The 68,002-nt window shown below is 54.1% G+C and overlaps 1 protein-coding gene across 2 annotated transcripts; it reads right to left on the bottom strand.

The window, feature by feature from the left end:
* Positions 1 to 7,271: 7,271 nt before the first annotated feature.
* On the bottom strand, positions 7,272 to 22,886 carry WNT4 (Wnt family member 4). 2 transcript variants are annotated; one of them, XM_082069871.1, is made up of 5 exons: positions 22,650 to 22,886; positions 11,354 to 11,589; positions 9,012 to 9,143; positions 8,127 to 8,269; positions 7,272 to 7,904 (listed from the first exon to the last, which is right to left on the bottom strand). In XM_082069871.1, the coding sequence occupies exons 1-5, from the start codon at positions 22,724 to 22,726 to the stop codon at positions 7,437 to 7,439; spliced, it is 1,056 nt and encodes a 351-aa protein (XP_081925997.1). In that variant the 5' UTR covers positions 22,727 to 22,886; the 3' UTR covers positions 7,272 to 7,436. The 2 variants fall into 2 exon arrangements, with proteins under 2 accessions (XP_081925997.1, XP_081925998.1); XM_082069872.1 differs by lacking the exon at positions 22,650 to 22,886 and adding an exon at positions 12,548 to 12,666.
* Between the last annotated feature and the right edge of the window lie 45,116 nt (positions 22,887 to 68,002).

Genomic DNA, 68,002 nt, shown 5'->3' with positions numbered 1-68,002 from the left:
AGATGTTAAATAGGACTGGACCCAACACCGACCCCTGGGGACACCACTAGTGACTGGCCGCCAGCTGGATGCAGCCCCATTCACCAGCACTCTCTGGGCCCGGCCCTCCAGCCAGTTCTTAACCCAGCAGAGATGCAGGAATACTTTTGGTGTCCTACATCCTTTCCTGGCCATGGCAATTTTTCTGATGGTTGGTTGACATGTGGTGGGAGCAAATTGTGCATCTCTTGTTTCTGGACCAGCAAAGCAATGCTTGTACATGCGTGTAATTGAAATAATCTTGCAGGCCGAAGAATGAGAACTGGAAAAGCTGATGGATTCTCAGGTTATGGTGTGGGGAAGAAGTCACTGTTCTGCTGAGCTCCTGCCTGATGGAAAAGGACCTGGGGGTGTTGGTGACAGCGGCTGAACATGAGCAAGTGTGTGCCCAGGTGGCCAAGAGGCCACCAGCATTCTGGCTGGTAGCAGCACTGGTGTGGCCAGCAGGCCCAGGGCAGTGACCGTCCCTGTGCTGGGACCTGGGGAGGAAAAACCTCGAACCCTGGGGTCACTTTGGGCCCCTCACACCAAGAAAGGCCTTGAGGTGCTGGAGCGAGTGGAGAGAAGGGAACGGAGCTGGTGAGGGGCTGGAGCACAAGTGTGATGGAGCGGCTGAGGGACCTGGGGGGTTCAGCTGGAGAACAGGAGCTGAGGGGAGACCTTCTGATCTCTGAACTGCCTGAAAGGAGCTTGGAGCCAGGGGGGGTCGGGCTCTGCTCCCCAGGAACAAGCGCCAGGAGCAGAGGAAACGGCCTCAAGTTGCACCAGGGGAGGTTGAGGTTGGATTTAGGAACAATTTCTTCCCCAAAGGGCTGTGGGGCATTGGAACAGGCTGCCCAGGGCAGTGCTGGAGTCACCATCCCTGGAGGGTTGGACAGACGGACATGAGGTTCTCAGGACATGGGGCAGGGACAGGGGTGGGGAATGGTGGGACTCAATCTTGAGGGTCTTTTCCAACCACAATGATTCTGTGATTCTATGGTTTGGGTTCCCGGTCTGTACACCAGTAGTGACTTGTGAAGGGAAGTTCTCTGACTGGTGGTTGCCGGCTTTGCACCCCTGCTGGACAGCCTTCATTTGGAAAGGGCTGGAGGTGGTGGTGAGACCTTCTCATGGACTGAGTTGAGCCACCACTCAGCTCAGGGAGGCTGGGACATTTGCAGAGACAGGCTATTGCATTTACCAAACCCTTCCTGTTATGCCGTGCTATAACAGCTCTCAGTTGTGTGCACGTGGAGGGGCTCACACGGGTATTTCTGTGATGTCTTGCCTCTCTTTTGCATGGCTACAATCACAGGAGCAAAACTGCAATGGTGAAACAACCGTCCCAGACCAGAGCTGAAGGGACAATTGGCCTCAACAGCCGCTGAGGGTTTTTTTTTTACTGCTGAGCAACTGATTGTAATTAAGGCTTGCAATTTGTGCTTTCACTCGTGGCCGATGGAAGGAGAGGACCCCTGATGTATGATTGAGCTGCTCTGGACTAAGCGTCTGGTGTTGAGGTACTACCCAGGTGGGCTGGGGATCTGCAGTGGAATGGAGGGTCACCCAGCCTTGAACAGTGTGTACAATGAATATACTCACTTCTACATGTTCTCTGCATCGTGAAGTTAAAAGCGATTTAAATATTCTGCGTAATAGGGTCTCTGAAATTTCATCCTCATGGACATGCAAAGATGGAACTTAAATTTGTGTGGGGTGTTATTAAAAAATCTCCAGACAAATCCACCATGTTCTGTTGAGCTCAGGTGTCGTCCTTCCAGCAGCTGGATAGCAAGATTGTTAATGGTTGGACTTGATCTTCAAGGTCTTTTCCAACCAAAATGATTCTATGATTCTATGATTCAGTGATTCAGTGATTCTGTGATTCTATGATTCTGTGATTCTATTATTCTGTGATTCTATGAGCTTGAGGAAATATAAATGGTCAGATTTGGGATTTGCCAGGTCAGGAGGTGCTGAGGGGAGCTTGTGGCTCCTGAGGTCCAAGCACAGGCACAAGGATGGGGTTTGTGTGGCCCCGTCTCTGAGCCGCTGAGGAGGGGCTCTGGCTGCAGGAACATCCCATCCATACCTCCAGGAGATGAGGATGGTGTGGGTGCCGCTTGAGCTCCAGATGTTGACGTGGTCCAACCTAAACTCCGAGATGCTGGGCCTGGTCCTCAGCCCAGCTTCTGCCCCGTCCTCCCCCTCCCCCTGCGCGGGGTGTTACAGTCCCGTCTAAGGCAGGTTGCACAATTTATTTTCCTGTGCTTAGCGCAGGATTTTGGCAGCCAGGGTCGGGAGGCCTCTCTGAGGAGCGCTGGCTGGGAGCCCTCCCGCTGTCACGGGATCGCGCTGCTGTCGAAGACTCCGCTCCGCCGGGCGTCCTTCAGCGTGGCCTTGGCCACGGGGCTGCGTGAGACAGTGCCCAGGCGCCCAAAACACCTCCGGCATCTCCAGCATAGGTGGGAGCAGCGGTCACCCCAGCACAGGTGTTCTCCTGCAGACTGAGGTGGGACCTGTCATTTCCAGCTCCTGTGATGTGGCAGCCATAGGGACTCATGCTTTTCTGCCGTTGCCCATGCAGAGATGCTGGCCCATCCTTAGAGCATCTTTTCTCAGTGGTCTGTGGGAAACTACGGCGAGTCTGTGGATTCCCTGACAGAGGGTATGGGAACAGAGATCAGCCTTGAAGGTGTTTAGGTTTACCCGTGAGAAAGATGGGAGTAAAGGAGGATCCTGAGATATTAAGGTGTACCCGTGAGAGAGAAGGGAGTAGAGGAGTAAGACTGATGATAGCAAAATTAGCCAATGAGATGTTACTGCTGTAACTTGTACCAATAGTGAAGAGACACATGAATTGGTAAAACTGTATAAAAATGCACTTGTGGCAATAAATGGCATCTACTACTTTCATCCTGGAAGAACTTGGTCTATGTCGTTTGTCCGTCTCAACCGCAACAGTGGTCCCAGGCTCTTGTTTTCTGCTTTCTCCATCATCCAGATTCTCTGTAGCCAGCTGGTAAATTCATGTGGGTAAAGGGAGAGCGGGAGATACAGGAAAGTTACTGTGGTCACCGCTGCAGGAATGTGCAGTGGGATTTGCTATTATGGTCACTGACGGTGTAAGAGAAGGAAAGGATGTGAGTGTGAATTTGTGCTCTGCATGAGCACCATTAATGTCGTCCCCGTGATTTAATGGCTTTGCGAGGAGTGCAGCGGGTGAGGCTGAGCATGCCCAGGGAGGGGGGATGAGATAGTTGGGAGTGATGGAAGTGCTGGTGGCCAATAAAGGGCACCAGGGTGATGTAGCCAAAACAGCTGGAGAGAAACATCAGCTCTGTTGTGCTCAGACTGGAGGGTGGAGAGGTGGCAAACACCAAGCCCAGAGCATGGAGCAGCTGAGGTTGAAGGCACCGTGACACGAGGTGGGTTTTCCAGGAGAAAAGGTGAAGAAAAAAGAAGGAGCAGAAGATGGTAGTGAAGTTTGGAGTTTGGGGAATGGGAAAAAATCATGGAGTTACCGACCTGCTGGAGCAGGGTGGGGAGGACTTGGAGGGGATGTCCTGTTTTTGCCATGATGATCTCGAGTTGGCAGTGGGACATCCAGGAAGGTTTATGAGTGGGAGAGGCCGGGTGGAGGTGTTGGCCAGTGAGTCCTTGGGAGGGAGATGATCTCACTGGGGAGAGGGTGTCGAGGGGATCGCGGATGAGGCCCGAGTGGGGCTGGTGAGCGTGCGGAGGGATGTGGTGGTGGGGAGAGGCTCAGCGGGATGTTCGGTGCTGCAATGGGTGCAGGGGACAGGCTGAGCGGGTAGAGGAGGAGGACATGAATGTCTGGCTCCATCCGTGGTCACAGAGAAGCTGGCATCTCCCCGCACCTTGTTTAAGGATGGGGGTGAGGCACGTCTTGGTTTCATCACCATGCTGGGCAGTGGTGTGGGGGTTGGAGACATTGCTCACCTGGGGCTGGAGCTGGAGCCCGGAGGGGAAGGGATGGAGCTGGGAGGTTGTGGGGTCGGTTCCACCATGGGAAGAGAGGAGCCATTTGAAGGAAGGGGTTTGGGGAGGCTCAGGGCTCATTTTCTCCCATCCTACCATCCTATTTCTGCAACAATAGTTAAAAAAATAGCCCTCAACCCCTGCCACCCATGGAGGCCAAAGTGAGAGGAGCCATTGGTTTTACCACCAACCCTGTGGAAACATGAGCTTGGAGAGCACAAAACCAGAGAGCTACAACTAAAGAAAGGAGACACGGCAGAGCATTACTACAGCCTGTGCTGAAGCAAGTGGCTCCAGACCATGGGGAATGGCATGAAAAGAGAGCCCCTGGCTTGTGGAAGGACAAGGGACAAGTGACGTTCCCTGGCTGGGAGCAGCTTGGAGCGTGCTGGGCACCTGGCACCACATCCTGTCCACACCCAGCACCTGCGGCACAGGGATGGAGGCAGAGAAGCAGCAGGTCCCTGACTATGCATCCATGGGCAGGTCTTGCCCCCTACCACCCAAAGGCACCTCCAGACCCCTGGGGAGACGTTTCCAGCAGCAAATGGCAGCTGTGGCCCCCGGCTGCTTCATGGCGGAGAGCGTTGGTTTCAGCAGATGAGTATCAGTGCCCTCGCAACAGGAGGAAGTCACAGACTTACTGAAATCTCAGATAAGTGGCCTCTTAAGCCCATGGTGTGTCAAGTGGATCAGGCAGAAGAAGAGCGAGCAAGGTCTCCTTCCATCGATGGCACAGCAGATACGCAGCCTGTGGCCCAAACATCTCCCGAGGAGACACAGGAGCTGGGACAAGGACAGCCTTAGTGTCCCCTTTACACTGTCTAAGGGCACTCGGGCACCTCTCCCCCCTGGTAAGGACCAACCACCATTAGGTGTTTGCAGCATGTGCTGGTTTACACAGCCCAGCGGAGCCTGATTGCCAGGAGAAGAAAAGCCTGTGGCTCATTCAGCACAAGCTCATTATTTAATAGACAAAGTAAATATGAAAAAAACAAAGGCATTTTCCCTCCGTCCCCTCTGGTGCTGAAATTTGCAGTTGTGAGAAGAGCCAGAGCGCTGCGGAGCCGGGGTATCTCCGGGTGACATTTACAGGGCTCAGCTTTCATCACAGCTTGGAAAAATCCCTTGTGCAGAGATTATCTCCACACTGATCTGGATTGTCTTGTTCAGCTTTGGCCCTCATCCTAGATGGACAACGAGCAGAAAACTTGGCCAGTGGCCTGAGGTCTGTGGCCTCCTCTGCATGAGCTGGGAAGAGGAGGAACAGCCTCCAAGGTACTTGAGAACTTGCAGCCTTGTGGGGGCTAAAGAGATGGAGCTGGGGGGGCGGGGGGGAAGCTTAGATCCTCCTCTGAGGATTTAATCCTGCACCCTTGGCCAACTGAGCCATTGGGAGAGGCAACCCCTGCTCTGGTGAGGAGATCTCTGCTTGGTGTTGAAGTGGATCAACCCACAGTGGCTCCACCTCGGGGTGTCCCTGTGTGTCAGTCCCCCCAACCTGGCACGCTTTGCTGAAGGTTGTTTGGGGCTGGGCAGGCAGGAGGGAGGCATTGGGGAGGTACTGGGGGAATGTTTGGTACAAACCTCCCTCGCCCTGTGCTGCTTCGAGTCAGTTGTCAGCAGCCTCCCAGCCAGATGGTGTCTGGAGACCTTCCAGCGACCACAGCCTCTCCCCCAGCCCATCACTGCCACAGCCCAGACGGGATTTAATGTATGTCTGCGCATTCCCCCAACCTTTCCCCTCTCGAGATGAAGAGAGGAAGAAAAACAAGACTGCAGGTTTGCAAAGACCCCCAGCCTGGAGGGTGATGGTCTCAGCTCTGGGCTTTCCTGGACCACGCAGGGAGTGCCCAGGTCGCCCGGGAGGGCTCAGCGATGCCACCCCACGCCAGCTCCTCCCCACGCCGCGGGCAGATGTTCCTGTTGGCTCGAGGTGCCATTTTGAGGGTTTTTTCCGCTCCACTTTTGACTTTCGACTCGCAGACAAGTGGGTGAGGGAGAGAGGAACCGGTTCCCGTTCCACCTCCCCTCGCAGTGCCCCTCTGCTTATTAGTTCTCCAAATATTCCGTCCTGCAGCCCGGTGGCGAGGACGCTGCGCTAATCGGAGGAGGGCGGGCAGGACAGCGCCATGTCCAGGACATTGCTCCAGGACAGCGCTGGGAGCGGGACAGGGCAGCTGGTGGGGGGCACACACGGCAGCACCCCCTCCCCAGCCCAGCAGAGCACCAGCGTCACCATTGCCCCCAGCAGCATCTTTCTCCTGCCTCCAGCAATTGCTCCACTTGATAATTTGGTTGTTCTCAGGAGCTGATGGAATGGGGACTGTCCCCATAGCTCACACCAGGTGCGGAGAGCAGGCATGTGGAGGGAGAAGAGACTTGTCTGTGGGATGCTGGTGAGCGAGGTGGGGGCAATTATGGGACAGAGGGAAAGAAATCCCCTGGGATTTCCTCCCCTCCCATTAAGAGTCGTTGGGCTGCGGGTACCATGGCCTCCCTGGACCCTTCTCAGTCTCCAGGTGAAGAAGATGCTGGAGAAGCGAGGGGGCGAGGGGAAGGGGAACATGAAGGGAACGTTGTGTCCTCTGACAGCCCCGGGCAGCTGCTGAGGAACTTCTGGAGATCAGAATGGCCACTGGAGCTGCTCCAAAATCCATCTACTGCCAGGGAGGCCACTGAGCATCCCACAAGGGGATGCAAGAGTGTCCCATGTTCCTCTCATACACTGCTCAGCATTGCTGGGCTGTCCCTGCATTGAGCTGAACTCCTGGGGACATTGCCACCCTGTCACCATCTGCCCGTCCCCTGCATGGCTCCCGGCTGCACACCGCGGCTGCTCCGTCCCACCGAGGCTCAGCCAAGCCCAGCAGTGCTCTGGGGTGCTCAGCGCATGCCTTAAACAAATTAACCGCGACTGAAGATACCGAGTGCCTAACACTAGTCTCAGCTTAAACACCTCCTGTTTGCAAGATACTGAGTGCCTAACACTAGTCTCAGCTTAAACACCTCCTGTTTGCAAGATACCGCGTGCCTAACACTAGTCTCAGCTTAAACACCTCCCGTTTGCAATGCTCCGGACTCAGCAGGAGCTCATCCGACGAGAGCAGGTGTCACACAGGTCCCCAGCCAGTCACCGAGAGCAGATACAGGACAGCGAGGGGCTCTGGCTTCAGCAATAAAAAAAAAAAGCAAGCAAACAAAGCAAAACAACAAAAAAGCCAACAATTATGAATTTTTTTAAACTTTAAATATTTGGTTTTTTTCTTTAAAATCTGTTTTCCTCTGGGGCTCTGTCTCTGTAAAGGGCTGTGCTCTCCCTGCAGCATCTGGGTTCCTTCCCCAGTCCTGGCCGTGGGGCAGGGGAGAAGCAGGGTCACTGAGAGGGGTGGACGGGCGCTCCCCTCCCTGCATCACCGGCACGTGTGGATTTCCACCACCCGATGGCAGGGTTTGCACTTGACGGAGCAGCACCAGTGGAATTTGCAGCTGCACCTCTCCACAACCTCCACTTCGTCCGTATGAAAGCCCCGGCCGCAGCACATCAGCTCGCAGCCGTCGATGGCCTTGGAGGTCTTGTTGCACTGCCGGCCGCTGGTGCCCAGCACCCCGTTCTTGAGGTCGTGGTCACAGAAGTCAGGACTGGAGTCCAGGTAGACGAGGTCCTCGTCTGTGTGCGGCTTGAACTGGGAGTTTTTGGGCACCAGCACTTTGGTGGATCCGATCTCGCTCTGCTCAACCTCCGTGGCGCCGTCGAATTTCTCCTTCAGGACGTTGCCCACTTTGCGGAAGGGGGGCATGGCTTTCCAGCACGTCTTGAACTCGCAGGAGCCCGACACGCCGTGGCACTTGCACTCCACCCGCATGTTGTTCAGGATCGCCTGGAGGAACAGACACGAGGAACGAGATGGGACTGTCAGCTCGGGATGGACACAGCAAGGGGGGTGCAGCGTTGGGGTCTGAAAGGGTTGTGCAGAAAGCAATGCCGATGCACACGAGCTGATGGGATTAAATGAACCCAAAAAGCTCAAGCAATCGCTGCAGAACCCAGCTGGGATGCTGCAGAGCCACAATGGCTGCCTGGGTTTCCCCCTCACCATTACCTTCCTCCCCGCCTCGTTGTTGTGGAGGTTCATCAACGCTCTGTTGGAAGAAGCCCCTTTGCTCCTCTCGCGGACATCGACGAAGGACTGTGAGAAGGCCACGCCATAGGCGATGTTGTCGGAGCAGCCCGACCACTGGAAGCCTAAGGCAGAGAGCAGGGGTGAGGGGTGACAGCAGCGTGCCTCGCTCGCCCTCCCCAGCCCGTGCAGCTGAAATACAGCTGCCTTGCCACCCCGCTGTCTTGCTACCCACTACTGGGGGAACTGGGGAAGCTGGGGAGTGTGGCCCTGGGGGAACATGGACAAGATGCTTTCTCTGCATTTCTGAGGGACTCATAGAATCATAGAATGTCCTGAGTTGAAAGGGGCACACAAGGATCGTCGAGTCCAACCCCTGTCCCCCAACAGTTCACACCCTGTGTCTGAGGGCATTATCCAGTCTCTTCTTGAACACTGTCAGGTTGGGGCCATGACACCTCCCTGGGGAGCCTGTTCAGTGTCCAGCACCTCTGGGTGAAGAACCTTTTCCTCATGTCACAGTATCACAGTATGTTTGGGATTGGAAGGGACCTCAAAAGATCATCTAGTCCAATCCCCCTGCTGGAGCAGGAACGCCCAGGTGAGGTCGCTTTCCCCTACACTGCTCTCTAATATGTAATTTCCCAACCTATACTGGAACCTGGGGTTGTCCAGCTGAGCCCCCACCCGGCACATCTTCTGCCATTCCCTTGAGTCCTCTCACTGGCCACCAGAAGAGATCAGCCTCCCCTCCTTGTGAGGAAGCTATAGCAAGATCTATTTGTTAAAATGCTTTTCCTCCTTTCTGGATGGCTCCCGAGCAGACATTCCCACTCTTGGCCGTTTCACACCCCGGTGCGCGCTCACCCTGCGGGCTGCCCCCCTGCACCGTGCGGTCGCACCCACACTTGTCCAGCTCGCCGCTGCTGCAGGCCCGGGTCACTGCGAAGGCCACCCCTGCCGAAGAGATGGCATAGACGAACGCTGCCTCCCGCGTCCCTGCAACAGCAAAACCATGGTGGGAAACAGGGCAGCAAGCCTGAGGTGCGGGAGAGGCCTTTTGGAGGGCGAGCAGCCAGGTGGCCAAAGGCCCTTGATGGGCTGTTGCGTGTGTCTCTGCTTCCCATCCCTCCTCATGCTGTGGTTGCACATAAACCCTCTTGGAAAGCTGGTCTGGAAACTGGCTCTCGGTTAAACATTTTGGTTTGAAAAGACCCTCAAGATCATCGAGTCCAACTGTTAACCCAACACTGGCACTAACCCATGTCCCTGAGAACCTTGTCTATGCAACATGCTATGCAGACCTATCAAGTCAGGCCCTTTGCTTGGTCTCTTCCTCCCAAGGTGGGGTGGCCCACGCAGGACTTTCACCCTCCCCACTCCCACATGCTGTTTGCTCAGTGCCAAGCCCGGACCAGCCTCAGCAGGGACACATCGGTGCTGGGAGATTGTTCGCAGCACTGAGAGCCCCGTCTTGCAATAGCGAAGGAGCTGGGAACTGCACCACACGGTTAAAAACATGAATGCAATGGGCAAGCTATAACCAGGCGATGAGGGAGATGCAATGTGGGGAGAGCTCTCCAGAGCTTGCGTGGAGCCTTGCCTGGTGCTTGCAGGGCACCTCTGCCAGGAAATCCCTCCTGCATCCAAAATAGTTGGCTGCATTCCGCACCCAGGAGCACCCCCTGCAGCTGCAGATCTGTGCCACCCTCTGACACAGGGTCCTGCAGCTCCCAGCACCTCCCGCGTTACGCTGCAAAACCCCACGCTGCTCTCAAAGCGCCTCGCAAGGCCACACTGGTCCCCAGGGCACAGCCCCGTCCCAGCTCTCGTGTGTACCTATGTGGTACCACATGGTTGGGAAGAGCTTGTTTGGGAAGTCAGGGCACGTCCCGGGGCATAAACACACAGGGCGGGCTGGCCAGGGGTCAGCTCTTGCAACACCCAAATCCCCACTGTCCCCTGGGGCCAGCTGAGGACACGGCTCCTCTGTCTCCGAGCAAGGAGGGTTGGCACTTGGGGTAGTCCCGTGCTCGGGGTCGAGGGGGGATGGCTTGTGAGCAGACATCACCCCGGCTCGCCGGTCGGACAGAGGGCAGCTACTTTGGTGGTCGCAGCCCAGACTTTGGTGGCCCAGCTGCAATCTGGCCCCGGCGGCAGCGGCTGGGGAGGACCCAGCCTGCGCGGGGACTGAACCGCCTCCAAGTTAATCGAGGTTAATAGTAGGATCGTGTTGGTCGGTTTGTGCTGTGGCTGCCTAAAAAGAGAAGACTTTTAGTTTCTGGTATTTCTGGTATTTCCAGTCCCTGAACCTTCACAAGAAGAGATCTTCACCCCTGTGTTGAGGGGAGGAAAGTCAAACAAGAAGCTGGGGGGAGGCTTTAGTCTATGGGTCCTGGGATGGGAGGTGTTGTGGTGCATCAGGGACAGCAGTGGCACCCGAGGGGCGGCCAGGGCCGCTGTGCTGGTCTCCAGGGGTTGCAGAGGGGTTTCCTCTCCATCTCCTCACCCGATGCTCTGGGTCCTTGCTTGGCTTGATCACAGCCCCGTGCCTGCGGACGCCTGCGTGCAGCCGGGGTCAGGGGGGCTGGGGCTGCCCTGGCCATAAATCCCCCCTCAAAGGCTGCAGCGGGGTGGTGGCGGGGACGATGCTGCTGTCCTCGCAGGGTCCAGCTGCTGCGTGTTTTACTCGCATCTGGCGGCAGAGGGCTGTCCTCCCGAGGGCTCCGCTCCAGCGCGGTGTTACCAGCCCGGTCACCGCTGAGAGACGGAATCAACCCAGCATCCCGCTGCAGCCTCGGCTTCGTGGAGCAAAGCTCCTGGGCTTGGCAGGGCAGAGACTAGACCACAGGGTGACCATAGGACCCTGCTCGAACCTGGCATGTCCTTGTGAAAGCTCCAGGCTCTCTGGATGCCCTCGGCTGGTGCCTCCATGTGATGGGCACCCACTGGGTGTGAAAAAGGTTTGGGAGAGGAAGCATCCAGCAGCCGAGAAACCACCAGAGTGTGCGCCAGTGCAGTCAGAAGAGCCCCATGGAGATGCCCAGGGAAGACCCGTCAGCCCCAAGATCCAGCACGGGGTCATTCCCTGCTCTCCCCAACTGCTCGCCAAGGGCCAAGCAAGCAAATGCCACCTGTAGCCCACTGGGCTGCTGCCGTAGCCATTCCCCCGTGCAGCAGCACCCCCGGCACACATCCTCCCAGCTCACCTTGCGTTACCACCTTGCCGAAGACGGGCAGGGTGTCCAGCGTGGAGCAGTTCCAGCGGCGGTTGCGGAACTGGTACTGGCACTCCTCGATGGCCAGCTGGGCCCCGCGCCGCACCGAGTCCATCACCTCCAGGTTCCTCTTGCACATCTGCACCTGACGCTGGATCAAGCCCTTCAGCTTCTCGCAGGTCTCCTCCTCGGAGATGCTCCCCACTGAAGACAGCTTTGCCAGGTACCTGCCGCGACAGCCAGCACAACTGGTTAGGAGAGGAGAGCTGGGGAGCATCAGCCCGTGTTCAGCTGGGACACCCTGCACTGCAGGCAGTGAGGAGACCCCCCACGGCTGAGACCTGGCGTCCATCTCAGATCACCTTAAACGCGCTCCGCAGGATGCGACTTTGGCTGGCAGAGAGCAAGCCCTAAGAAAACAACCATCCCTCTGCAGCCCTGTCTCCCGGGGAGCTCAGCTGCTGGCTCCCCTTTGCCTCTGTTGCCTGCAAGGAAGATATTTTCAGCGTTGTCTGAATGTGCCCGGTCAGGTCTCCTGAGTACCGGCACATCCAAGTGCTACTAGGAGAAGCCAGAGGGCTCTGGAGTCAGCCAAAACAAGCAGCACAGGCGCTCAGCTGCCAGCTCCAGCTGCCACACAGCTCCTGCAGCCAGGCTGTGTGCTCATCACCGACAAACATCACTGACAAACATCACCGACAAACCACTTCCCTCCCGGAGTCCTCTCTGCTCTGCCAGTCCCAGGGATGGCCCCTGGGACCTGCCACGCTTCTTGTCAGTTGGGATTCAAACAGGGCTTCAAGGTGGGGGGCACAGAGCCAGGAGCAAAACTGCACATACTGAGCAGCTCCTCCAGCAGCCCGGCTTGTGAACGTGGCTGTGAGGTCTCTGCTGACCTGGAAAAGACTGGCCCTGCGTGGTGGTGACCACAAGCTCTGCTTCCATCACCCCGTCCTCAGCAGAAGGAGTTACAGAGCTGCTCTGGAGTGTCGGCATTATGGGGAAAGGGGAGCTGCCCCTTTTGGGACAAGCACCCCGCCAGCTCTTGGCATCTCCCCACTGAGCACGTGGGCACGATGGTCCATCCAGCACATCCCAGTGACCTGCATGTGCGGGTGTCACCCTTTTTCCCAGGTACATCCTCCTGCCCCAGGCTCTGGATCCCCAAGGGGTTTTGAGACAGACCCGCACAGCTCGGTCAGGCTGTTGGATAATCCCAGATCCTCTCTCTGTGCCCGTGCCAGCATGTGTCCAGCTGAGACTCACACCGTCCCGTAGCACCTGCTTTAAGTGACGCTGCCACCGGTGCAGCCCTGTCCTGCTGCGAGCAGCGAGATCCCTGCATGCACAGGGAAAACTGACGCTTGCACCCGCTGACCACGCCGAGTCTGAACGTCCTCAGGAATCGCCAGCGTCAGCTCACGTTGCTGCCTCGTCTGCACCAAGAGATGCGAGTACCAAGCAAAGGCTTTTTGGAAACCTCATTCCTTGACTCTGCATTTCCCAGCCCTACTGAGCTTGTGGGTTTTTTTGTTTGCTTGTTTTTTTTCCTCCTCCTCCCGAGTTGCGACATCCTGCTAAGGATTTCTCCTTTGAAGCCCTGCTTGCCTCCGAGAAGTGACTGTGCAAAAGTGGCTCCTGCTCCCTGCCCGTTCCCATGTGTCCCAGGAGCCAGATCTGCTGACTTCAGCCACAAAATCAAGTTGTCACAGCCTCTTCCTCCCATTAGCCCTGCCAGCCTGCCCCAGGAGGAGAGAACAGGATTTTCCCTTCTGTGCATCAGCAGAATTATTCACCAGCTCGGTTTCACGCTTACAACTGGGGGGGACCGTGGGAGATGATGAGAAAGTGTCCGTGGGGAGTCTGCATGGCGAGCCGTCAGAGGCATTCAGCTTTCCTTCTGCGTGGAGGTGACTTGGTGCGATGCCTCTCGGGCAGAGGGAAGAGGCAGGCGGCCGTGGTTTCAGAGCCAAGTTCTTTTCTAGCCTTTACACCAGCAAAGCATCTTTGCCCAAGGCTTTCTGCTCCTCCAAGGGAGCCCTGTTTGCAGAGGGGTGGCTGGCTTGGAAACCCCACTGTGGCCAAACCCGGGGCTGTCACCTCTCTGCTGGCCCCACACCATGCAGCGAGTGTCCTGGTCCCCATGCTGTGGTCCCGGACGTGGGGTGTGACCGTTGCGGTTCCTGCATCTCGCTGCACTCGGCTGACCCAGGATCAAGGCAGCAAACCAGCGCTGGGAGCTGTGAGGATGTTTGATGCTGAGCAACCCTGGAGTGACTATGACAGCTCTGTCCCCTCGCAGGTCCAGCCATCCTTTCAGTTTGGGCACAGAGCAGCTGGCACGCAGCAGAGTGGTGAGATTCCTCCCAAGACACTGTGGTTTGGTTGATCCGCTTTGAGCCTGGAAGCCAAGAAAACCAGATTCTGCCTCCAGTACTAACCTCTTGTGCTGATTTGGCTTTTCCCTCCTCCTGCAGCTTAAGCAGCATTTATCACACCAGGGAACCAGCTCCTGCCGAGCAGCACGGCCGGTCCTGCCGACAAGTCCGTGCCCGGTCTGACCGCAGGCACCTTGGCAGGAGAGCGCTGTGCCGCAGGTGTAACAGCTGCATTAGCATCAGCTCCACTCGGGATGGGGCATCACCTCCTTTTCTGATATATTTCCCAGCTCGGTGGGTTTCTCCAGGCGATGCGGAGCTATAAATTCAAAGCGCACATGAAGAACAGTGTGACAAGAGCCTTTCAAGCCTTTCCAAGTAGATGCGCCTGATAAGATGCCTCCCCAACAAGCACTTAATGCTGTTTGGGATGATAAAACAAAGGCCAAGGATGCTTCAAAGATAGGTTCAGCTCCCCAAGAACAGGTCTGGTAATTTGTTCTGCAAGGCAGGCAAATAAGATGAAGCTATCCAGAACGGTGCTCTGGCCTCTCTCCCCTGTGACAGGTCCTCTGGGTGCCACCATCCCTCCTCAGCCCAGGTGCATCTGCCCCTCCTTGGGGATGGAGGCAACTATGCCCAAAATGCCGTGGCCCCATCAGACTTCCAGCATCCTCCCAGTCTCCTGTGCCCTGTGAGAACTATCCCTGATTCCCAAAAGAGGCATTAATTTTTTTGGTGGGGGGAGGCTGCCGTCATGGTGACTGGTCCAGGAGAGATCCAGGGGTTGAGTCAAGGATGCAAGGAAGGAGCTTTGTCAAGTGTGGGGCAGCTCCAAGCCCCTCTCACACCACATTCAGGGACACCAGGCAGGAACCTCTCACCTCTTTTCCCATCTCTGGGGCAGCTGAAGGACGAGATAAGAGCTGGGAAACATGCTCTGCCCTCACTAGCACTGGAAGATGCTTCCACTCTGCAACTCAGAGTGTTTCTCAGGGCTGGGGAGCCCAAGCAAAGCACCAAACCCATCTACAACATCCCACGGTCACCACGGAAACCGGGCTCTAGCATCACGCCTGGTCCTTGATGAGGTCCTTGCTCCAAGCTTCATTTTCCTGGACCGAGGTGGTAGAAACTATGGACAAAGCCTGTCACCTCTGCCCACGCACACAGCAAGGTGGGTACAACAGCAGCAAACCCAACAGCTCCTGCCTTCTGCAAGGTCTCGGTACAGATCGTCTTGGTAGCACATCTTGATTGCTGTGCAGAGCTCTAGATTATGACTTAACTCTCACATGCAGCCTCTGAACAGCCCTGCTTGTGGAAAAAAAAAGCCCCGAGTAATAGCATATTTTCTTCATTTTCCAAGATTGGGCAAAAAATGTTTCAAGGGGTGAGCTGCTGTCCAAGCTGTTTGTTCAAGTTTTGTCTTCTTGCTTCATCATGAAATTTATGTTTCTTTTCTCCTGCCTTTAAATCCAGACGCGTCACTCAGAGAACAGGCTCCCTTTTAATAAAAGTCACTGACTTAACACAAAGCTGACAGAAAGCCCTTCCTTTTTTTCCATCCACAGCATATAGATCAAGATTGAAGCCCCGTAATTTAAGCAGCTGCAGTTGATCCACCCTGCAAGATGGCAAATGCGGAAACCTCAAATCCAGGGAGCTTTGAAAAGGAGAGGGAGGGGGAAAAGCCCTGCTTAAATAAAGAAATAAAAGATAATAATTTCATGAGGAAGAATAATTGATGGAATGACAAGAATACATTGGAAGGGCCACAGCGGTTGGCAGATAGAGCCAGAAGGAGAGGGGAGGGGATTCCCTGCTGTGGGAGGGTGTGGAAATTCGAGTCATTGACAAATCCTCAATAGAGGTGGGTCGGGGAAGATGCAGCAGATGTCTTGGAGAAAGCAGAAATCTCTGGTGTTTCTTTTATTTAAACAAATTATTTTCAAGTGTGAGAACTCTTCGTGTTGTCTGATTTTGGGAGACGGTAACAGTCGGACCCAGGCCGGTGGTATCACCGATACATCACTCAGAGATGCTGGGAAGTAGGATGAGCTCAGAAGCTTCACCCTGTTCGTAAACACCCAACCTGCCTGGGACATCTGCCTGGCCAAGGCCTCAAAGGGCTTGTTGAGGTCTTGGGCTGCAGAGATGCTCTGGCTCTGCTCCTCTCCAAGAGGCAACTTCTGCAAACACCCCCCTGCTCATGGACTTGCAGCACATCTCTGCCTCTTGTGGCTGGAGGTACAGTCAGCCAGTGACTCAGGGACATACTTAGGATTGAAACTGTCTTGTGCAGAGAGGGTTCCTCTGAGGAAGAAGAAAATGCTTGTTTAGGGTGGAAAAAACAAAAGTGTATGAAGATGGATGGATGCAGAGAGAGGAATGGACCAGAAGCTATGGAGAAGGGAATCAGCTTTTCCTTGTTGCTCTCCCCTTCCAAACAGATAGGAGGAATGGAGAGACACCTGAGGGCTGGCAGGTCAAAGGATGCTCTAGTTGGGCCAGAAAGCCCATGTGCTTTTGGTGTCTCGTGCTGGCCGCGGGACCACTTTCCCCGTGCCAAGGTCACAGGTACCACCCGCATCCTTGGCTGGTTCAGCAGCTCTGCCACCTTGGGCACGTTCCTGGCAGGAGCTGCTGCAGACCCGCAAGCTGCAAGGCTGCCTCTATGCAGCTGATGGCTCTGCAGCAGGACACATCCCTCCCAGAAACTCAGCATCACTCCCGGGATGAGATACCCTGCCTTTCCATCCCTTCCAAGTGTAAAGCACAGTTTACAAAGTCACCATCTTCCTCCCTGGAAGAAAAGCAGCTCAATCTTCCCTGTCACAGCTCTTGCACATTTCATCTCTTGGCTGAAACTGTGCTTTTCACACTCTAATCTCCACCTCCAATTAACAGCTGCCAAAACAGTCTCCCGGGAGGGGGCACAGCCACGCTCACTGTGACCTGTCTGCAGACCTGAGCGTGCAGCTCCGCCATCTGAGCCCAAACCTGAACCTACAGCTCAAATCCCGTCCCCCAGCACCCTGGACCCTGCACCTCACACCATGTGCACCCAGCAAACACCCATCTACCCACGCGCCAAACACTGGTGGTGGCCTGTCACCCTGTCACAAGTGTTTGGGGACAGTGAGGTGGCCCAGCTGCTGGTCCCAAGCAAGTGCTGCTGCTTGGCTTTCTGAGCATCCGTGGGTGATGTCTCCGCTTTGTAATGGGGAAGATCAGGATGGAAACTGGGAAGACCCTGAGAAAGACTCTGGAAATCCACTTCGGATGTGTAGGAAACATCCTCTACTGCATCTTCCTTTGTAAGTCAACAGAAGCTGCTCCTGGGCTCAAACACAAAAGCAACACCTCGCTGCAAGAGGAGGCAAGTGCAGGCCACGGGCTGCGCTCTGTGGGAATTCCCCTCCTGCAGCGCTCGGGGCTAGACCCGGTTGGAAAAATCCCGATGAATTTTTAGTTTTGATCAGAATTTGCAAATATGTGGCGAGAGGAGCCTTCTGCAGGATTAGTTTGATCTCGCCCAACTTGCAACAGACCCCAGGCTGCTCTCCGTCAGCCAAGATACTTAATTAATTCCCCCCCGCCCCAAGCACAATACTGGCTCTGGTTCTGCTGAGCCAGCCACATCCTGCCCAGCGCCTCCCAGGCGTGCGGAGCAGCTCCTGCAGAGCCCGAGGATGCTGGGGTCACCCACAGGGACGGGGCGCTGACACCCCGGACGGAGCCAACAAAGGTCACCTGCATGTTGTGTCCAGAGCAGAGTCGGCCATTCAGGCAGCCTTGGGTGACTGAGAGCTTTGGGGATCTGCAAGGCTTTCAAGCTTTAAGAAAAAAATCACCGAGTATTGTAAGAGCCAGCATCATTGCGCTTGTAAGGAAATACAGAAGAACCTCCTGGAAACGGTTAACCTCCAGGATTGCTCAGCAATTTCATCATTTGAAGAAAGCCCAAATAAATGGCTCTAATGCATTTCTCTCCATCTGCAAGAATGAATTGAGAGGACAGTAGAGTAACATAAACATGTTTTTTCTTCAACTCAAGAGTCTGGTTCTGACTCATGGAGTCATAGAAAACCATTGCAAAAAGTAAATCTGCTTCTTGCTTGTACTTGGAGCTGACCTGATTCCACACAACCCGAGTGCAGGGGGCTTTTCCTCACTCATGTCCTGGAATAAGGCTCTGCTGCTAAGGATCGGGGTGCAGTTTTATTTGAGACTTCATTAGGAAAAGACAGAAATGCCCATCCCCTGCACCCTGTCAAACAGCCTGAAATCCTCCTGCCGGACAGGACCAGAGCTCAGAGACAAGCTGGGCTGGTTGAAGCCCAGTGCCCAGATGGGCAGAGGTCTCTTGCCTCTGCAGGATTCAACCCTGAAAGCCGTTCTGTTTTCATCGCCGAGCTAAAGTGAGCTGTTTTTGTCAAAAGTGGCAAGACTTATAAATAAATACAAATTAGTAAATATTTCCTGGCTAGTTTCACTCTCCCTCCCGCACCCTTGGAGACGGGGTGTCACTGATTTCATGCACCGACCCCGCAGACCTGGTGGGATCCCAAAGGAGCGCTGGGCACCCCAGAAGTGAGAGCCGCTCATCCAACCTACGGCAGCCCTCAAAGCATGGAAATTCTGCATCGAACCCAATGTGTGCAACCCGCCGTCCCCGCTGCTGGAGAAGATGGGATCGGGGGAACGTTCTTGAACCCGTCCTCGCACCAGAAGCCAAGAGCGCAGGGAGGGGAGCGGCTCTGCCCCGCAGCCACCGGCACCTGCCGAGTCCCCGCGCGGCACGGCGCCCGACGGGAACGCGGGGCCGGCTCCGTGCCAGGTGGAAAATGGGAGGGTCGCCACGACAATGCAAAGAATCTCATATCAAATCCAACCAAGCCAGGCTCAAGGCGAAGTGAGCTCTCTCCACTACCAAAGCCGGGGAGACTCACCTTAGTCTGGTTTAAAACCAGAGGGATGCAAGTGTAGGAGCCAGGACAAAGCCTCTGCATTGCAGAACGACCCAAAGCGGCACAAAATGAGCGTTCGGGCTGCTCTTGCAACATCTCCACTGCAAAGCTGGCAGGGATGAGCATGGAGAATCGGGCTCTGCGTTTGCAAAGCACCTTGTGATGTTCAGGTGAAAGGGGGCCAGAGAAACCCAAACTCCTCTGTCCCTCCCTCCCTAGCCCTTAAAAGTGGCTACTATTGTAGAGCAGCTGCTCAGCCAGGCGTGTTCAGACACTTGCAAGGCCTTCAAGCTTTCCCAGAGTGCTCAAATTCAAATTTTCTAAAGGGTTTAAAAGCCCATCTGTGCTCCTGGCCCTTTAAACCAAGTCTCAAGCCCAGACGGAAGTTTTAAACCCCTGTAAATAGGGGGTAGATGGAGCGGCCGGTGGCACACCCTGCTCTGCAGCGGCATAACCACATCTCGGGCTATGCAGTGCACACATGGGGAGCCTCCTCCAAAGCTGGTTTTAGCTGCAAGAGAAGTGAGAGAGGCTGTAATGATTCCCAGACAGCTCGATAAACAGGGGTCTCGCCCATGAAGGACCCTGCCCCATTGTATCTGACGCTTTCCAGGCTCGGGAATGGACTCTCGCCACTCAAACCTCTCAAGCAGCTTCAGGTCGCAGCAGCCCCGGTGCCCCGTGTGGCTCGCGGGGCTGACAGCCCCAGCACGCTGCACATCTGCTCGTTCACCTCTTCAGGTGGATCCCCTCCCTCCAGAGCAGATAAATGCGTGAATAAATGAGTAACTAATGGCTGCTCGCCCCTCACCTCCCACTGGAAACAAAGCCTGTTGCTCCCACGCTGGCTTCAGGGAGGTGCTCGTTGGGCTCCACAAAACACCCCCGGCACCGGGATGGTTTTGGACCACGGAGAGAACGTGCTTCCGTATTTAACCACGTTACTGCATGTGCAGGTTTCAGAGCTGAATTGAGTCTGTGAAATGCGAGTTGCTTTGGAAAGTAACTCGGCTGTTTCCCCTGTATAAAGCACGTCCCTGGACTCCTCCAGAGATAAAGCAGAAGCCAGAAGGACCTTCCCGCGCACAACCAGCTCGATCTAACCAGCACTAACTACAACCCTTGATTTAAGTTTACAACTCTGAAGAGGCAGGAGGAAAAGCGTTAAAACTCTTGAGTTTCCAACGCAAGAGGAAGAGCAAGCCTGGGGCTTTCACGAGGAGGGGGAGCAGAGCATCTCTTCAGATTTGGAGAAGTTTTCTGGATAGACAGCAAGCCAAACAGTGACTCCCAGAACTCAGACACCGAGAAAATACCCCCGAGGTTCTCTCCCTGCCCAGAGAGAAAGTAGCTTGGTCTGTTTAATGAAAAGATTTGACAAAGGCCCTTCCAGCTCAATGGTCGCTGTAGTGAAGGGATCCCCCCAAGAGATACCGACACCGTCCCCCTTTTCTATGGGATGGGGTGGCTCAGAGGACACCACTTGCGTGGCCGAAACGAGCCCTTCCCCACAAAGCCAGGCTTACAGAAAACCTTCAGCTCAAGTGTTGCAAGCAGCGTGTCTCCAAAGCGCTGGGGGAATGCGAGTCCGGACAGGTCGAAAGAAGCTTTAGGGGAAAGAAAAAAAAAAAAAAAAAAAAGAAAGAAAAAAGTCACAACTGAGCTTAATCACTAATCCAGCAGGTTTCTGGAAAAGCAAACTTCACCGTGCGCTGCCGCCCAGCGCACGCACCTCTGCACCTCTGCGCCTCTGCACCTCTGCACCTCTGCGCCTCTGCGCCTCTGCACCTCTGCGCCTCTGCGCCTCTGCACCTCTGCGCCTCTGCGCCTCTGCACCTCCGTGCTGGATGCGGCGCGGGCGCTGGGCTGCGGCGCGGGACGGGGCAGAGCCCGCCCGAGCCCACACGCGCGGGGCTGCGCGAAGACGTCCGAGGCACACTCATTCCTCGAATATCTGATAACTCCTGGGATCCTTCTAACTCTGTTTATTGCCTCCGGCAGCCTTTGTTTCTGATGTGAGAAGATAAACAATGGGAATTGTCTTAATCCTACAGGCAAAGAATAAAAAGCACCGGGCGGGGGACGATGCTTTTATCACGATACATTTGCAACATCAAAAAAAGTTGACCCCCCTTCCTTTCAAAGGCACTGAAATGGATCTGCTTTTCCTCCCCTGTTGGCAGGAATGAGCCCTGTGCTCTCCGGCGGCCGAGCCTCCCGCGCCCACCCCTCGCTTCGCCCGCACGGACGGCTGCACACAGCCCTCCCCAGCCATTGCCCTGGAGCACCCCCGCCTCGGCTCCCAGATACCATCCCCGCTGCGTGCGGTGCCGGGGACCGGGGGGTCCCACCTCTGTGCATCCGCACGGGGCGGCTCATCAACCTCGCTCGAGAAATCCCCCTTTGCCAGACCCTTCCCTGTGCCCGTCCCGGGGCAGCTGAGGCTGCTTCTCTTTGGGGACCTGCCCTCATCCCGCTGGGCTTCCTCAGCAGGACTTTCTCCCTGCAGGAGAAACACTCCCACAGTTCCCAATATACCTTCACCCGAAGCGTGACAGCTTAAAAGACCACCTTGATTGCTGCTATGATCCACCCACCACTTGCCGGAGACGCGTGGCACGCAAGTCGCTCCATCTGGCAAGGGAGGAGGGGAGAAGGACGAAGTACTAACGCATCCCCGCAGCTACGGATGGGCGAGCACCTTTTCCCACCGCAGGACACCTGGAGAATGCAGCTGACCTGGTCCTTTCCCCCGGCATAGGGAGCATCCTCCAAAACCCCCCTACCTCCTGCAAGCCTCCATCCAGCAAGCCGAATCTAAAAGGGGGAGAGATAAGAGCTGTATCCGGAGGCAGAAAGGACTCCTTGTGCAGGGGATGTGCTTGTGGGACTGTGCCCACCTCGGCGCAGGTGTCAGCAGAGGCACAAGCCACTCGGGATCTTTCGTGCCGACAGACCCAGGGACTCCCCGCCCGGCTGCAGTGAACCTGCCCTGGCTGGTGGAGACCCGAGGAGGTGGAATGGAAGTGAATGGAAGTGGCCCGTGTTCCCAGCCTGAGAGCGGGTCCGCTGGGTGCGAGCAGCGGGAGCTAATTAGCTGACAGCAGTCAGCGACGCTGGGAGCGGGCAAGCGCCATCTCCCATCAGAGCAGATTAATTAGGAGAAACTGACCCCTTCATTCAAAGTTAGGTGGGAAGGTGCTGTCGTGCTCCATCCCCTCCGCCCCAGGGGGTCTCCCCAGAAGACAGTCCCACCGCCTTGGCAAACACGCAGGAATTTTCCAGAATGATTTCTGCCCCTGTTTACCTTACACATGATTTCAGCGTTTGTTCACCAGGTTCCCAGTGTCACCAGGCTCCTCTGCAGCATGCAACAGCCCCCCACCACCCATTGTCCCGCCGGGAACAGGGGTCCGAGGTGTGGGCAGCCCTGCTCACCACAAATCCCTGGGGCCGGCACGCTCGGCCGTCCCAGCCCTGCCAAATCCTCCCCTGGACCGCTGGCCCTCGCACGGCACCTCGCCAGCCCCGGGCCCTGCTCTGACCCGATGCCCCGACCTCCGTCCTCTCCCGCTGGGGTCTGGATTTATAACTTAAGGACAAAATGGGGACAGGGGCTCGATAACCAGCCCCTGTCCAACCAAGCTCAATAACACACCGGACCCGAGCGGCTGGGAGGGCTTGGCATCCTCTGCAGCCCCACTGCCCGGGGTGCAGGCTGCCACCCCCGCTGCCACCAGTTTGGGGGGTCAGTGGGATCGGGGTACCCGGTGTGACAGCGACAGGAGCCCAATGCCCCGCTGAGTACCGAGCAGCATCGTTGCCGGGGATTGCACCCCGAAGCTGCCTGACCCCGGCGGCACCTGCTCCAGCACCCCCGGGGGGATCAACAAGTGCCGGCGCCGGTTCCTCCCCCCTCGCCCCGCGGCTACTCACAGCCAGTTGCTGGCGTTGGCCGAGAAGGTGGCGAGGATGATGAGCAGCAAGGAGCGCAGGAAATACTCCGGGCTCATCCTGGAGAACAGGCAGCGGGAGAGCGAGCGGAGCCGGCGGCGGCAGCTCCCCCGGCCCGGGGCAGCCGCCGCCGCAGGTGGGCGCCGGGCAGGAGCGGCGGCGGCGGGCGCTGCCCGGTGGATGCGCCCGCGGCGGCCGCCGAGCCCGACTGTCAGCTCGGCCGGCCCATCCCGGGATGGAGCGGCGGGCCGGGGGCGGGCCGGGGGCGGGGGTAGCCCCGGGGGCCGCCCCGGCTCCGCCGCTGCCTGGGCGGGACCGGCCGCCGGGGACACCCCCAGAGGCGGGACGGCGGCGGGGAGGGCACCGGGGGCTCTGCCGGCTCCCCCTGCCCCGCTGCAGCACCCAGGCCCCCGGCAGCGACCTCCGAGACCCCCCGGGTGGGTTTGGTGGGTGCCGTGGGGTCGGGGCACGGGGGTTTTGCTTCTCCCGGAGCTGCGGGGGAGCTGCATATCGAGGAGAGGAGGAGCGGTTTTTCGCTCGCAGTTGGTGTTTTTAGGGCAATTTCTGCGCGGCTGTGAACAAGCAGAGCTCTCCGGATGGGGCCTGGCGCTGCTCGGTTTCTGCATTGCTGGGAGCAGCCTGGGCATCGCCAAGACTGCCTTCCCCATCAACCACCACCCTTTCGATCGGTCGGGACTTCCCAAATCCCAGTTGCTGAGGATTCACAGCCAGCGCCAAATTTTGGCATTTGAAAATTCGCGAACGTGGAGAGGGGCCTGGGGGGGGTTCTATCAGGAGGGAACAGCGGCCGGAGCGGCAGCGGGGACGAGGTTGTGAACCGCGGTGTCTCCGCAGGGCTGTCCCCACGCAGGGTGTCCCTCTGGTGATGGGGCTGTGTGTGGGGTGACGCTTGGCCAAGTGTCGCGGCTTAAGCGCACGGCTGGAGTTGTCTGGGAAGGTCAGCTCCTGGCAGTCCCAGGAGCTATGGGCAGCGTGGCGTGCCCTGTAGTGGGGATCCCCATCTCCTCTGCCATCCACTGTGACTCCATCTATCCCCAGCGGTCCATGTGGGCACAAATGGCTTAATTTAAAGCCGGGAGTGACACTGCTGCTTGGTGTGAAATCCAAGATCCTAGGCAGCCAAAACCCGCGCACCAAACCTCCTCCTGACAACGTTATTAGTTAGGTCTATTACTAAAACCTCTTGCTACCATCTCTAAAATCCTGCCAAGCTGGTTTGGAGCTATTCAAGATTCCCTTTGTCTTTCAACTCCATTTTCCTGCTCTCAGTGTAGCCAGGACACACTTATTCAAAGCACGGTAACTTGCACTGGGCTGCACACATGCCTGTCTAAGTGTATTACACCTACTTTAAAATCTCTGCATTAGTTCCCTGTCAAAGCGAGGATTTAATTTCAAAGTGCTTTGACTTATATTCCAGCTCCTGACAGGCGGCAGCCCACCCTCACCTAGTCATTCATCTGGCTTTCACGTCCTTGCTGATTATCCCGGTTGAAAGCGGGATGCTGGCTGCTTTGCCCGTGAATCGGAGGTTGTTGCTGTGAGCCCCGACTGGGTAATTCAGTGCAACTGGAGCTGATTAATCTGGCTCATCGCTCAAGACAAAGCCGTGGCCTTCCTCTGGCTTCTAATCGCTCTGGGTGTTGAGTGAAGTTGTCAGGAAGGCAAGAGCTAATTGAAAGGCTAAGGGGAACGAGAGGTTAGAGGGCCATGGCTGACTGGCCAGAGCCACGTGGGTCCAAGGGAATATAATATTTTTGGGCCTCAGATGTGTCACTCGCCCCCACAACAGAAACACCAGAGGGTTCCACAGAAGCCAGAGGGGTGGGCATGGTCCCAGGTGTCTGCGTGGTTCACAGGGCCACCCTGGCAGGTGTGGACACCTGCATCTCCAGGAGCATCCCTGGCCGCGGTGCTCGCAGTGCCGCGGCTGGCGGTGCTGCCGCAGGCTCAGGGCGCCCTGAGCTCTGGTCGGGGCAGCTGTGATGGCAGGATGGTGCGGTGAGTGCCTGACACGAGCTGGAAGGCCTCTGTGAGACGCCACTGTTTGATTTCTCAGGGCCCTTTGTATGGGCCCCTTGTGCTCGGGGTGTTGTGAGATGCTCCTCTGCCCTCGGATGTCCCCTCCCAGCACCTGGCTCCAGACTGGTTTTGCTGGCCCTGTGCTGAGGGCAGGTTAGGTGGGTCAAAGAGGCGTTTGGGAAGGCCGGTGTTTGAGACAGTCACTCTGCTCCTCATCCTGCAGCAGCAGATGTTGCCACCACTTGACCCCAGACCTCCTGGAGATGCCTCCCTTTGGCTTCCCACCTGCACTGCGCCTGCCTTGACACCTGTCCTGGCCTGGGCTGAAGAGCATGTCCACCTGCTTCTGCAGCAGGTTGGAGCCACTGTCTCCTGCATAGCAGGTAGAGCGGAGGGGAACATCCCGACTTACCCAGCAGGAGGGGAGGTACACGCAGAGGCACAAAGGTCAGGCTGTTTGCAGCACACACAGCGTGAGGTCACGTCCCCGGGATGCGTTGGGACTGGGGTGTCCACAGGGTGATTGATGGGAGCCCCGTGCCGAGAGGAGGCAGATGCAGACACATCTGGAATGAGTCACCCTGGAGGGAAGCACCGCGTGAGCTGTCTGCGGGGATGATAACAGCGTGGCTGGGCAGGAGGGTGTTTATTTTAGAGCCGCTGTGGTGGAGGAGATGATGAGTGTGAATGGACAGGAGATGGAAATGGGCACGCACCAGGTGAGGGGGTCCCTCGGCCTTTTTAAAGGTGCCCGTGAAGCTGTCCTGTTGTTACCTGCAGACCAAGAGCTTTCTGCGAGCTGCTCTCTTGTTCAGAAGATGCCAGGTTGCTGTAAACCCTTCAAAGCACAGATGATTTGGAAGAGAGGAAGGCCCAGATCCAGGAGAGCATTTGAGGAGGTACTAGGACTCCTGCCCTTGTGTATTGATGCAGAGAATCCTGCACAGCCGGGTCCCTCCTCTGCCACCCTCCCAGGACAGTGGCGGGGGGAGAAGAGCTCTTGTCACCCCCTATGTGGCTTGGAGCTCAGCGCCTGCTGAACCCCAGCACTGCAGGGCATCGCTCTTCATTACTGCCCATGTGTTGCTTTAATGAACATCAAAACCCCATTAGATACGAAGGCTCCCTTTGATGTGTAAATATTTCAGCGGAGGGGAAGAGGAATAAAATGCACCTGAGGAGTGTTTCATGGGGCTGCCCAGATGCTTCTCTATTCAAAGGCTGCAGAGAAATTACCATTGCCATATTACAGGCGAGAAAAGGGTCCCAGCGGTGGCAGCAGGACCAATGTGAAAGCACAGAGGTTGCGAAGGTCTGTGCCAAGTGTAGCCAGACCATGGATTTAAGTGATGGCCCCAGATTTTGCCAAATGGGATTGAAAGTGGGGTATTCTGCAATCTGGACGGTGGTCTCAGCCGTGCGATGGGGAGAAGAGCTGTGAGAAAGAGGGAGGCAAAGCTCATGGGTGAATGTGACGCTGTGGGGGTTGACGCTGAATAGAAATAAATTCTGTTTTGAACTGAATGGAACATAAATATCGGACACTTAGCAACAGTACATGTATTAATCCTGTCCTGGAGAAAGGAGAAGCTGTTCTGAGAACCTCCATACCAGAAAACACAGGACAATTGTACTCCTTTATAGAAACCTGTGGTTTTTCTGATGAAATTTATTTCAAACTATCCAAACATTTCAGAGCGGCGCTGATGACTGCTCAGAGAAGGTGCTGTATAGGAGTGCAGTTCACAAACAGAAGCAGCTTTGCAAAGATGAAAATTGCTCTGACAAAAGAACCGTGTCCCTTGCATTATAAACAGAAAGCGAGCGGTTGCTGTAACCCGTGCTCACCTGGTCGGCTAAACACAACACGACGGTCGCTGGAAAATCAAGACGGTTCTTTTTCAGCTGCCACAGGGAGCCCTGAGCTCTGCGAGGGCTGCAGCTTCAGCAGGCGCGTTGGGATGTGCATGTATTTGTGTGAGTCTTCAGAAACCACAGGCGCAGGCATTCAGTCCGGACTAATCTGCCGTGCCATCTCCTGACATCCGGCGCCAAGGCTGGAAAAATTCACTCCTCTGAGTTTATTGTCAAATATGACATCGAAAAAAAAAAAAGCAGAGTGCCTTGGGATTGAAGGTCTTTGCTTTTGGGTGTTGCCTCTGAACACCACGAAAGTTTGGTGAATTTGTGGGTGCTGTCCATGCATGAACTTAAGAGCATCCATGAATATGGTGAATGCCTTCAGATTGCACCCTTGCAGAAAGAACCAAGTTTTCTGCCAGCAAAATATATCCTTTGTCACAGGACTGTGAATTAATTTGAATGGATTGTCCCCTGGCTTGTGCTATCTTCAAAGGAGATTGTATCACTGTTCCAGGCTCCGGCGGTTAAAATATATCATAAGTGAGTTCACTGCTCACCTGGGTGCCATCCAAACCAAGCAGATTGTAGCATGGCTGAAACAAATCTCGATCCAGGTGCCGGACAGTGGTCACAAACGTGGGTGCACGTGTGGCGAGTCAGCGTGGGAGCGACAGGCAGCGGCTGCAACCTTTGTCCTACTCACCCCGCGTGGGGAGAGCGATAGCGCGGCTGGTGGGACACACAGCACCCAACCGACTCCTCTGCAGTGCTGGCGGTACCTCTGGGCATTCCGGAGCACCCCGACTCCATCCCTCGTGGCGGGAACTGCGTGGGGCGGGAGGAGGGATGGTGGCTACCAGGATGGCAAAGGGTCTTCCAGGCTGGTGATGGTCAGGAGAGGACTGGGCAGGGATTAACACCTCTGACCATTCTTGACTTGTGGTGGAGTTGTCTCCGCACTGTCTTAATATTCAGCAGAGAATCACAGAATCATTTTGGTTGGAAAAGTCCGTCAAGCTCATCAAGTCCAACCATATTCCACTCCTGACACTGCCCCATGTCCTGAGAACCTCATGTCCGTCTGTCCAACCCTCCAGGGATGGTGACTCCAGCACTGCCCTGGGCAGCCTGTTCCAATGCCCCACAGCCCTTTGGGGAAGAAATTGTTCCCCACATCCAACCTCAACCTCCCCTGGCGCAACTTGAGGCCGTTTCCTCTGCTCCTGGCGCTTGTTCCTGGGGAGCAGAGCCCGACCCCCCTGGCTCCAAGCTCCTTTCAGGCAGTTCAGAGATCAGAAGGTCTCCCCTCAGCTCCTGTTCTCCAGCTGAACCCCCCAGGTCCCTCAGCCGCTCCATCACACTTGTGCTCCAGCCCCTCACCAGCTCCGTTCCCTTCTCTCCACTCGCTCCAGCACCTCAAGGCCTTTCTTGGTGTGAGGGGCCCAAAACTGACCCCAAGATTCGAGGTTTTTCCTCCCCAGGTCCCAGCACAGGGACGGTCACTGCCCTGGGCCTGCTGGCCACACCAGTGTTGGTACCAGCCAGGATGCTGGTGGTCTTTTGGCCACCTGGGCACACTCTTGTTAAGCGTGTTGCAGATAAGACCTGCTCCTGCATCGGGTGGTGCTGTCAATGACAAGGTGTGAAGTGAGGGTCACATCCCTCTTCTCATGTGTGACCATTTTCAAAGGAGGTTGTGGGGACCTGTCTTGCTCCAGCTCTCTCCTGGCACCACCCAACCCTGTAGTGCTCTTGCCGGTGTGGTTTTGGCCCAGCCTACTTGCACCCACCAGGCAGTGGCCAGGCAAAGTTCAAGGGAGGTCTCTTCCCAAGGAATGGCAGCTTTATTTTAGGCTTAGCTTTATGGCACCTAGCAAGTGCATACAATTTAACCCTCTGTCCCATTTCGTTGGCACAACCTTTTGGGGATACAAAGCCAGAGGTGGGAAGGAAGAGAAGAAAGTAAAGGAAAAGACATCTGCTGACTGTGTTATTGGGTCTAGTGGTGGTGAATAAAGTGCTACTGGAGAAAATCCTCTAAATCTCAGACAGGAGGAAAAAAATGCAGACTGGAGCCTGGAAAGAGCCTCCAAGGTTCTTTCTGGGATGAGGGCAGGCGGAGGCAAGTGAGCTTGTCTCTGCTGGTGGAGAGGTCCAGGACCAAACTCCTCTGCTGCATCTCACCCAAGGTGTCTGCCTTCTCCATGCATAAATTCCCCTGCTGTTTTTTTTGGCAAAGAGGTTGCAGAGCTGCCTTGGCAAAGCCCTTTGAAGGCCATATAAAATATCAGCAAGGAACAGAGTTTTTTCTATCTTTGCCTATCAGGCAAATGACAAGACACCCACCTTACAGCAGAGCTTGGCTATGTTTGGAGGACATCATCTCTTCTCCTTCCCCAACTGGGCAATGTTTTAAATGAGGATAGTGTTTCCCTTCCACATCCATCTCCAGGAGGTCTCAATGTTTGTGCTGAACCATCTCTTCTTAATGTACGCTCTGCATCCACGAAGTGGAGGAAACAGGAACCCGAGATATGAGCAGCATCTTCTGGAGAGCTGGTCCTTTGCTCAGCGCGGCCTCCCAGGTGCACATGGAGCAAAGTTTTGGCTGTGGCTTTACAACTTCTTCATGCTGGTGGCTGATGAAGGCTCATGGACGGGTCATTGTCTCCTGGTTGGGAGGAAGATGCAGGGCTGGGCTTTGGGACAACACCAAGGGACCGGTTCTTGCACTCAAACCAACTTGGAGTCAGTGGCTCTGCCAAAATGCAATCAATGACTGAATCTGATTCCTTCTCTAAATCAGCGTTTCTGCTGAAACGCATCAGGGATGAAGCTCACACAGCAGTGCTGGGCTGTCTGGGGCTCTTCAACTTAATTTTCTCTTGCAGAGGGAAACTTCTTAAGTAATGTTCTTTTTCAGAAATGACTAATTAAACAACAGAACAGGAAATGTAAGAGACAGTAAAATCCTCTCAGCTGTCCAGCACATTTCTGCGTAAATATGGTGGTAAAATGATGGAAACAAAACCTTTCAGAGACAAAGGCGAGTGAGAGACCTGGTGATGCAGCGGTGAAAAATCTATACTTTGTTATAATAAAGTGAAACCACTGTGTTTATCCTGTGTCTTGGAGGATTTGGTGCAATTACTCTCAGGAAGGGAGGGAAGCCATGTAGAAATCAGAATAGTCCAGATTTTTTGCTAAAATATTTGTACAAATCAGGTTATTCAACTACAGCAAAGGGCTTCTTTGGGGCTGTCGCTTCTGAAATTATCCTGCAAAACTGGAAGGACCGTAAATGCTTGGCTTTAATAGCTACATACAATGCAAACCTAATCAGTGAAGCTTGAAACGTCTGTGGCAGGGAAGAAAGGAGAGTTTTATGGCTCTGTGAAGGTGCACAGAAGACCAGACAAAAAAACCCACCCCACACACAGAGGAAGGCAACTGCTGATCTCCCATCTGCTAAAAGTCACTTGGTGGTCAGAGATGAGGGGGTGGATTTTCCACCCTGACATGGGCTGCCCATTTGGGTTGGATGTGAAGGCTGGAGGAGCGGCAGGACGGGACCCCTGGCACCCCCAGGTATTTGGGCAGCTCCTGCCCACCACCCCACTCGGGCTGTGGGGCTGGGACCCAGCAGAACCACCCCAGAAATCTGGGGGAGAACTGGGGTTGCACTGTCTAACTTTCGGTTTTGCCTCCAGCAAAGGCTAAAAATGTTCCACATCACTTAGAGGTGTCAGGTTGTTTGGCCGTAGGCTGGGAATGGCCCTCAGAACATCTTGGTTACACATTACCCTGAATATCTCAGCAAATTACTTGCAGCTAATTGAAATAAAGGAAACGCAGTGGCTCGGTTTACACGATGGACTGTATATAGCAACGCAACCGCTGTGTTTTGCATTGATCATAAATCAAGATTTATTATTCCACCTGGCAAATATTGACTTCATTTTTTTTTTCTCAGTCTATACTTCCTTCTCACGTCAGTACAGCAGTGTTCATCCCGAATAAAGTCAATAGGTTCTTATTAACGTTTCAGCTGTGGAAGTGCAGAGCCTCTGAATCGTCTTAGAAGTTCCCCAGAATCCCCAAACCTCTGGTCAGTGGTTTTCAACCTGCTTTGGTTTGCTGAGTCCGAAAAGCTTTCCTGTGGCAATACAGCCCCTCTTAAAGAAACTGAACTGTACTGATAACAGGCTCCAGGTTGATGAGTTACTTTGTGTGGACCCCGCACAAGCAGGGATTTGCAGATCAGAGGTTCAAAAGTGCAGATCCACCAGATACATAGGAGACAGTCAATCAGTTAGACGTGAATCGCTTCGCATATTGAATTCAGAGGGGTTCCCGAGTCAGATGTGCTCCAGAAAACCTCTTAATAGAAATCACAAAGAATGGGACGGTTTGGGTGAGCAATGGCTATGGGTGCTTGCGTATGTCTGACCTATGAATATGCATATATATATATTTATACATTTTGATCTATGAATTCAGCGTGAAGTCAGGAAAATATTGCATGGGTCAGGGGATGGGAGGTCAGTCCCGTGCTGGTGGTGCTGCATGCATCGCCTGTCCCCTGCTCGTGGGAAAAAGCCCCTGGGGACAACGCAGTGGCCGCGGCACAGGGAGCCCGGCCAGCCCAGTCTGCAGCGCGGGGATTTCCCCAGAGCAGAACAAAGAGATGGGTCGTAAATACCGCAGATCCAGGGAAACGGGGGAAATGCAGAGGGGCTCAGACACAGGAAATTTGGGGAGGAGACGGGATCAGGGAGGCACATGTGTGCAGTCTCACCCAGGTCGGTGGGAGAGAATGAAATGTCTGGAGGAAAGAGAGGGAAAACGCCACATTTTTGGGGGACAAGCCATGGGCAGGTGAAGGAGCCAGGACTCCATGGAGAAGGTTAAATAGCAAGTGGAGAGGGGATTAAAAATGAGGGATTGCATTGTCCACGTACCTGCATTTCTTGTTCTCAGTAACCAGGTGGTGATGGATAGCGGGGCAACATCTCATGTTCCTGATGAGGGAGCTGCATCTCCAGAGTGACTCCCGGGGGGTTCTGGGCACAGCAAGGTGAAGGGATGGCTGGCGGGGCATGAGGAGGAGCTGAGTGCTGCTCCTAGACTAGATGTCCTCTCCCATCAAAGGGACAACACTTGGTCATTGTGGCCTGGACACACAAGAAGCACTGTGGGCTACCAGGATCAGAAGAGTGTCCAGCCACAGGGTGAACCACTGAGTGCTGAGATGCAGGAGCCCCACCAGTATGGTGTTAGCTAGGCAGATGCAGAAGAACAGTGCTCTGGGGCTACCTGCCGGGAACACACTAGTGGAGGTGCTCTTGAATCACAACCGATGAGGAAGAGTCACCAGGAGCACCCCTGGGTGTCTGGGTAAACTGTGCCTCCAGGAAGAGTGACGTTACGGGTACAGGACCTTCCTAACATGGGTATTTTCTGAGGCAGATGCTCAGCATCAAGGGAAACTCCCCAGGTCAAGACCTTCTAGGCAGTGACTAATCTGGAGAATGAAGCTGAGAGGTCAGCCATGTTCCTTCTCCCAAGAGTTTCTTCAGTGTCCTCTGACTTGGACCCCAGCGGGTTTCTTCCCCACATAGGCCCCTGTTCCTCCCCTGGGGAGGGAGAAATAGCAGAACCCATGAGGGGAAGGAAGGACTTGGGGACGTTGAGGTTTCAGGTGGGGATGCCATGCTGAGATGTGTAACACCCTACAGTGGTCTCTGAAAGACCTGAGAGCCTGGATGAGACTGTTGGCCCACTGCACCCCTTTGAGGTCCTTAGACAGGTCCTTTGCTTTAATTTGAAGGATGCACCATTCCACAAAGGCCATAAACCCAGCATACTGTAGGAAGCTCACACATGGGATTCCACCACAAAGGGTCCACTGCATCTTCCGTAAGTGTAACCACCTGAAAAATGGGTGTCAGCTGTGAGATAATCAGCCAAGGTCTCTTCCTAATTCACAGAGAACTGGTGTTCTCTCTAGTGGGGGCATTCGTGGGTGACTCAAGGGTCTCAAAGATCTCCCAGCTGTAAATGCTGATATTAATAAATGTGTCATCTTCCATCCTAGAAACACTGTACAAAGTGACAGACTTCACACAGCCCAGAAAAGCTGCAGGATTCAGGAAATACCTCGGGGCATGTCTGGCATCGAGGGAAAGCCAAAGGGGAGATGTTTAACCATCTCTCTGCCTTCCTACCAGGCTGAGATGAACAGTACAGAGTGGCCAGTGTGCATGGACCAGGGCCTGCTGAAATGAATAGAAAAATACTCCAAAGTTTCCATTTTTATTTTTTTCCTTGCCAAAGTGCATTTTTGGGTCATTTCTTCACTATTTTTTTTTTTTTCTTCTTTTTAATCTTCAAATTACTGATTTCTGTCACTTGTGGAAATTCCTAGTTTTCAAGAAGATTGGGAAATATTTAGAGTGCCGATTTCCAAGTGGTTTTTCTCTCCAGAGGTGCAGGAGACAACGGCAAGAGCCTCCCAGTGAATGTGAGCAGAGCTTGCAGCACTCAGCACCCTTTTCATGGACACTCTGATGCTAAGTTTCTGGTTTGGGGACCCCAATTTAGAAAGGAATTGAAATGGGATGCATTTTTAAGGATCCGGCCCAATCCCAGCATGCTCAGCAGATTCCCAGGGTGTCCCATCATCTCTCGGAGCCCTAATGGGCTTTGGCGCTGTTTGAGCACGGTTCTCTCTCTTGAGCAAACCAGGGCACTTTGCATTGCTTACTCTCCCAGGATATATGGAAACATGGAGCTGTGAAACAATTATGGTTGCTTAAGAGAATCACCCAGCAAAACAAACACTGGGTGTTTAGGAAAGCACGACCAGCCACGTCCCGTGGCACTCACACAGCGGACAGCCTGACCCGCTGTGTTTTTCAGGACTAGACACAATCTTCAGCCACAAATGCAGCAAGGAGATGAGTTTTGATCCTGCCCTGTGGTGATGCTATGGATGAGGGGGATGTGAAACCAGAACCATCGAGGAAGTCCAAGTTAACAGTGCTGCAGAGTGCTCCATTCTGGTTGTGGTGAGGAGGCATCTTGCTAGGTTGGCAGTATGGATGGCTGTAGCTCATCTCTGCATATTCTGGCAGCAGCTGCCAGAAGTGAATTCCAGTTAATCCTTCTAGACATCTCGAAAAAAAACCCTGGGGAGCCATTACAACCCCTGGTACCTGTGACTGGCTGTAACATTGTCCTGATGGTTGGCCAAGCCATCCTCCAGCCCTTCCTAGTCCAGTCACTAGGGAGGTTTGGGGGACTGGGAATGTCCTGATCACCTTGATGGACCAACCCATCACTACAGGAGAACCTTGCTCTGCCGTGGCCAAAGGAAGCTGGCACTCAATGTGGGGCTGCAGCAGCACATTTTCTTGGTGGTCCTCTTTGTGCATCACAGGTCTGACCATGCTGTCACCCAGCACAGGGCCACCGAGGAACAAGAGAGGCACGAATTTGTGGTGACCACGCCAAGGGTGAGCACGTCTAGCTCACTGCAATGGCCAGATCGTGCTGGCTGGGACACGCCACTAGAGGGGGACACAGCCACGTGTAATGGGACGTGGCCACTGGCCACGAGCGTGGACCTGTGGGCCAGACTCAGTGGCCCAGTGACCAGGTGGCCATCATGAGCCATTGCCGCCTCTGACCTTCTGGACGTAGATTACCCAAGGTGCTTACAGCCACCTCATACCCAGCCAAAGGAAGGCAACGTGTGTGTCAAAATCTTCGGCTCTTTGGTTGATGGCGAAGCCAACGGCTGTGGTGTGGGATGGGGTGGACTTCGCTCTTCACTCTTCCAGCTCATCATTGGTGTGACTCCAGAGGTTGGCTGATGTTTTCCAGATCTGTAAATCCTGAAAACCCTGCATTGGGTCTGCTCAGTGTGTGGAGTGAGCATACGGCATGGTGGGATGTGACCTGTGGGCAAGATCCAAACCTGACTCAAATAAGAAGAAGAGTTTCAAGAGTTTTTCACTTTATCTTTCCCTTTACTGTGGCATCTTTTTAAAAAGAGATCACTAAATTGGGATAACTGGGCTGTGGCATGTCTGGTGTTGTGACCTGCAGCCTCCTGCTTCTCTTTCTTTACAGACCTTTTCTTGGGAACTCTTACCTGCAGTGACTTCTGATGGTACAGCTGGTTTGATCTTGGGTTTACACCGAAGACCTAAAGGTGGGGCAGGGTTTCAGAGTAACCTAAAAGAGGATGGGACATTATTCCTACTAAATTGTAGTGGAGTCAATGCTTAATTCTTCAGCCAACTTGGAAAGCTACAGTGTTGTGGATCAAATTCCCTAAACAAGGATTATACCTGGATGTGGATGAAGCTGCTGATCTTCTCTTCACCTGGAAGTGAGGTAGCTGTTTGCATGGTTGTAGAGTCTGTGTGCTGAGCGGAGTCAGAGGCATGATGCCCAGCTATAGACACGTGGTGAAAAGAGGACCAGCATGTTCAGAGGGGGACGTAGAGCCCATCTATGGCATTTGATTCCCTGGGTGTGTTTCACATGCTCAGTCAGCCATGGATGATGTCTGAGGACGGGGCAAGGAGGAGTGTCCCTCCCAGCTGCTTGTGAGTGTCAGGGGGCACGTACATCTTTGGTGATACTCTGTTGAACACCTGCAGTATGGACATGGGTGGTCGGGATGGACGTGGGACTTGCACATGTGTGTTTGTGTACGTGTGTTTGGATGAGATAACTGACGCCATGGCATGTCTCCAGCAGTGACGTTTCACGTGGCATATCTTGTCCTGTGCACCATCCGTCTCAGCCTCAGCAGGCAAAAGGTCTGATGAAGGTGCCTGATATCAATTTAAACAAATCTCTGCAAGTGAGCAGTGATGGTAGAGGATCCTGGTACCTGCAGGTGCACGTAAATATGCAGAAGCTCAGCAGAGATGTCTAGGGAAGGCCAAAGCCTCTGTATCTAAGTCTCTCCTAATTAAGTTTTTCTCTGGACAAAACTGGGGCTGTTACAAGAGGCACTAGCACATGCAGTTTGATGGACAGCTTATGATTTTGTCAAAACCCATGCAAAACCCCACATTTTCCTCGAATGTTTTCCAATCAGGCATAGAAATTTTGCTTTTCATCTGAAGGCAAAAATTACTTGAATTCCGAAATAAAGTAGATGAATTTAAGTTGGTGGCTTGCAATTCCAAGCAGATAATAATAGTGAAATTACTTTGCATTGTGTTAGCTAATTTGCTAAATCTTACAGTCATTTCTCCTACTCAGATGGTACATACTTTATTTACTAGATTTATTGCTAACTGAAACCCTCCATAGCAGTGAAATTACTTAGGGTTTCTTTAGTATGAATTATTATGGATTTCTGCAATTGATTGCACAATGAATAGCTCTTTTTATCACTCCGGAGAAATGTAGGGATGGGATTTCATGCCATTAACTTTTATGGGAGTTCAATGTCAGGGCTCCTCGGGGAGCTTTGAAAATCACAGCCCTTAATTTTTAATTTTCAGTCCTATAAACAATGCTATTTATTTGGGTGTGCCTGTGAGCTGAGGGCCAGTCAAACATCATTTCTTCTTAGGCCCTGCCAAACACTGGATCGCTCAAAGTTTATTATTTTAATCTGTAGTTACAGTGGAAGAGCTGAGCCTTGATGCACAACCCGATCCTGTGCTGTCCTTCCCCTGGTTCCTCACCCTCCTCAGCTCCATTTGATGCTTTTGGCCAAGGACTCATGCCTGGACCTAGATAAGGGCTCGGAGATGTGACATGTAAGAGCCAAAAGGGTTGTTTTGGGAGGAGCATTTGCTCCTGTTAGGCCAAGCCTGGGCACCTACAGCCACTGCAGTGGCTTGGAGGAGCCAAACTGGGTTTTGGAGGAGTCTGTGGCCATGGTGCTCACCAGGAGGGTGCAAGTTCACAGTCAGGTACTGCACAGGGCTGATCCCAAGAACTTGGAAGCAGCTAAGAAAATCGGTGAGGAAGCATCTTTCTGGAGAGGAGGTAGGAGGCAGAAGAAGTTGGGGAAAGTCACAGAATCCCAGAATGTCAGGGGTTGAAGGGCCCTGGAAAGCTCATCCAGTGCAATCCCCCCATGGAGCAGGAACACCCAGCTGAGGTTACACAGGAAGGTGTCCAGGCGGGTTGGAATGTCTGCACAGAAGGAGACTCCACAACCCCCTGGGCAGCCTGGGCCAGGCTCTGACACCCTCACCCCCAACAAGTTTCTTCTCGTATTTAAGTGGAACCTCCTGTGTTCCAGTTTGCACCCATTGCCCCTTGTCCTGTCACTGGTTGTCACCAGAAGAGCCTGGCTCCATCCTCCTGACACTCCCCCTTTCCATATTGATCCCCAGGAATGAGTCCCCCCTCAGTGTCCTCTTGTCCAGCTCCAGAGCCCCAGCTCCCTCAGCCTTTCCTCACACGGGAGATGCTCCACTCCCTTCAGCATCTTGGTGGCTGCGCTGGACTCTCTGCAGCAGTTCCCTGTCCTGCTGGAACTGAGGGGCCACAGCTGGACACAAGATTCCAGGTGTGGTCTCCCCAGGGCAGAGCAGAGGGGCAGGAGAACCTCTCTGACCTACTGACCACCCCCTTCTAACCCACCCCAGGTCCCATTGGCTTCCTGGCCACAAGGGCCCAGTGCTGGCTCATGGTCACCCTGCTCTCCCCAGGACCCCCAGGTCCCTTTCCCTACACTGCTCTCTAATAGGTCATTCCCCAACTTACACTGGAACCTGGGGTTGTTCCTGCCCACATTCAAGACTCTACACTTGCCCTTGTTCTATTTCATTACATTTTTCCCCGCCCAGCTCTCCAGCCTGTCCAGGTCTCTGATGGCAGCACAGCTTCCAGTGTCACCCACTCCTCCCAGCTTGGTGTCACCAGCAAACTTGCTGACAGTCACTCTATTCCCTCATCCAAATAATTGATGAATATATTGAATAGTACTGGTCCCAGTACCGACTCTTGAGGGTCTCCACTAGATACAGGCCTCTAACTGGACTCTGCCCCATTGACCACTACTCTGTGTAGCATTTGGTCCTGTGGAGATCATGTGTTTTAGTCTTTTTCATCTGCAACTAAGACCAGAGCTGGCACCCCATGCCCAATACCTGCAGCTTTGGGAATGGGAACCCATAACATGATCTTTGCTTTTCTCAAGAGAAACAGCATTAAATCTCATGTTTTGCCTTAGGGGACATGCATCCACCCAGAAGTGTCCCAGGCGGCTCCCACTGCAATGACCTTATTGCCCTGACTCACATCTTCCTGGCCCGGCTTCTCCTGCTGGCAGGGTGCTGGAGCCCCTCCCTTCCCAGTCCTGGGCGACGGGACCCATGACACAGCCTGGCACCACCTTTGCCATCCATCAGCTGAGGAGCAAATTTGCCCCGTGCAGTTGCTTGTAGCCAACCCAGCAGCTCTCATCCTCTGCAGGACCTCTGGGCAAACCCAGAGGTGTTTGTACCCAACTGAGTAGTGGCCATGGGTTAAATTTGATTGCAACGCTTGGGAAGGTCACAAAAAATAGGCTGAGTGAAAACTAACATCATCCTGTATTCAAGGAAGGCAAAGCCCAGGGATGCAGGCTGTCTCCTCGCCCTTGTCTGCAGCCTGTAGTTCACCATTCCATCCCCTGTACCAAGAACACAACATGCAGTACCCCGGGTTTGGGTGGGGAAAGGGTTAATGGGGGTCCTCATCCCATTTGGAGCCAGACCTGGGTGATGGGGAGGAACTGGGGACTCATGAAGAGGGGCTGGAAACTTGCAGCATCTGAGGCAGTGGGATGTGGGGACATGGTCCTTGGTCCTCTGCCCTCTGGCAAGGGGCGTGTTGCTCTGGAACTGAGACTCTGATTTCCTGCAACAATGGGGAATGGGAGAAAGGGCTTGCAAGTGAGGGGAGGCACTTGCCCCAACTGGGGAAGATCATTTGACTTGGAGGCAGCATCCTCATTGATCCTGGTGGCCTGTCAGCTGATCTTGGTCCATTAGCTCATACCAGGCTGTGGCACGCAACGCTGAGGTCTGTTAGGCTGGGCTAATGAGGTCCAGGACCCAAGAGAGGCTTTAAGGACCAGGCAGCCCTGAGCATCTCCCACCACCACGCACCCTTCCACGCTCAGCGGTCTCAGGTGGGAGACTCCTGGGTGACCCCTCACTGCCAGGTGAGCCCTTGTTTGTGCAGTTGCCCGGCGGATGAGATGTATTTATAGCTGTTGTTAAATCATAGCCTTGCAGCTGAGGGACTGGGCTGCTTCCAAGGACTGCTCACGCCGATCTGGCGGGGGAAGGAGGCAGGTTACATATTTACACATTAGTTTAAAATGTGGATTCTTTCCCTCGGGGGCCCAGAATGGCTCATAGGCAGCTGCTCCAGCCATCAGCTCAGCTCGTATTTATTTGTGTTTTTCAAACATTTAGTCAGTATTTACACAATAGACGCAATATTAGTAATATCTGCAATAATTTATATGATACCAAATGGGATTTCTCGCGGCCAATGGGCTGCCTGGGGACTTGGCCCTTACTCCCTGTTAAAAGCTCGAAAAAGTACAAATTAACAAGCCGTAAAATAACGTCTTCATAAAAGAACAGGGGAAAAAAGGCCAGATCCTGGGAGGTGAAGAGTGATCGTGACAGCCCCGAGGGCTGCCGGGGATGGAGAGCGCTCAACACCTGTGACAACCAGGGCTCAGCTGTCCTGCGAGCAGGACGAAGGATCCGACGTGGCACTCCTGGCGTGGACATTGTCATTGTGTCACGGAGGGAGCTGCAGTGAACTGTGTCCGGGTGCTGGTGGCAGCAGGGGAAACCCCGTGTCCTCCAGGCAGTGGCCAGGGACCACATGCCACCCAGGGTGGAAATACCTTGGCTTCCCCATCTCCCCCTCCTGCAGGTGCTCGTGGTTGGAGGACACAGCGTAGCTTTGGGTCAGGGATGGAGCAGGGGGCAGGTGCCAGCAGCAAGGCCCAGGAGGGAAACCAGTGCACATCCATCATCTCCACGGTTGGACCCAGCTTCCACCCTGCTGCTCTGGGCACGGTGCTGCTGCAGCGACCAATAAAGTGACCACCGCACCCTGGGGACACATTTCCCGGCGAGACAGACTGCAATGAGAATGTATGGGGAACACCTTAATGTAGGCTGATCTTTCCCCAGCTTCCTCCTGAAAAGCAAGAAATGGAAGCGTTGCATAGAGGGGGCTGTGGTTTGGACTTGGCTGCTGTTTAGTCCTGAAGTTTCGGGTCATCCATGAGCAAAAGCTATTTTGCCAAACCCCAATGTTGTGCATCAACACCAGACCCTCTTTTTATTTCCTGGGCATGTTTGCCCTTGGAAAATGTGGTTTCCCAGCCTGTATCTTCCCCAGCATGTTCTTCCCTCTGCCAGGTGCCCCTCCACCGAGCGCCCTGCCCTGCACCTCCAGCGTGGCTCCATGCTCCAAGGGGCTCTCTGCACACAGGTTTTGAAGGCTCTGTATCTTCATGCAAAGTTGCAAAGCCCTGAATCTCATTTCCTTTAGCAGATCCCCTGCAAAGTCTCCAACCTGTGCTAGAGGCAGATCAGGGTGGGAATACTGGGAAATATGGGCCATCCCCTGCTCTCCTGCCACACCATCCTCAGAGGCTGCCCCCAGCACCTTGCACCCTACAGCAAGAGACATTACACCAAAGGTTACTTTTCTCTGCTGAAATTCTCCTGGCAAAGGCTTCACTTCCCCCTGAGGCAGCCTCAGCACCCTGGGGACAGCTCGGTCCCACTCCTGCAGCCCCGGCAGTGATGGCACACGGCTGCTCACGGGCCGCCAGGGGCTCTGGGAGGGTTAGAGAAATCAACCATTGGCACCCACCCTGCTTTCTTTCCCCTTTGCACCTCCCCTCCCACCCTCTCCCGACACCAGGGAACGTTGCCATTTCATCTGCCATCAACAGCCATCCTGGCCATCACAGCCCACTCTTCGGACACTGCCCCTGGTCCAAGGGGTTGTCCTCCTCCTCCTCCATCTCCCACTCCTGCCCTTTGGCCAGGGGTACGAGCCGCTCGGCTGTGGCCGTGGCACAGGCCAGAGTGACGGTGGCCGGAGGCGATGGTGTGCGGAGGTGGTGGCAAGTGTTTGGGGATGCAGGGTGGGGTTTTGCAGGATAACGTAACTGCAGGGCACATGGTCCAGGGGGGCCGGGAGCGTGAGGAGGCGTGTGTTGTATTTCAAGCAGCTCCACACTGTCTCTGCCTCTGCAGCCACTTGCCATATTCAAACCAGATGCAATATCCGCTTGTCAGCAGCGCAGCGTGCATGGGGGGATTTCATTCATATGTTTTGGACCTATCCCAAGCCAAACAAATGATGGAAAGGCGCAATTAACCCAATCTCAAATCTAATCCGCTCTGAGTGCCTCTCTGTCCTGGGCTCTGCTGGTCCACGTGGTGGTGACTTGCCTCCAGATATGTGTGAGGAGACGTCGGACACTTGGGCAATAAAGCAAATGACAGGAGTTGGAAATTGGGGACTGATGGTGGTGCTGCTGCTAGAGTAGGCTGAGCCCAAAGTGAAGTGACATGCTTGGGTGGCAGGAGCCTTGCAGCAGCACGTGGCTGGGAATATATGGCATGAGGCTGAGATCATGAGTGGGAAGGGACCAGGTCACACACACCACCATCTCCATGGTGATGGCTGTGGGACAGCAGAGTAGGGACAGAGGTGATCTACAGAGAGCAGGAGGTCTGAGGTCTTTGGTGAGCTATGGCAGGTCCGAGGTGATCACAAGAGCCTCTGGTTGTTCTCATGTGGACTCCCCAGCCCTGTTCACCAGGTATGTTGCCACGGCCAAAGCGGGCAAGAAATGTGCCTGTTTCCACCAATGGCTCTGCTTAGTTCAGAGCCGACTCCACAGAGCCATCAGATGAGCCCTCTGAACCCTTTCAGGCTTCAACACACCAGTTCCCCTTTTCATGTTCCTCTTGCTGTGAGCCGCTTGTGTCTCCTACCCCTGCCAGCACCCTGCAGGAGCACCCTTCCAAAAAGGGCTTTTGGCGGATCCGTAGGCTTTGCTTTCTCTTCAGCATGGTGTCCATCCTGCAGGAGAGAGGAAAGGCTCTTGCACACCTCTTCCATGGCCGTCCTGACAAGGGATGTCTTCTAAATGCAAACTCTCTTCCTAGTTTTCCAGCTTTCTATCTCTTTGTTTAGGATTATCTGAGAGGCCCTTGAGCTTTGAGTCCATCTGAGTCTCATGGGTTATCCTGGGGGATGCTCAGGGCCCTCTCGGGAGAGCATCGCTGTGGAAAGGTGTTGCATGAAGAAAATGGCTGTGGTGCTGCACAGGGAGCCCAGTGGAAACATCCCCGGGAGCACCACTGGCTTCCCTTCAAATTCACAGGTTCTTTCTCCATCTTGAGTGGACTCCAGGCCTTGGGGAAATGCTGTCTCCATTCAGGTCCCAGGGAAGGTGTCTGGATTTGGGATTTGCAGGTGGGGAGGGGGATTTGGCATTCTGCTGGGTTGGGCTTGCTAGCTCGGAAATAGCTCAAATTTTGCAGCACAGAGCTTCCAAGCTGCTGTCAGAGCTCAGGGAACCTCCTGACCTTGTGCACAGCTTCTCTGTATGACAGGGACACTCCAGCTATGTCCTGGGTCATGGGAGGGACCTTTCTCATCCAGCCCTGCTCATGATAGAAAAGCACATCATGGTGGACACGACATAGGTGGGATACTAGGAAAGCACATCACTGAGAAATGGACCCAGGATGCTCACTGATCCATCACCCATCCTGACTCCATCCTTACCTACTGCTTGGCCAGGCATGCACCTATCCCTCCCTCTCTGCCTACACCTGCAGTGACAAATGCCCATCTTCTCCTGCAGGCAATCTTTAATGAGCTCCATCCCCTGTGTCTTTGCTCTCCCGTCTCCCCTGCCCAGCACAGGGTGATCTTGCTCCGAGGTCCCACTTCTCCCACTGCCGTTGCCCTGCTTGCTCTCTCTCAACTGCAAGGGTGGTCCTGCTCTGCAGCCCCGAGCTCTGCTCTCCTCTCTCAGATTCTTGCAATGCTGACAGCTCCGAGGAAGACCAGGACAGTCCCTTCATCTCAGGGCAGCCTTGTTCCTGCCAGGGCCTCCCTGTCAGCTTAGCAAGCTGTTTGGGCTGAATTTCTCTGTCTGGGTCTCTTTATAGCTCATTTCATTACATCTGTCCAGATGCCTGGCAACCGAACAGGCATTGTGGCCCAATGATGGCAGCCAGCAAGGCCACATGGCTCTCTGCATGTCCTACGGCTATTTGCCTGGGATAAGGATCATGCTCCAGCACAGACGTTCTTTGCCTGAGTCGTCCCACACAGGCGTGGCTCGGGCTGGTGCTGGGGACACATCTGGCCCTTGTCACAAGCCACAGTTATGTTATAGATACTGGTTTCTTCCTGGGAGCCGGCCAATCCAAATGCAGATGAGAAATGTGGGGAACTAACTCCAAGCCCCTCCAGCACCCTGCTCATGGAGCCTCACCCTGGGTAGAGGTTGGGCTCCGTGGGACCTCCAGTAGGACTGGGTGATGAGCTAAGCCCATGTAGCATCTCACATTGGCCCCTGACACTTAGAGCTGCTCTTCAGGACCCTCCACAAGTCCTGAACCCCCTGAAGCGAAGCCTCAACGAGCAGGAATGAACTTTCAGAAACACATTGCCCAAGCCTTCTCCTGGGTCTGATGTGCACAGCAATGACCAGTTCCAGGCCACCTTCCCAGGCTGAGTGTTGACTCTTATGCCAGAGTCATAGGGGTTTCTCCAGACCAAGCTCACTGGTGTGGGTCATAACTGGTATTTCATCCAAACTGGATGAGTTTCTCTGATTCTCCCTCTGCTGAAGCTCTGGGCAAGGGGAGCAGGAGGGTCGATGTAGTTAGGAGTGGGATGTACAGACAGTAGATAGCCAGACAAACACTCCAGGGGAGAGGGAAGATGGAAAACAGCCCACACCCCCACATCTGGAAGTGGAAAGAGAAGCTGGTTGTTTTCAGAAAGAGATTGTTCTGATGTGAAAAGGCTCCTTGGCACAATAGTGTGATCTCTCTTGATGTGGCTCCTCCCTGCAGCTCCATAACATATGAACAGAAACCTGTCTGTAAATGTGTGAAGTGGCTATTCCACCGTCAAGGGGAAAAAAAAGTGCTATTGTGTCATTTGCAGCCATGCACATTTCGGGTAAAATCATGCTTGTCCCCATCGGTGTTGCCATACTTGAAGATGCCTGGCCACACCTGGGACAAACACACACGAGCAGAGAGTGCTCAAGTCCTTCAATGCCAAAGGTGAGGAAATCACCAGCTCTCAATAACCAGCAGTCCCAGAGCCGGAGTGTCTTTGTTGCTCCACGCACATCCCAGCAGACAAGCCTGTGGATGCAGTGTCTAGCTAGCGCTGTGTTCCCTGTCTTCCCACCCACCTTCCTTCTCATCTTCTCACCTCATCTCTGCTGGGCTGTTCTTGGTTTCACAAGCTTACATGGAGAGTGCCAGATGAGTTGCATTCCAAGATATTGTTAAGGATCCCTCGTGAGCCTGCCTCCCTGCCACTTCCACTTCATGACACCAGGTCACAGCCCTGTGTCTGGTGCACATGGCCACATCTGCCTGGACCTGCAGCTCAGCCAGGGGACTGGGTATCACCCGTCACTTCTTCCCTGCCTCCAAATCCGGGGAGCCACACAGACCCCAGCAGGGCCCTCCCAAGTGGACACCAGGTCATAGTCCCCCACAAAGACCAGGGGGTCTGCTGGGCGGGCAAGGGGAACCACAGGGCATCTTTCCTCCACCACGCGGAGCAGAGCCCATGTGGGGAGGGTGCCCAAGGTAGCCAGGAGTCTGCAGAGAGGAAAGTGGCTCTACTGTGCACTTGCAAAGTGTACATGGGTGAGGACCTGTCAGGTCACAAGTCTGGCTTTAAAAATTAGATGAAGGCAAAGCACACACTGTCCATGCTCCTTAGATGCCATCTGCAAGTGGCATGCTGCAAGGAAGTCTTTACAGAAGGGGATGAAGAAGAAGAATGCGGCCTTTCTTCACTAATCCCCTGACTCCAGCAGCTGGATCTTGAAGGAAACAGCATATCCTGCAAAATGTGTGCTGAGGGTTGGCCAGACCACAGCATCATTGGAAACCTGGTCTCTTGCTGTGCTGCTGGGATTTACCTGGACCATCAAGACAAGGGCCTCTGGGCATGGCCATGGCCGTTGGGTCCCTTCATGCACATGGGGCGGTGGTTGATGTTGGAGCTTCCTCTTGTATTTGAGTTGATGGGAAGGTCCTGGATCGGATTTTCGCACTAGGAAAGGCGTCGGGCACTGCGGGGCCTCCGTGCCAAGAGCACGTGCTGTGACACTTGCACATGTGTGAGGATAGGATGGCTTCCTCCGTGGTGGGGCTTCGAGTCCTTTGCCAGTGCTGGACCTCAGAAATTTCCTTCTCCCAGTGCAGTCAGAGACCATCTCCACTGGAAACCACCTCGGCAGCTGGACAGGGACGTGGGGCGGTCGAACTCCATCTAGTGGCACATCTGGGCCTCGGCATGGCTGGACCATCTCCATCCCAGCCGCTCCACAGCCCGGACGCTTGGAGCAACCAGTCGGCCCAGTCCTTGGCCACATGAACTGAAACACCAGCAGATTGCTCCCTGCTCCTTGTCCCTGTCCCCAGGCTGTCTTGCTGTGTGCGGAGCAGTTTTGGAAGAGTGTTTTGTAGCAGCGATCTGTTTACGAGTAAGGTAAACAGCTGATGCAGCGGGGTATCTGCAGTGACGGCTTTGCTTCATCATCCAGTGGGGACAGCCAATGAGAAAGCAAGTTGGGATTTGGCTGTTTCAATGGGACAGTCCAGCTGGCAACTTGTGCACATTTGTCCCTTCCAGGGGTTACAGATGTGTGCTGGACACTGTGGGAATGGGATTTTATAACAGTAATTAGTTTATTCCTGAGGTAAGCAGTATAAATAGGAGAAAAATTTGTTTCCTGTTCCAATGCAAATAACCAACTGGCAGCCAGTTGGATAAGGGCCATCGAATATCAAAAGCTGAACAGGGGACTGTGTCAGCTCTATATCCCCTTCTGGATTATTTGCATGCTGGTTGGTAGAGGAATGTTTCTCTTTAGGTTACTAAATTTACTAGCTTACTGTATTTTTTTAGCTTGGGGCTGGTTATTTGAGTGGCCACTGGCCAACTGGCTGCCTACTGTTTATTTGAATGGCTGGTGGCCAGCATTTGTCACTGGTCCTCTGAGCATCCCAAACCCAATCAATGTTATTGACCCAGGAGAACGGGCTGGGCTGACCCCATGTCAGAGGCAGGGCTCTGCCTCACATCCCGACAGGTTTCTCCTCTACCAACCATGAGCCTCTTGCTGCTTTGGCTCTTGGAACAACCATGTGTTTTCTTTCTGCCTTTCTTGCTAGCTTTTAGTTTTCCCTACAGTGGCATAAGCCACAGCTAGAAAGAGCTCCTGCTCCACGGGACAGCTGTTCTCTGCTGGGTGATTCTTTCTTACAATGCCTTGTCCTGTCTCTGTGGCGGGGATGTGACGTCCTCCTGCTCCAACAAACGTTGCATCTTTGTTTGCCACAGGCTTCCTTTGTGTCCCGTCCCAGACTTGTATGGGATCCCCAGCTGCTGCACACTGTGGTTTGAGCAGAGCAGGACCCTGCTTGGCTTTGGGTGCTGTCTCTCTCACCATGATGTCCTGCCAGGACAAAGCTTCACTCATCTTGTGGAGGAGAAGCAGCTGGTTGTTGTGCCCTTGACATCCAACCAAACCAGAGGTCCCTTGTCTGGCCATTGATGTTGGGTGAGTAGAAGCGAAGAAAGCAAAGAAAGGCTTTATTTTCCTTCCTATGCTAGAACCACATGGCCAGTTTTCTGGACTTCTTGGCCATCTTGCAAACCCCTGGATTCTCCTCCTCCCACTGGTGCCTTCACATGAGAGGACGCAGCAAGATTTTGGGGAGCCTTAGCAATGACTTGCCGTCCCTGGAGGTTTTTAAACTCAGGTTGGACATGGCACTTAGTGCCATGATCTAATAAACGGACTAGAGTTGGACCAAGGGTTGGACTCGATGATCTCTGAGGTCTTTTCCAACCTAGTAGATTCTGTGATTCTGTGATTCTGTGACTTGTTTCCTCAGGCCCCTGGCATCTCCCTCCCTTTCCCCCTACACAGCACGTCCTTGTCTGCTGTCCTGCTCTCACCAACTATCTTTACAGCTTTCTTTATCAGCTTTGCAAGGATAAGCAACTTTTTGCAGTGGGGCTAAACACCAGCCCACCTTCATGTTCCCTCCTGCCATAGTCCCAGTTTTGTGTGTTTGGGGTCTCACTTGTCTCCATCCCTATATGTCCCTGCTAAGTGCATACAGCTGGAACTCATAGGTCATGTCCTTCCTATGGCTATTGACAAAGGCATTTAATGGGAGTTTTCCCCCAGCCTGTGGCCAGGTCTGTAAATTCCTCTTGTTTGCCTGGAGAAACTGCACCCCTGACAGGCAGGTCGCTCCCTGTTTCCCACAATGAAAGACTCAGCGTTGAGCCCTTCACAACTCTGCCAGCTCTCATAGCTGAGGCTGGAATTGTCCCCCAGGCTGGCGTTTGGGGTTTGTTTTGCTAGATAAAGTGGGAAATTTGGTAAAAATGATTTCTCAAGATAAGGCCAGAAGGAATGCATTGCATGACCCAGGTCAGGAACAGGCTTGGTGCCTGTGGGTGTGGAAAGTTTCGTGGAGGAACAGTCTGGTGTTGGGAAGTTCTTCTTCATCATCCTCTTGAATGTTTCCCATGCATGGCCAAGGGCCATCTTGTCCATTTTTCTTGCCTTGGAGATGGATATGGTGTGTGAGACGTGACCTCAGCCCCTAGTCTGGCCAGCGCTTCCTTGGGACCTGGCAGGGGACGGGTCACTGTGGTTCAACACGAGTGGTTCTCCACAGCCCAGAGCAACCGAGGGTGGTGCAGGGCACTGCGCAGACACCAACAGTCCTTATTTACCAGGATGAGCTCCCTGAGATCTTGGGAGGGATTAACACCAATCCCTTTGACTTGCATGGGGACCTTCATAAAATGTTCTTCACAAAGCTGTGGAAAAGCTGTGTGTTCCTAAATGTGGCCTCCCTTTTCCTGCCTTGCATGTGCATTGTGAGAGGCAGATGCTCCCATGGTGCCTGATGGCACCAAAGATGCACAGGATGATCCCTGTGTCCCCAGGGTCTCTGCAGACACAGCACGGAATCACTCCAGTGACACCAGTTTCCAAAACCCAAGTTCGTGAGGGTGTTTGGGTGTGTTGCAACATCTAAGCCCCCTTGCGAGTTTGAGTCCACATCTTCAGCTGCTCTGGAGTGAAATGAAGAGATGTCTTCATGCTAAAATGCTTTGGGAGAGGCTGTTTGAGTCAGTCTTAGTGGAGCCTTTCCTTTCAGCGATGGTAAATCCTGGTATTGCAGAGTTGCACTGTGAAGAGGGAGGAACCGTAGGCTCCAGCGCCATTCATGGCTCTGGTCAGCAAGGCTGGGGATCCCTGTCAGCACAGCCCATAGCAGAGCACTTTATTATTTTCCTTGCTCCCTTTTTTCTACACACACTGCGGTACTGGGTGGCTCCACATGGACTCCTGCTCCAGCATCTCCCAGCAGATGCTGGTGAGTCGATAGGGCTCTGGCTGCCAAGGAGGGGATGAGAGCAGAGACCCTGTGCCCATCCCTTCCCTTCCATCTCCACACAACAAACATGGCAGATGAGTCCCCTGCCCTCCCAGCCCTCTCCTAGGACATGGGCTGGCATCACTCCCTTTTCTCTGAGCTCAGCCTGGCTGGATGCTGCTGGAGAGTCTTCCAGGGACTGAGAGGAAGTTTTGTACCAGCCCATCGAGAATAGGAGGTGGAAACCCAGACATGAGGTGCCTGCAGGGGCTGAGACCATCTCTGCCATTGTGGGCTGAGCTGCAAGTCTATAGAGGGCCCTAGGTCCACCCTGACCTTCCCAGGACCCCAAGGCTCCATGCCAGGTCAGAGGGAGGATGGCTTGGCCATGCTCACACCTCATGGAGGACCTGCTCTGAGGCGCCAGGGGATTGTCATGGTCCCTGGGCCAATGCAGGGCTGTCTCTGGTGGGGATGAGCTTTGGAGTCCCTTGTCCCCAGCGTCAGAGGTGGTCTGGGCTCAGCACAGGCTGGCGGCTCCTCTTTGTGCCCAGCCGCTGCCGTTGGCTTGAGCTCAATGAAATGCCTCCTCGCTGTCCTCCCATTGAAGAGAACCCCCTGCCGAGCTGCCTGGTGAATGAGGAGCTGCCATCCCCAGCCTGGCGGCTGCAGGAGACAAGATTTCATCTCCTCGCCCTTAATTCCTCCGGCCACTCTGCCAAATCCAGCCTCCATCCCGCCTGCTGCTGGCTGCCTCTCTGGTGCCTTCACAGCCCGCCATGCAAACCCGCTTGGGATTGTTTTGAATTTAAAATCCTATTAGTCTTAAATTAATTGCCTTTTCTTGTGGAGCAGCGGGTTGGAACTGGCGGGCCTGGCTTGTAATTATTAACTGGGAAAAGTCTTGTGCGGAGAAAAGCTGCTTCTCTCCCGCTGGGTTGTGCTCTATAGGCACAGCCCTTCTGTCCTGCTTTCTTCTTTGGCTTTTATTAACCAGCTCATCTCCTTTCGCTGATCACCCTTTTATCTGGGATGGGATAGGGAGGCTTTGAACCTTGGAATTAAATTCTCCTCAGAGCTGTGACAAAGGGGCAAGTTTTGGTTCATTTCACTCTCGGGGACAGTGGAAAAGCTCTAATGGGAACCCAAATATGTTGGCGGGGATGTCAAGGGGTTAATGCAGGGCGGAAGGACTGCAGCACCTGGGGAGATGATCCGTGTTCATGCTGGCTGTGCTGAGCCTCTGTGTAACGCCAGGACCCAGCATCCCTGCTGGCTTCATGCAGGAGAGCTTCCCCCAGCACCAGCATCCTCTCCCTTGTTCTGCTGTAAGGATCCTTGGATCAGGCACAAGAAGGAGCCCCGGGCTGTTCCTGCAAACAGCTCAGACAGCAAGCAACACTTTTTCTTAAGATGAAATTGGATTTTAGGAAATTTCTGACGTGAAGACCCAATGTTGGTGCACCTGTGGGATCAAGATAAAGAGGGTTTGCAGACCTGGGTCAAGGCCACATGAAGTCACGGGTCTCCGGACCTGCTGTGCTGTGCTGGTGGGGTGGTGGCTGTCCCCACGGAAGGGGCCAGGGCGACCAGGGCACTCCTGTTGTGTCTCTGCTTGTGGTCTCATCTGTATGAGGGGCAGGAGCTAGTCCCAAAGCACCCAAGGGTGCCAGGGGCTGTGCTGGCTCCAGGGGGGTGCGGGTACAGAACAGCCTGTGCCAGGGGAGGACACAGACACCTCCCACTCAGGGCAGGAGTGGTGCCGGTCACATTAACAAACTGCTTTGGCTCTTTTCCCTTTCGGGTGGAGTTGAGGGCTGGCTGTGCCAGGTCCCATCCCGGCGGCGCTGCGTGGGACCGGCTCCTGCCAGTGGCCGGTGGCCGGTGCTGCTCCTGCTGTGGATGTGGGTCCTTGTGCTGGAGACATCTCAGCTCGCTCCTGCCCCTGCCCAGCCAGACCGATGCCATTTCCCAAGGATGCTGGGGGTATCTTAGGGAACATCCTCATACTTCAAGCCCAAGTGATCAGCTGGAGCAGCATTGATCAGTAGAGATCAGAGCAGCTCCGCTTGCCTCCATTTCCATCCCCGGGCGGACAGCGCGGTGGGGCAGAGCAGCCCAGCAGGCAGGGCAGCAGCCCTCTGCACTTTTCCAGGACTTTTTGATTCCCACTGGCAAATCTCTCTTCAAGTCCGTGCATGACTGAAATTCATCTTGGCTTGTGGGAGCTCAGCAACCCAGCCAGGGAGGAAGGGAGGGGAGGGCTGAGCAGCGGGCAGCAGCTCAGCCTGCCTGCCGGATTAGGCTCTCGGGACGGCAGCTCACGGGCAGGGTGAAACAGGAACTCCAGCTTCACAGACACAGTTATTTTGGTAGCTGTATGCAAAACCCCCATTGGAAAATGTGACACGCTTCTTATCCCCTTGAATTTGCTCACAAAACACTAATCAAGGCATGTAATGAAGACAGGAGCATCCGTTAATAAAGAATCATTATGGGGATGGATTAGCGAGCTTATCGGAAACAGGTGGAAGTGAGCTGGGAGTCTGCTCTGGGCTGCATGTGCAGCCGGGGCTGTCCCAGCCCTGGGGGACAGCGCCGGGACCGCTGGGGGATGGACCCCGCAACCCCCTCATGGGGCGCATGGGGTGGGAGGGACTGTGCGTTCAGAGAGACCCCCCTGCCCCAGGGTTCATTTTGGGACTGAGCTCAACGTCCCTCCCCAAGCTGCTCCGCTGCCTGGGATGTTGCCACTGTGTTGGGTCCCTGCGGGAAGCCACATCTGTCCGGTGCAGTGGGTAGGAGCTGGTGGGGACCATGAGACCCATCCAGCCCCTTGGGAAAGATGGAGGTGGGGAACGGCTGGAGCACAGGAAATATTCACTCTTTGGAGGAATCATAACTTCTCAGGCTGGGGCAGCTGATGTCTGTCATGCCCTGGTTCGCCCCTGACACCTGCCTGGCTTCTGCCCGCTCTTAGCACAGAGCTGGCTCACAGCCCCTGCAGCCCCTCTGGGCAGGATTTCAGCTGTAAGATGCTCAGCCTGGTTATTTGAAGGTGTGTTGCACCTATTTCTGAGTAGCCTGGCTAAGGTGATGAATAAAGGAAGCTGCGCTCTCCCTGGACTTGTGACCTTTATTCAGGAGATAGTCCAGTGTCACCCTGCACTGCTGCCTTTGTGGCTGGGGGTCACCTGCCCTCCTGTGAACTGGGGATGCGGCAGCCCTGCTTCCAGCCACAGACCTGGTGGGACACCCCCCCACACACTCTGCCACCGGCTCCCATCGTGTTCATGCAGGGAGCTCACTGCCCACCTCCAGTGCTTTGCCAGCTAGGGACTCCCATGCTCACTCTGATCGTCTCCTCCTTTGAGCTCTGGGGTCCCAGCCCACCCACACAACTCTTCCCCTACCCCCAGTTATCTGCCCAGGTTGACCCAGTCCCCCACCCCAGTACCTGCCATCCTTCCACATCCTCTTTCCTTACCAATTTGGCTGTGTGGTCCCATCTCCTGCCCCATGGATGGCTACACCTGGGCTGGAGGTCAAGCAAGCCTTCAGGAAAAGGGCGAGGAGATCTCATACAGCACTTTTCCCGTCTCCTCCACGGGCAGGCAAAAGTGCCTCTGCTCCCACAAGCATCCTCCCCTCCTGCTGCTCGCACTGTCCTTCAGCCAAGACTGGTGGAGCTTCTTAAAGTGTTGCCTGGGTTGCAGGGGACCTGGGGGCCCTGGGGCTGTGGTCCCTGGTGGGTGTCTCAGGAGGGAAGCGAAACAGCAGGTGTTTTTTCTCGCTCAGGCCATGATGCCCCGTGAAGAGCGGAGGAAGGTGTGAGCCAGCAGCTTGGCCTCATGGAAACGGAAACCGGAGAGGGGAGATTTATCCATGGGCATTATGTGTGGTCTCTACAGAAAGCTGGTAATGCAGAGAGGTCATGCGTTTAGCAGGAGGGATGTTTGGCTGATGGCTGGGGAATATTTGGTGTGCTCTGTTTTTTGTGTACCTGTTACCACGGCAGACGAGCTGGGTCTGGGCAGCCCCCCTGCAGCCCTGGTGCTGGATCCCAGGAGAGCATCACTTACTCCCACGTGGGCCACCCAGTGCCCTGAGACTGGGAATGTCCTGGCTTCATCTGGAACACCTGGGAAATAGCATTTGGATGGACAGAGAGTCCATACTGGCATGCAGAAGGACAGGACTCTACACCCCATGGTGGGGCCAGACCCTGCCTGGCTTTCCCAGGTGAGAGGAGGATTTGTTGTCACTGCTGAGCCCCTGCTCTGGTGTCTGGGCTGCAGCTGGATGGGGACACCTGGGCAGGTACTTAGTCCTCAAGTGCCAGAAGAGTCAAGAACTTCACATGTTTTTACTTGTCCCCTTTTGGTCTCAGGTTGGTCCCTAAAAGTCTAATCCTCACCCTCCAGCTCCTCTGTGTTTCAGTAAATGGAGAAGGGTGAGCTGTGACAGGTCTCACCCAGGTGTTGGTGTCAGGGCAATGCAATGTGTGGGCAGCCTGGAGACCCCTGCACCATGAAAACAGCTAAGGGAACCCCAAGGCAAGGGGACGGCAACAGTGCCGGTGGGTTCTTTTATGCCAAGTGCTCCTCTTTTTTTGGTAAGCAGTCTCCTCCAGCAAGCAATGCCCAACATCCACCCTACAAGGACATGCCGAAGCTCACCCAGGCCTTGGAGGGCTGGGACAGGAGTGCAAAGGGTGAAGATATTATTTGGATTACATTTATTTCCATGTCTCCGAAAGAAAAGCAAAAGCTTTTGTTTTGGCGGATGTTTACGCCTGCCGGGAAAGCCGTGGCTGGTTGGCAGAACGTTCCCGGGAACCGATTTCACGGCAGATCTCATGGCAGTGGCTATCTCCCAGCTCGGCCTCTCCAGCTACGCGTTCCCACCGGCCGTGCGTGGCCGGGATGTTCAAAGGAGCCTCTACTCCCACTGCATTCCTGCGCCTGCACTCATCTGCGACTCAGGCTGGTCAGGAGGCACCGGCAGGAAAGGAGGAAATGCCTGCAGTTTTCTTGCTCCAGACCATCTGCACATCTTCAGCCCAACACGCTCTGAAACGTTTTCCCTGGATGAGAGAGGTGGTCTCCGCTCAGCCTGGCTCGCAGCATCCTCCTTGCTGGGAGAACTGGGCTTTGCAGAGGGAATGGATCCTCTCCACCAGTGTGGCTATTTCAAAGTATTTCCAAGACCTTTGGCTTCTTGGAGCTGCAGAGCAGAGCTTGACCACCATCCCCGGGTGCCTGGGCTCATCTCCGTGCATTTCTCCATGCACCTCTGCAGAGAGGTCTGACAGGGACTCTTGATGGCGTTCCTGCCTGACTCTCATACTCCCAGTTTCCAAGCTCCTCCTTGTAAAATTTGCAAGGATAAAATTTCCCAGGCAGAGAAGACCAGGGGAGGGTCAGGAGAAGAGCAGCAGCCCCTGTGATTTACTGACTTGCTTTCACCTCTCCTGGTGGATTTCCCTTCTCCCTTTGGCTTGTTGTTTCTCCCCTCTCCTGTCTGCTCGTGGTTTGTGGTTTCCCCCCCCACCATCCCGTGTAACCTGAGTAGATTAAGTGTTTATCTGTGATTACCCGACATGTTTTGGCTGCCTCCTTGGTTTCTGAGGTTATTTGTGGAGCCTATCCCTGGCCAGCCCCAGGCAATTCGGGGTCCCCCCGGCATGACATCCTGGCATAGCACAAATGGGTTTCCGTGCCCCATGTTGCCCCGTCCCAAGCACCTGTGGGAAGGCAGAAGTGTCCTGCAGTTACCCAGGCTGGTGAGGAACGAGCCCAGATTCCCCCTGTATTGCAAAGCATCACTTGTTGCACCTCTCAGGCTCTTCCTCCCTGCAAAACCTTCTCCTCCAGCCCGCTCTGCCCTGTTCTGCTCAGCCTCTCTCCTTTCTGTTCAGCCCCAAAACTGTCCTCCTCCCACCCTCCAGCCCTTGATCTCCCAGCCAGCGAGGTTGGCCAGCCCACCCGGCGGGCAGCTGCCTGACGGCTCTCAGCTGTGGGCTGCCCAGCTGCCGGTCCCTGCTGCTGGCTCACTGCTGCCCGCACCCTGCCTGCACCCTGCCTGCACTGCTGACAGCCCAGGACCCTGCCCGCACCCTGCCTGCACCCTGCCCGCACCCTGCCCGCACCCTGCCTGCACCCTGCCTGCACTGCTGACAGCCCAGGACCCTGCCCACACTCTGCCCGCACTGCTGACAGCCCAGGACCCTGCCTGCACCCTGCCCACACTGCTGACAGCCCAGGACCCTGCCTGCACCCTGCCCACACTGCTGACAGCCCAGGACCCTGCCTGCACCCTGCCTGCACCCTGCCTGCACTGCTGACAGCCCAGGACCCTGCCTGCACCCTGTCCGCACTGCTGACAGCCCAGGACCCTGCCCGCACCCTGTCTGCACCCTGCCCACACTCTGCCCGCACTGCTGACAGCCCAGGACCCTGCCCACACCCTGCCTGCACCCTGCCTGCACCCTGCCGGCACCCTGCCCACACTGCTGACAGCCCAGGACCCTGCCCGCACCCTGCCTGCACCACCAACAGCCTGGGCCCCTGCCTGCACCCACCTGGCTCCACGGGCCAGAGCTGTGGCTCTTGCTGCTGCTCCAGCCCTGAGGTGCCGTGGCCAGAGAGTGATGGAACGGGGCTAAAGCTCTTGGTTTATGGGATTCTGTAGTCTCCTGAGTCCTCCGGATCCTTCAGGGCTGTAATGCTCGTAATCCAGGGGAAATCTCTTACTAGTAGAGGCTGTGGAGCATGTCTGAGAGGTGCTTCTTTGTAAAGTAAACTCAGTGAATTCACAAGCACTGCAAGGAACCCCAATTTACTATTGAATGCACCTGTTTTCTCTGTGCTGCTGGCTGGGGAAAGCATCATGCAAGGTGCTGTTGAGGTCTCTGGGCTGACACTGGATCTATGTCCAGCTCCCCAGGAGACCCTACGAACTTATTTGAACTTATTAAAAACTACTGGCTCTGTCCAGCTGGGTAAAACTATGAAGAAAGGCTGGGAGAGTTGGGGTTGTTCAGCCTGGACTGGAGAGTGCTGGAGACATCTTGTTGTGACCTTTCAATACTTCAAGGAGGCCTATAAGAAAGACGGGGACAGACTTTTTAGCAGGGTCTGCTGTGATAGGACAAAGGGTGATGGTTTTTAAATAAAAGAGGGGAGATTCAGAATAGATTTAAGGAAGGATTTTTTTTTACAGTGAGGGTGGTGAGAGCCTGGCCCAGGTTGGCCAGAGAGGTGGTGGCTGAACCATCCCTGGAGACATCCCAGGCCAGGCTGGACGGGGCTCTGAGCACCCTGAGCTGGTGAAGATGTCCCTGTCATGGCAGGGGGGCACTGGATGACTCGTGAAGGTCTCTTCAACCCAAACTCTTCTATGCTTCTGTGCCTCTATGCTTCCCTGCACTTTGCAGAGCTTCTCCTCCTGGCTGTGCACACCTCTGTCTCCCAGGTCCTGTTGCCCTAGAGGACCCCTTTTCTTCTCATAGACAGAAGATAGAAAAGGCTGTGCTGTCTGCCTCAAGGTGTTTTTTTCCTATTGACACAAAAGGAGCTACAGCTCATTACTCTCTTGGACTTCTTGGACAACCTCAGCTCCTCAGAGGTGAAGCCAAGCTGAGACCTGTCAAGAAGTGCATGGGCCAGGTCTCCTGCTAAGAAGGTCCCCATGATCTGAAAGATCAGCCAGTGAGCTCCTGCCCTTCTGCTCCTACTCTCCTGATAAACTTTTCCCCCAAGCACCTCACCCTCCAATATCCGTTGCTCCAATTTATGTCCCACGTTGTATCTCTGGGGGAGGATTTACTTTCTTTGCAGCAGCTTTTTAGAGGCTTGTGGACTTCCCACTTGGTGAGAAGTTCCATCCCATGGTTCCTGAGGGTGGAGGGCAGGATGGTCCCACCATTCTCTGAAACCATCCCATCCCTGCTCTCCAAAGGCATGGCTGGGCAATGCACTGACCAACACTCTGCCTGTTCAAAATCACAGGCCTTTTTTCTTTGGAAACATCAATTTTTTCTGTTTAGGAGGAAAAAATGAAGACATCCTGGATTGCTGTGAGGAGGGAACACAACTTCAGCAAGTTTGAGAGCGACACCAAATTGAAGGAAGTGGTCAATACCCTGAAGGCCAAAGCTGCTGTTCAGGGGAACCTCTATATGCTCAAGAATCACGCTGGCAGGAAATTCATGAAGTTTGGGGCAAATGCCACCTGGGGTGGATTAACCTCATGCAGCAGGATGCTGGGAAGTACAAATCGGGATCCTGTCCACTGTTTTGGGCTCCTCTACAAAAGAGAGGTGTCTGCAAACTGGAGTGGGTCCAGCTGACGGACACAGAGGTGGTTGGGGGCTGGAGAACATGATATCTGAGCAGAGGTGGAAGGAACCAGGTTTGCTGGACATGGAGAAGATCTGATGGGGATCAAACTACCTGTGCCATGACTTAAAGACAACTGTACAGAAGATAAATCCAGCTCTGGTGCACAGAGAAAGGAGAGTGGCAATAGGAACATGATGCACCAATAGAAATTCTGATGGGACATTAGGAAAAATCTATTCATCCTGGGGTAGTCAAGTGCTGAAACAAGGGCCCTGAAAGGCTGTGGCCAAAACCCCTCTTCATCCTTGGAGATTTTCAGCACTCAACTATACAAGGCCCTGAGCAATCAGATTTAAATTCAAATTTAGCCCTGCGTTGAGCAGGGGGTTGGATGAGAGATGTCCAGAGGGCCCATCTGACCTACTTTTTTTGTTCATTTCTAGAATTCATTGTGTAGGACTATTGGCAAATTGCTTCTTCTTCTGAGGTATCTTCACTTGTACACATTCTGCCTTGCAAATCACAAGCCATGCAGCTAGAGGCGCAACCTGCAGATTTGCCCAGAACATCTGTAATTACTCAATGCAATTCCAAGGTGTGCATTAAATGAAAGATAGCAGGAGAGGGAAAATGAGCTGGAGCTAAGGTATTAGACAGGAGTGCCCTGTAGCTTAATTCAGTTCCTGAGTTTGTCCTTTGTTCCCTGAGGGATTCTGGATAAGTTTCTAGGTAATAACACTTTTTACCCTACACTGACTGTAAGTGCATTTCCAGCACCTAGTAAAATGAGGCCTGGATATTTTTTTTGCGTAGTGGGTATTGGAAAAAGTACTGTGGGAACACCAGGAGACACAAATCTTCCTGGTCTCTCCAATACAGAGAGAGGTTTGCACCTATGCAGTGCTCTGCTTCACATGCGTGAGATTTCCCAGCAGCTGTGAACACACACAGGGGGACAGGGAGCAAAACTACATATCGTCTTTACATAAAATGGAGATCCTATAGGTCTTATAACCTTCCCATGACAAACATAGCAATAATAAATCTGGCCCATTTCACTGCCTTTCAGCTGTTTCCATGCAGGCAAATCTGGATGTTTTTCCTCCAGACTATTCAAGTCATGACTGGCTTTTCAGGCACATTGGCCGTACCTGCACCCTTGCAGACGTTGGTTTGTCATATGGGAAAGCCTGTCTGGCTGTCTCTCCCACACTTCAGCATTTCTACTATTTGTCTTCAGTCTCCAGCCAAACCCACCACTACACTGGCCAAGGTGCTGGGAGGAAGAGCGTGAGATGCCCCTGCTCTCTCCTGGGTGGCAGGACAGATGTTGGGCTGTTCATCTTGGCCTTGGAGGAAATATGGACAAAACCCTTCGGAAGGATGATAGTGAAATCCCTTGAAATCTGCCATATCTACTCCATTTCTCCAAAGTCTGCTTGCTCTTGCTCTCATGTAGCTGTACTAAGGGAAAAAGACTTGGTGGGGGGGGTCTTCTCCACCCTTGAGTGCAAATGACCCATGTGTCATTCCCCATTATGACATCTGTACAATAAGACTTGCAGATGTTCCCAGATCCTGCTAGAGCCACCCAACTTCTGGCACAGCCTCCTCCCCAGGGATGCAGGGACAAGGCCATGGGGTGCAGGACCACACAAAAGAGCAGAGGTGAAAGTGTTTCTTGGATAAAGAAAGGGGTCTTTTCAGCCTGTGAAAGGGATAATTAATCGCACAGTTCTGTATACTTGTCTCTTGCTCTCTTTCTATTAAAAATATCCTTCATACTTTCAGCCATCTACAGTCCAGGAGGTTCCTTCAGTGCATTGATGAGAACTTCCTGATGCAAATGGTGGATGAGCCAACTAGGAGTGGAGCACTGGACCTCATCCTCACTAACAAGCAGGGTCTGGTTGAAGCGGTGAAGGTTGAGGGCTGCCTTGGCTGCAGCGACCATGAGATGGTGGAGTTCAAGCAGAATCACAACCCTGGACTTCAGTAGGGCAAACTTTGGCCTTTTCAAGCAATTGCTAGGGGAAATCCCGTGGGAAAGGATATTTGAAGGTAAAGGGGCCCAAGATATTTGGTTAGCATTCAGGGACTGCTTCTTCCAAACTCAAGATCAGAGCATCCTGACATGTAGGAAGTCAAGGAGGGGAGACAGGAGACCTGCTTGCTTAAACAGGGAACTGCTTGGTATGCTCAAGTGGAAGAGGAGAGTTTATAGATCATGGAAGGAGGGGCTGGCCACTTGGGGAGAATATAAGGCTGTTGTCAGAGGGTGTAGGGAGGCAACTAGGAAAGCTAAGGCCTCCTTAGAATTAAACCTTGTGAGAGGGGTCAAGGACAACAGAAAGAACTTCTTCAAATACATGGAAGATAAAACTAACACCAGAGGCAATGTAGGCCCACTGATGAACGAGGTGGGTGCCCTGGTGACAGAAGATACAGAGGAGGCAGGGTTACTGAATGCCTACTTTGTCTCTGTCTGCTCTGCCGGGGGCTGTCCTGGGGAGCCCCGTACTGCTGAGGCGCCAGAGGAAGGCAGGACAATGGAGGAGTTTGCCTGGGTTGATGAGGACTGGGTTAGGGAGCAGTTAGGCAATCTGGACATCCATAAATCCATGGGTCTGGATGGGATGCACCCGCGGGTGTTGAGGGAGCTGTCTGAGGTCATTGCTGGACCACTCTCCATCATCTTTGCCAAGTCTTGGGAAATGGGAGAGGTGCCTGAGGACTGGAGGAAAGCAAATGTCACTCCAGTCTTCAAAAAGGGCAAGAAGGAGGACCCGGGGAACTATAGACTGGTCAGCCTCACCTCCATCCCTGGGAAACTGATGGAACAACTTCTTCAGCTTCTCAAGGCATATCAGGGATAAGAGGGTCATTAGAGGCAGTCAACATGGCTTCACCAAGGGGAAGTCGTGCTTGACCAACCTCATTGACTTTTATGAGGACAAAACAAGGTGGCTAGATGATGGCAAAGCAGTGATGTGATCTATCTTGATTTCAGTAAAGCATTTGACACAGCATCCTCACAGCTGAACTGAGGGAGTGCGGTCTGGATGACCGGGTAGTGAGGTGGACTGTGAACTGGCGGAAGGGAAGAAGTGGTCAATGGGGCAGAGTCAGTTGAGGCCTGTATCCAGTGCAGTACCTCAGGGGTCAGTACTGGGGCCGGTATTATTCAATATATTCATCAATTATTTGGATGAGGGAACAGAGTGACTGTCAGCAAGTTTGCTGGTGACACCAAGCTGGGAGGAGTGGGTGACACTGGAAGCTGTGCTGCCATCAGAGACCTGGACAGGCTGGAGAGCTGGGCAGGGAGAAATTTAATGAAATAGAACAAGGGCAAGTGTAGAGTCTTGAATCTGGGCAGGAACAACCCCAGGTTCCAGTGTAAGTTGGGGAATGACCTATTAGAGAGCAGCGTAGGGGAAAGGGAACTGGGGATCCTGGGGACAGCAGGGTGACCATGAGCCAGCACTGGGCCCTTGTGGCCAGGAAGCCAATGGGACCTGGGGTGGGTTAGAAGGGGGTGGTCAGTAGGTCAGAGAGGTTCTCCTGCCCCTCTGCTCTGCCCTGGGGAGACCACACCTGGAATATTGTGTCCAGTTGTGGCCCCTCAGTTCCAGCAGGACAGGGAACTGCTGGAGAGAGTCCAGCGCAGCCACCAAGATGCTGCAGGGAGTGGAGCATCTCCCGTGTGAGGAAAGGCTGAGGGAGCTGGGGCTCTGGAGCTGGACAAGAGGAGACTGAGGGGGGACTCATTCCTGGGGATCAATATGGAAAGGGGGAGTGTCAGGAGGATGGAGCCAGGCTCTTCTGGTGACAACCAGTGACAGGACAAGGGACAATGGGTGCAAACTCGAACACAGGAGGTTCTGCTTAAATTTGAGAAGAAACTTGTTCCCGGTGAGGGTGGCAGAGCCTGGCCCAGGCTGCCCAGGGGGGTTGTGGAGTCTCCTTCTGTGCAGACATTCCAACCCGCCTGGACACCTTCCTGTGTAACCTCATCTGGGTGTTCCTGCTCCATGGGGGGATTGCACGGGATGAGCTTTCCAGGGCCCTTCAACCCCTGACATCCTGTGATTCTGTGATTCTGTAATGGGCTCATGGGATGGGCGCAAACAGCATTGGTGGTGAAATCTCCAAGCAAAGACCAGACTGCTGTTCCTGCGCCATTTGGAGTGGCTCCCCCTGCCCCTGTGGGTTCCTGGCCTCTCAGAGCCAACCTGGGACTGGAGATGAATACAGAGCAGGTCTGTGGCCGTTCCCAGACACTGTGTTGTCTCCTGTCCTTAACCAAATTAGAGCAGATGTCAGGATCTGAGCAGAGCATGGCTTCTCACCCGCGCAGGCTGAGCACCTCGCATACGTCCCAGGCTGTGGTGCCATCCCAGGCATCATTAAATGCTGCCAGACAAGGAACATGGGAAACAGGGAGGAGGAGGCTGGTTTGATACCATCTTCCCTTTGGTAAAGCTGCTGCATAAATCCCCTGTGGGCAGAATGCTGGTCAGGGTATGGGTGTTTGTGATTTAGAGGATGTCTTCTCAGGCTCTCGGGCTTGTGTTTGAGTGGATGGGCCTGGAGCAGCCCAGATCTGCATTCCAACCCATCCTCTGCTTTCAAACCCGTCCTCTGCATGCAAACCCATCCTGACAGCCTCGTTCACAACCGCCTCCTCACCAGCTGTCCCTGCAGGGATCGCTAACACACCTATCACAACGTTTCTGTAACATATCCTGAAATCACAAGCCAGCAGAAAGACAGGAGTCTTGCGTGTTGTTGCCGTGTGTGGGTCTGGCTGGTTTGAAATCCATCTCTATTTGCCCAGGACAGTCTCTTCCAAGGGGTCAGAGATGGGTGTTCAGCCGTCCTGCATGGTAGGCAGCATGCAGACATGTGCATAGAGATATAGCACATACTCATATGCCCTTGACCTCCATCCCTTGTGCACATGTATGTAAGAGAAATTCTTCCCCAAAGCTTCTGGGGACTGGCAGTACCCATCCAGAGAGACTTATCCAGCTGGAAACAGATTTAACTTAAAAACATGGGGTGTTAACAGAGGCACTTCCAGAGCATCTTATATGAATGCATCAAAGTGGGAGGAAGAGGAGCTGGGTGAGCAGGAAAAACCTGGCAGTGGTTGGTGCCTGCAGCTCTACAGGGACGCGGGAACCACCACAGGAGTGGAAAAGGGTGGAGGAGGCTATGGGGACAGCAGGACAGCAGCAGCACCTTCCCCAGCCCCAAGGGGCTTCCTCAGCTGCTGTGCTGACCCGGCTGGGTCATGCTTCTGGACCTCAGCAGGATGTCGTGGTCTCCCTAGATGTCCAGAGTTGCAAACACCAGCCATCAGGTCCCCAGAGTTGCAGAAACCAGAGGCTTGGGTTTGTCTCTTTGGGATTACTGTTTTCAAGCTCTGTCTTCTCACAAAGCCCAGAAAACTGTGATCCCAGGCTGCTGCAGGCCTCCTGATGCTGGGTTTTTAAGAGAAGCTACAGTATTTCAGGTATAAGAGGCACCCAGGATAAATCGCCCCACGTTAAACTCAGCCCTGTGGTCCCTGTCAAACCCGTCTGGGGCTGTAAAAAGCAATCACACTGTATTGAAATCGTCTTAACTTGTTCCCAGTGAAAGGTGCTGGGCTAATTCAATTAAAGGCCTAGTGCAGATGGATTTAGGAGCTGGGGTGGAGGATGAAAGAAAGCAGAGAAAGAGGGAGAGCTGCCCGCGGAGGCGGGGAGTGGTGCTCCCTGGGCTCTAAGTCCATCACCTAATTGCCCTCTGCTTTGAATCAAAGGGACAAAGGCTGGCCCTTGCCTCCTGCCCCCAGCATGGCCTTTTGCAGGGGAGAGGTTCGGGGGTGCCCCCTCTGTGTGTGCAAGGACAGAGCTGCTTAAGTCGCCTTTGGTCTGAAAGGATTTCCCCTAATCCTGACCTCTCCCGGCGCTGCTCAGACGCCGCTGCTGAGAGCCGGGCGTTAGTGCCGGCTTTAATCCCACCCCACCGCTCTCCCCTCCGTGGGGGCACTCGCCCCCTTTCAGCCTCTGTGTTTGGGATTGAAAGGCTTGCAAAAGCCTTTGGAGTTCAGTTCAAGAGCCACATTCCTCAGGACACAACCCGCTCCCCGGGAGCCGGATTGCAGCGGCGAGGATGGAGCTCTCCTGGAAACCCCGCTCATCCGCCGCGGCTCTGCCCGTCTTCCCCCAGCTGAGGCTGCAGAGCAGCATCGGGATTTGGACTTGCTGGTAATGGAGCCGGACCCCCCCTTTTCTGCTTGGGATGCTCTGGATGAGCTGTTTCCAGCTCCTTCCATGGGGTTTTGTCCCGGGAGCAGCAGACTGAGCCCTGGCAGGATGGTGTGATCTGACTAAGGATGCTCTGCTGTCAGATTTGGGAGTCTCATGCTGTTGAGGCTGCCATTGCCAGACACAGCTTCTCCCACGCAGAAGCGTTTTCTCCCCTGCAAAGCCTGGCAAGGAACGTGCTTTGCTGAGGAGCAGGAAGCACAGATCAAAATGACACTCTCTCCATGGACTTCTCTATTATTTTTCACCTGGTTAATTGCTGTCTGCTAATGTGGGAAGCCCTGGGCAGCACCTGCCGTGAAAGGACAGGCTGGTTAGCCTGATGTGCTGTCAGGCAGCTACTGAGGTTGATCCGTGAATACCCAGAGGTGTCCCTAGGGAAATGTATCACTGCATACGTGATGACCATGAAGGCTGGAGAAATGCAGCATCAGGGCTGCAAGATGGTGGGAAATGGGTTAAAGAGGACATTTGCTCTATGGTTCCCTGGCAGGTCTTTCTGCCCATGGTGTCTCAGGCTGGAAAGATGAGAGGCAAGTTCATGGGAAAGCAGAGACCCTACTAGGGAGGTAACTACAGGGTTATAAAGTGCCATCTATGAGCTGAGCATGGAATGAAATAAGAGGACCTGCAAGTAAAACAGCGCTGAGGCCCTCATGGAAGTGACTGGTAGCAGAAAGGACACAGGGACAAGACCATCCCATGCACCACGGCTGCTCCACTCCATTCTCCCACGTTGGGTTGCTCTTCTGGTGAGGGCCAAGTTTGGACATATGTGCTGCAAGAAGTGATCTTCATGTGGATGCAACGGTGCCGTTCGACTGCAACTGCTGATCCTCAGTGGGTGACAGAGCACGGCTCTGTCAGCTCTGCTGCCATAACGTGGATAGCCATGGAGCGGGGAGGTGCTCTGAGGTCTGAGAGCTGCCTGAGCAGCAGCAGGACAGTCTGTGCACAGGGATCATGCCCCCCAAGTCCTGCAGTGATACTGGCGGGCCTTAAGGCACCTGCTCTTTCCAGAAAGCCAATATGGGTGGTGATGGGGGAGAAAACTGCTGTCTGCTCTGCAGTGCCAGACGGCAGCATCTTCTGCAAGGCGTGGAGAGAAATTCAGTGTCTGGATTCGCATGACCTGAGCTGTTGGCTCACTGCAGTTCACTTTGTCCTGAGCAAGGGACAATATCCCACCATCAGCCCAGCCTTAGGGAGCTCATGGCATCCAAGGAGGCATCAGACCTACTGGGAGAGGAACAGGCTGCAACGTGAGGATTCCTCCTCATCTGAGACACTCCTCTGGGGGCAGGGATGGCACGGGGACATTTTGGGAGTGCTGCGAGCTCTGGGTGGTGCTGGGGAGCTGAGTCAACCCTAAATGAATCTGCAAAGGCAGTGTCAGGTTGTGGTTGGATATAAGTTAGGGAGTCACATTCGGCACGTCTGGTGGCCGAGGGGCTCTTTGCCTCTTCTTGTCTGGGCTGTTGAAGGCTGCGGAGATCAGGTTTCCGAGGTGCTCTGGGCCATTCAATAAGGGTGACCCATGTGTGAAGCTGCAGGGTAGTTTTCCTGCTGCCAGCCGTGCTTCACCCAAAGACATGAGATCGGGCTCTGAAGAGATGGGGGCATTTTGGACTTGGGCCATACCAGCACATTCAGCTGCAGATGGTTACAGGAACAGATAAGTGGTCCTGCAGAAATTCCAGGAAGTCTGATCACCCTGGAACATAGATCCTATTCACATCGTCTGTAACCTGAGAGCAGCTCTTCGGAGCCGGGATTAGCAAAAGTATTTGGCTTCACCTGCCCTACTCCCAGGGAGCTGGTGGGCCAGCGCTAAACTCCTGCTGATGGGGAAGAAGAGGAAGGGCTTTCTGCAGGCTAATGCTGGTCCTGGCATGGGAGAAACTCTCTTCTGCTCTGGTAATGGCCATGGAGAGGTGTGAGCAGGGGCTTTACCTGGATAACTCCCTGCCTGAAACAGTGAGAGGTACAAAACCTATGTATGATGGGTCACATATACACCTTGCACACCCAGACTTGTCTGCAGGGTCAGGCATCTGCATGGATGTGCTCTTGCCTTGCCATCCCGAAATATCACAGTCAGCAGAGGTGTGAGAGCAGGGGGCTGTGTGGTAGGACGGGGTAAGCTGGGCATATGAACACAAAGCACACGCTGCCTCTGGAGCCACTAGCAGGGGAAATGCTGAAATCTGCACCTGGAAAATACCCCTTTTTTTTGCTGGGTTTTATACTGCTCCCTGAGATGAGGCAGGGATCCGGCTGACTGGCCCAGCCCCTGCCCTGGGATGGCACCTGGTCACAGAGCAGATCCAAGGAGGACATGGGGCTCCCTCCCCAAGGACAGGGCATTAGGCATCCCCAAAGTGATGCAGACTGGGCAGGGAGATGCTCTGTGCCCACCACTGGAAGAGGTGACCACATCTGTGTAGGAAAACCCTGCCTGTCTCTGGGGTTTGCAGCATTGCTTCCCAGGAAGAAAGAGCTGAGAAATTTCCTGGTGCAGAGGAGTCAAGCTGGAAAGCTGCAAAATGGGCTGATAAAATAGACAGAAACAGTCACTGGGGCACATCACACTCATCAGGGTTCCAGCCAAGTCAGACGTTTTGTGGGCCCTGCTATCTAAATTTCTGTCCCAGAAGACTGGAAGCTGGTGAATATTATACCGATTTTTGAAAGAGTGACCTAGGAAACTAAAGGTCAGTGAACCTGACTTTTGCACTGAGCAAGTTATCAATGATATAATAAAAGATCAAATGAATAGACATGTGCATTTTAGCCTGGAAGAAGGTTAAGATGATTATGCTGCAGAACGGGTGCTTCTCCAGGGCAGCTAGCTGAAGGAAGACGTGTGTGTGCAAATCAGGGAGAGTTCCTTAAAAAAGTGTCCTTGATTTTCCAAAAGGTTCATCACTAAAAGCTCTTATTTTGTCAGTCTGAGCAAGAATGTCATTTCATAAGTTAGGAATTGGTGCAGAAACAGACTGCAGAGGGGAGATGCTAGCAGGTTTAAATTGAGCTAAAGGAAGTATTTCTCTATGGTGTGTTACTGAACAGTGGCACTCACTGCCATGCAGTGTTTGTGAATGCCAAGTGCATTAAAGGCTCTAAAAAGCAAGCAGATAAAGCCACAGGGGACAGATTCATCCAACATCCACTGTCTGTCAGCTGGGATGTATCTGAAGCACAGCTGGGACACATATTTTAATTTCTGTGATTTGTGCTGACCCGTACCGTATCTTACTGGCTGTGAATAGGTGGGATCAGATAAGTGAGCTTGATTTTTCTTGATGTCCCCCCACCCAGCATCTGATGTGTTCCGATGTTCCCTGGGCTTTTCTTGGCATTTTTTCCTCAAAGACCCGTTTTGCTCATGCCCGAGCCCATGGCTGGGTGCAGAGGCATCCCTGTGCCGCTTGAGGGGCTGGGGCAGGTGGTGGCTCAGGGGAGGGGATGAACACGGGGAGATGATGGGAGCAGGATGTTCCGGTCCTCGCAGAGCTGCTGGAAGAGCTCAAGGGTGACAATGCTGTGTCTCAGCCCCCGCAATGCTGGGGGTCTCGTGGGGGTGAGGAAGGATGGATGCCCCTCGATCATGGGCAGCGCTGCCACCCTGATGATTTCTTCCTGAGCAAACCCTGATGGACAGCACTGGCCCCTGCGAAACCTGAGGCCACGCTGGGTTGATAACAGTATCGGGGAGATGCTGCAGGGTCAGAATACCAGCCCCAGCCCCTGCCATACCAGGAGGGTTTCCAGACACCCAAAACCAGCCATCAGAGATATGCTCTGCCTAAAAGCAGGCTCTGGAGAAGACATGCAAGCAGGTTGGGCGAGGGGGGCCACGTATCTGGGGAGAGATGAGCCTCTGGATCAGTTGCCAGACAAAGGTGGGCAGGTTCGAGTGCTCTGCTCCAGCAGACAAGCCTGTAGAGCAGTTGGCCTGGGGGCAGCAGCTGCATTAATCCTGGCCCTGTTCTTTATCTAAGTCTCTGTCCAAAAAAAAAAGTGTGTCTTGCACACCCTTCTGATCTTTCTGTGCAAGGCAGAGCGTGTGGACAGAGGGACTCGTCTGATCTCCTGGTCTCCCCTTCTGCCAGGATCTTGATGAAGAAGCAAGCTCAGGTCCATGGCCAAACAGAGAAGTGAGCAACTGCTTCCCAAATCACTTGTTCCCATATTTTATTGCTTCCCCTGCTGCAAAGTGTGCGTGTCTGCTGTGTTTCACCATCTGGTCTCTGCAGAACTGAAACCTGCCTGCTCTCAAAAACCTTTCTGCAGGTGTGCATGTCGGGCTGCACCTCGAGCATCTCTCCGACAACCCAAAGCTGCTGCTGCCCTTCACTTGTAGGCAGGTTTTCCAGACCTCGAATAGCACCTGTGCCCCTCTCCTGCATTTCCTCCAGGTTGTCAACAACTGCTTTGAAGTGCAGACAGGGGAGCCGTGCCCATACCGCAGTGATGGACTTGCTCCAGCCATGCACTGAGATAGGCTGCTTCCCCTCTATTCACTGCCCCTTTGCTAAAGCCCGTCAGATTGTTTGCCAGCTAAGCCCCCTTTTGTCCTGCGAGTTTATGCTCAGCTCATGTTGTTTCCACAATCGCCTAAGGCCCTTTCAGGGCTGCTGCTTTCCAAGGGAAAAGACCCTGTCTTGTGTGACCCCCGGTCATCCTTCTGAGGGGCGTTTGGCCACGTTCAATGCGCAGCCCGTGTAAACCCAGGTTTCCGTTGAGTCTGGAGCAGTGGGGAACGTACTCCGTGGTGTCATGGCTTATAACTCCACCAGATCTCATCCCTTGCCTTTATATACTGCATTAGACCCTTCAGATAACGTGCCCTCAGCATCTGGTCTAGCAAGCTCAGGCAGGATGGTTTAGGTTTGAATGACCAGGTTGATAACACTGTGCAATAAACGGTACATTACAGCCCTGCAGAAAATCCACCATTGTTGTGTCCAGAGTTGATTGTGCCGTCTCAGAAAGGATGGAGGAGAACTAGAAGAGGCCCAGAGAAAGGTGTTGAGTGGACCAACAGCATAAGATCATGC

Source organism: Streptopelia decaocto, assembly GCF_964273445.1.
Source record: "Streptopelia decaocto genome assembly, chromosome: 20".
Taxonomy (NCBI): Eukaryota; Metazoa; Chordata; class Aves; order Columbiformes; family Columbidae; genus Streptopelia; species Streptopelia decaocto.
This window is presented reverse-complemented; position numbering and strand designations above follow the sequence as displayed.

What these genes read in the sequence shown, in the direction of transcription:
- WNT4 (XM_082069871.1), bottom strand. Translation starts at nt 22,726, where the DNA reads ATGAGCCCGGAGTATTTCCTGCGCTCCTTGCTGCTCATCATCCTCGCC. An exon ending in GCCAACGCCAGCAACTGGCT is followed by an intron (nt 11,590 to 22,649) that starts GTGAGTAGCCGC and finishes CTGTCGCGGCAG; the next exon opens with GTACCTGGCAAAGCTGTCTT. An exon ending in GCAGGGGGGCAGCCCGCAGG is followed by an intron (nt 8,270 to 9,011) that starts GTGAGCGCGCAC and finishes TCTCTGCCTTAG; the next exon opens with GCTTCCAGTGGTCGGGCTGC.